The sequence below is a fragment of the Mustela nigripes genome, chromosome 2 (genome assembly GCF_022355385.1).
Source record: "Mustela nigripes isolate SB6536 chromosome 2, MUSNIG.SB6536, whole genome shotgun sequence".
Lineage (NCBI taxonomy): Eukaryota > Metazoa > Chordata > Mammalia > Carnivora > Mustelidae > Mustela > Mustela nigripes.
Window position 1 is genome coordinate 210,140,375 of NC_081558.1, and position 72,089 is coordinate 210,212,463.

The 72,089-nt window shown below is 42.4% G+C and overlaps 1 long non-coding RNA gene across 1 annotated transcript; it reads left to right on the plus strand.

Moving 5' to 3' along the window:
* The first annotated feature begins 34,782 nt into the window (after positions 1–34,782).
* LOC132010337 (uncharacterized) lies at positions 34,783–37,709 on the plus strand. The gene is made up of 3 exons (XR_009402223.1): positions 34,783–34,951; positions 36,093–36,404; positions 37,380–37,709. It is a non-coding gene; the product is annotated as an uncharacterized LOC132010337 (long non-coding RNA).
* Positions 37,710–72,089: the final 34,380 nt, after the last annotated feature.

Below are 72,089 nucleotides of genomic sequence, written 5' to 3' on the forward strand. Positions count from 1 at the left end.
GCTCTAAGTCTGATGCTCTTTGGAGAATTGACTAGTGCTAAGACTGCCACTGTGGTAGAGCGAAAAACAGCCACAATCCTTGGATCTGTGAGAGAGTTCTGTCCTCTGCAATGTGACTTGGGGACACTTCCCTTTAATAAGTGTAATACACTTCTCCATACCTTGAATTGGAGTTGTCGTTATAACTTAACTAAGGCAAAAGAATGAAGTGGAAAGGACAGTCTTAAAATCTAGGGCCCAGGCGTCAAGAAGCCTTGCATTAATCCCACCTCTTGGAATCCTGCAAGGAGCAAGCCCAGGCCAGGCTGTGGGAAATAGTGCACAAGAGAAGCTGGTCATCCCATCTGATACCGTTCTGGACTGGCCAAGCTCCAGTCAACCCAGCCACTGACTGCAGACTGAGCAAAGCTGGAACCCAGCAGACGCAAGAGAAACTGTCCAACTGAGAGCCCACACCAAGCCACAGACACCTGAGTGAGACAATTGGCTACTATTCGTACCGCTTCATTTTGGGGTAGTTTGTTATGCAAAAACTAACAGATACAGACTCCATAGTTTATCAGCATAAACATCAGCATTCCCCGTTTGAAAGAAATCCTCTCCTGTTCATTCTCAAACACCCAGGAAGCTGATGACATCCTGCTCCTTCTGCTACGGGATCTTTTGAAAATGAAACCATTTTCTTGGGACAGCAGAACCTAACATTGAAATGAAGGAAAAAACCTTGGTCGCGGGGAAGGGTCAAGCTGCCATGTGTTTTCCTTTCACAAAAGCCCTTGCAAAGCATATTTCTTTAGTTCAGCCTTGGATGATTGCCTTCAATTCTTTGTTTCATAAGCTTCTATTCTTCCAAGAGCCGTGACAGCATTGATTTCAACCTATGATTACTGGTGAAATATTAAACCTTATTGATTTGAAATTCAGGATTAGTTGCAAGTTGGATACTCGGCATATTCTGAAGATGGACAATTATATTTCTTCTACTTGAAAAGGAATTGCAGACCTGCAGTATGATTTTGGGGGACATGTAGCACATCAAGCCAGCTTTCTCATTTTGTCTGCCCCCAGATTTCCTAAGATAGGAAAACCCCAACTATTCTTAGCCATTTTCTCATTAAAAGTATTTTTGAAATTTAGTCCCTACGCTTCTCCCCAAATTGATAATAATTCCTTCTATGTCTCAGTAGCTACTAAAATCAATTATTCAAAATAAGTCGTGCACCATTTTCAAGATTAAAAATGGAAATTATATTTACTATTTTTTGATAACTTGGGACAAATATTGTTGAGGCCCAATTCCAGTTAAATTAGATACTTTATTGCAAATGATGTCTATTTATTAGCAAACATTGATATATGACATTGCCTTTTTAATAAATACACATGAGTACATTTTTTAAAAAGTAATCAAAATAGAAACATAGCAAATGAACTCTCAGGCACTCCTAGTACATTGACCTCTTATTCATTCTATAACATTTGGTCACACATTACCCAGAAACGCTACTGAAAGTCGCTAGTAATTAGCTATCACAGAACGAAAGTATGACCTCAGGAGACGAAAAATACCCACAAAAAGTTTTTTTAATCGTTTGGGGACTTTTGAAATGCCTTCACTCTGTGCACTCTGTGCCCAATGTCAAGGAGCACATGTATTTTCTTCTCTAAGATGCACCTGTTAGCAGAGTGATGGGCATAGAGTAGGTTCTCGAGACACATTATAGTTGAAAACATTTGGCCATGAATAGTAGACATCTCTTTAATCTGAGCATCCGAGTTTGGACATTTAAAAGAAACCTATCTGACAAGTATATAATCAATATTTCTGATGGGAACTCAGGGTTGCTTTTAAATTTTAGTGCCTCATTAAGTTTTTCAACTTTTAAAAATTAATACATCAAGGCTTATTGATACCTTATATATCTTACCATCAATCATAATACAAGACTAGTTTAAATGCTGGGAGACTAAAATAATCCATGTTCCAGCTAACTCATTCAGAAATTCCTGAGGTTGGAAGAAATAAATAAAAGCAGAAATAGTTGCTTTCTCCCCCATTTGCAGAGCTTTATGGAGAGTTTTTCTGAACTCATGCTGCACTTAGTCTTTCCCTTTAGGACAAACCTGGCTGGACAGCTGATCATCTTCTTTCCATCTATCAGTCAGGATGGTCTGTGTCCGGTAGGGCTCCTGCAGCTTGAAACGTTCAGCAAATTTTGCCAGAAAGGAATTCTGGCCAACTCTAGTGAAGTGTGGGATCCTAGAAAAAGAAACTGAAGGAGATCACAGAATCAGGGGTTGAACAAGGAACTTGAAAGGACAGGCTCTGTTACCAGCCCTGGTACCCCAGGCGAGGACCTGGGACTTTCTCTCAGGCATGGAGGTAAGATGACTCAGCTCTGACAGGCCTTCTGTTGAAGCATGTGGCACCTCTTCACATTCCTTCTTTTAAAAAATATTTTATTTATTTATTTGAGAAAGAAAGAGAGCGCGAGCATGAGCAGGGAGGTGGGAAGGGGTAGAGGGAGAAGCAGACTCTCTGCTAAGCATTGAAACTCAATCCCAAGAGCCTGAGATCATTACCTAAGCCCAAGGAAGATGCTTAACCAACTGAACGACCCAGGTGCCCCACATTTTCAGATTTTTTGAAGATTTTAATCATTCATGAGAGACAGAGAGACAGGAGAGACACGGGAGGGAGAGGGGGTGAGCAGAAGGAGCAGCAGGATCCCCATGAGCAGGGAGCCCAATTTGGGATTTGATCCCAGGACCCTGGGATCGTGACCTGAGCCAAAGGCTGATACTTAACTGACTGAACCGTCAGGCACCCCGCCTTTTCACATTCTTAAGAGAGCCAGATAGTCATCAACTTAAGGCTATGACAAGTTACATGCCCACAGAAACCTTCCCAGTGAGAAGGAGCTCAGGGAAAAAAATCTCAACATGCACAACTCACATTGTCCCTAGAAGAAGGTACTAGAAAAATGAGCCCAAGTCACCTGTCAGCAGAGTCAAGCAGGTGCTGACTCTATGGGACGCGTACTTCATCAAGAGGCCAAGTTTACTCCCAGGAAACTATAACCCAGAGTTCTAGCACCTCTAGTTGAAAATGCTGCCGTGCTAGGATCAATAGCAAAGACTCCAGGAAAAAGCCTGGCTCTGTCCCATTTCCCCCCCTTTTCTAACCATGTTACTTTGGCAAAATGACCATCCTGTGAGCCTCAATGTTTTCATCTGGAAAATGGGCTTAATAACACAACCCATCTCAAAGTGTTCCGGAGAGATTCACCAAGTGTGTACATGAAAAGTGCTTGGGACAGGGTCTGAAACACAGCAAGCACCCCCACAAGTTTTGCTGCTATGGTTTTATTATAGCTCTTTTCTGCCTTGCCTTCTCCCCTCAACTTTAAGTTTCTGAAGAACAGGAAAAAAACAAAACAAATGAACAAAAAAAAAAATAGTGATTCTCCTTCCCCAAGCCCACAGTGTGGTGCTCAGCAGAAGCTAGATGCATCAGGGTTGTGGTCAAAGTTGTGGAATCATTTACTTTCTTGTGGCATTTTGATACAGTTCAGAATTATTGATCTTGGTTTCTGGGAACAATATGGTTACATATTAGATACTTTCAGACCAAATTTTGTTTTATCCTACAAAGAGGGAGGTAAAAGGGTCAAAGCTTCCCAGGCTTGACATAGGGAGTAATCCGCTGGGACCTGGGAGCGGGGTTCCAGTTCCACCTCTGCTGACCACCAGCTGAGGGATCATTAAAAATAAATAAACAATGAATCTTGGAACACTGAAACAATAAAATAAAATTTTAAAAGTAAATAAATAAATAGATTACCTTGCCACCACAGGCAAGGTGGGGGTCTCCCATCTGGTCAGTAAGCAGGGCTCCCCCTGCAGCAATATAAGGTTAGAAATGACAGGGGCGCCTCGGTGGCTCAGTGGGTTAAAGCCTCTGCCTTCGGCTCAAGTCATGATCCCAGAGTCCTGAGATCGGGCTCTCTGCTCAGTGGGGAGCCTGCTTCCTCCTCTCTCTCTGCCTGCCTCTCTGCCTACTTGTGATAAATGACAAAAAAATAAAAAAAAAAAAAAAAAAAAAAAAAAAAGAAAAAGAAATGACAGCAATGGCAACCTTACTTCTAATGCGTGCCAGGCATGGGTTGGAGTGCTCTGGAATTACCCACCCCTCAGTCCTCATGAGGGAGCATTCTCGTCATCCCCATTCTACAGCTGGGGAAATGAGCGCGGGGGTTCCACTGCTGGTAAGCGATAGAATCAGCATCTGGTTCTAGAGCCTGTCTTCCCAACCATTTACTGCCACCTCGAAGTACATTAAGTTCAATAAGAAATAATGTGGGGTGCCTGGGTGGCTTGGTCAGTGAAGTATGACTCTTGATTTTCAGTTCAGGCCATGATCTCAGGTTCATGAGATCAAACCCTATGTAGGGCTCTACATTCAGTGGGGTGTCTGCTTGAGATTCTCCCCCTCCCTCTCTGGCTGCCCCTCCCCCCATAAATAAATAAATAAATCTTGAAAGAAAGAAAGAAGGAAAGAAAGAAAGAAAGAAAGAAAGAAAGAAAGAAAAACTCAAAGTTTCTCTCCCTAGAGCTCTGTGTGTGTTGGACCCAGTAATCTTCAGGCATCTGCGACATCACTAAAATAGTTCCTTGGTGCTTCCTTCAAGAAGCAAGTCATTGTCCTCTCTATCCCGAACCTTCCTGAGTCTTGGTACCAACAGCTATCACTCCTCCTTCTGCATGCACTTCAACCCTGAAGCTGGTATGGTGACCACAGTGTCTTGACCTGGTTCCTCTCACCTTATATGAATTGCCTCATCATCTCACCAGCCACATGATTGGCCTCTGACATCAGAGACTGTGTCTTCCTCTATCCTGGCACCTCCCCACTGGAGCATGCAGTGGGGCTCAGTAAACACTCTCACAGAGCATCACACCTATGCTGCCTCCCATCTGATGTCATCTGTTGATTTAGTGGGAGGGGGAGAGAGGGAAGCCACGAGTCTCCCAGGGAGTAGCAGCACAGTGAGCCCTGACTGGCAGAAGAGGAGGACCACAGCTCTTCACGGAAGTCAGGACACAATTGAGACAAGGAGGAAGGACAGTCCAGGCCTATTTCAACAGCAGGCTGTAAGAACCTGACACCAGACTGACGCCACGTTGCCAGAGGAACTTCCTGAAGGACCCTTCACCGGCAACCTCCCACGAGATGCCCTGGGGGGCAATGCATCATTCGCAATGCCATTTCCACGTTCACCTTTTTGAAATATTAATGGACCTGGCTGGCCTTTGTTCTGCTGACCATGGACACAGAACCTGTCCCTAGAGGAGGCAGAGGCCAAGAAGATGGACTCAGAGCCCGGGATTGAAATTCCATCAAGTCTTTGGGTCAATGGAAATCCTTTATGCCGTGACAGTGACACAGGCCCACTCCTTCCCTTCAATTTAATTCCAGAGGCTTTGAGCAAGTTTTGCTCACAGAACAGAATTCCATTTCCATTCTAACCCCAAACATCATGGTAAGGAGCCCCCTCGCCACTGGCAGGTGGAGGGACAACTGTCATATATGGGCCCAGATGGCTGTCAGCCCTGCCACCCAAAGGAAAGTTTGTTTCAGGATATATCCTCAGAGTGCACACATGAAAAGAGGCTTAGCTCTTTCTGTACTTCCAATCTGAGCTTCTGCATCTGCACCCAATTGTTCATATCAGAAGCATTCCTGAACCACCTAGGGACATGTCTCTATGTCAGCACTGTCTGGAAATGGCCCTTGGACCCCTGCTAAACAAAGCTCTCAAGGAGATGTGTTCTGGCAGAAGTTACAGAAGCCTAGTGGTTTGAGAAGAAAAGCCAAGTTGCAAAGACAGAATTGGAAAGTGGGATACGACTGCATAAGTGGTGGCCAAAGTGCCTGGAAAGCCCAGGGAAGGAAGGCAGGCTCTGGGCACCAGGTTGCAAAGTGGTGGCTGCAACTGTCAAGCATTCAGCAGTTTGTCTGCATCCTACCTAGCGACCAACTGCTGTCTATCACAGTGGACTCTGTGGTTAAATGCCATCCGGTGTATTTAAAACCAAGATACATTGCTGCCGACACACATGGTGGCAGACACTACAGGCGCCCATCCAAATCCCTTTGTCTCACCCTGTCAGCGCACTCCAGCCCAACTGCCCACTTCCAGCACCTGCACTTACTTGCCTGAAGCTTTCTGTGGCCACCAGAGCTTGACCTCCCCACAGACATTGCCTGTTGGAATGGACAGAAAATCAATGCCACCAGGAACATCTCCCCCCCATGACTGACTGACGGGTGTTGGTAGGAACACCACCAGGTAGGAACAATCTGACCTTCAGCACTGTTTGCTGGAGTTCCCCAAGGTCTTAACCTCTAGTTTTCCCCAAAAATAACTTGCTGAACTTGAATCCTTGTCTCAGAATGTGCTTCTAGGGAGACCTAATCTTGGGTGTATTTTACACACATTTGCACACACACACACACATACATTTGCATGAATGGAGGTAAATACACACACACACAACTGTCCACATAAGGGTTTAAATTGTACAACACATTGGTAACATTATCCTATTTGTTTCTTACATCAATTTTGTTACTGTTCTTATTTCATTTTAGGAATTAGGAAAATGAGTCTAGAGTCCAGTCAACCCTAGATTTCCCAGAGTCAAATATCGGGCTCAAAACTATTTCTAGGTGTTCCAATGCCTTTGGTTTTTCCACAGCACAATGCTGCCCCAATGGAGGGGACAACCAAGGACTGACTTCCAGAAAGCTCACTTATATTCAGCGTGTCTCTTGGTAAAATCTAAAATTGGTTTGAGGCTGAGCCAACAATATTATAACGTCTGGGGTGAATCAGTTTCTACTCATCTGCAGCAAAGCTTACCCCATCTTCTACTAGCATATGTTACAACCAGTAGTGTTCAATAAATAGATGTTGGGGAGATGGACAGAAGATAGATGATAGGTGGTGGGTGGGTGGGTGGATAGAGATGGGTAAATGGATGGATGCATGGATGGATGATGGACGGAGGGATGGATGGGTGAATGGATGAATATACAGCTGTTATCAGTGTACAAAGAATCTCTAAAACTCTTGCATTCTGAGCAAAAACAAGGGTGGAGTTACAACTTATTAAATGTGATTTTCACGTAACCTATCTTCTGTCCCACCAGCAAAGACATCTGAAAGGATGTGTATGAGAATGCCATCAATTGGGAGTATGAGCAAAAAAATTCTGAGAAAAACAAGTTTCAATCATTCATCAAAAGCTGGGGGGAACCAACCTTGCACGTGAAGCCCTGGTCTCTATGCCTATGTGAGGAAAACACCACCTGGCAAACTTGTTATATTCTGGTTATAAAGGCAAGGCTCTAATTTAGTAAGAATCCAGGATCACGTATATCCTCGGGGAATTCTGAAGACACCACAGGGATTGTGATCTCCTGGACTGGAATGAAGGGACCCCCTTCACAGAGACCTCTTCTTCCCTTTAGCTTTTTGTCAGGGTTTGCCTTAAAGTGACAGTATCACAAATACACATGTGACTTGTCGGAAGTGGGATATAAAAGGCAAACTGTTCCCACCCTGGGTATTCACTGAAAGTGGTAGGGAGAAACACAGAAGCAGGATCTTAGGGTGAGAGGGGGAGATTGGGGCCAAGAAAGTCAACCCTAGACCCAGTATCAATCCCTCGTAATGCTGCCAAGAGAAAGCGGTCTAGCTTTTGCTTGAACAATTCCTGTAATGGGAGGCTATCTACCTCCTGAAACTGTCCATTTATTTTTTAACTGTTTGGTTACAAAGTTCTTAGTGGTTCCAATGGTGTTTACCGAAGTCCAGCAAAGATTAGGCCCAATCCCTGTGCATGCACCCTGACAGCTCATGGAATATTTAGGAACAAATGGAATGTCTGTTCTAAAATAAGTACCACTCTTATCCCTTAAGTATCCATGTGATAGAATATGATAACTTTTAACACCTGGGCACTGCCCTCTGGATCTGCCTTTGAATTCAGCCGTCCAGCTGTGGTCTGATAAGCACAAGGAGAGAAGGTCTACCACACCCTTTATTATGGACACTCTACCTCCATTATTGCCTTCTGAAATCACATTAGCTGATCTAGCAGCCATATCCTATTGAGCCAAAACTCAATTAAAACCCCAAAGTCTTTTTTCACTGAGAACCTCTCTGTGTGTGGCCATTGATCTGGTTATCAGCACTCTCTGAGAGAAGCTATTCAACCATGTTGTGAATCAGAATCTAACTACTCAGACCATGTTTCCACATCTTTCCATTGGCTCCGTATGGGAGGAAACTCACAGCTTCTTCAGCCTTCCTCTGTTCACTAGACCTGGGCAGAATGACCAAAATCAGCTCCTCTACCCCTGCTCCCTCGAGGCACACCGTCCCGACACTAGAGAAGACTTTGGGTCTGGGCTCTGATCCTATCTGCAGAAAGGAACTACAGGTGTCACTTCATTTCCAAAGCATAAGTTGAAGTGCTCTTGTCATGAAAAATTCTCTCTTCCCATGCTGATGCTGGAAAAATAGGACAACATCGGGGTCTCAGAGTAATCAAGGAATGAGGGCTCTTGCATCTCATCTGAGGCTCTGCTATTAAAAAAAAAAAAAGAGTTTAATCTGCTTTTATTTATTCTAATAGCTAATTGTTCATTTGGATCTATTTTAATATCTTCCCAAATTCTGTCCTTCTATCATTCATCATAATGCTTTTCAATATTATAATTCCTTCTCATTTGAAATAGCCTCTCACATACCATTCATATTATTCTTATAGTAGACTCACAAAATATTTTTACCAATTTCTTAACTGCGCCTTCCTTCCTGCTGCTCACAGATTCCTTACAGCTTCTTTTCCTTTTTTCTGGACCGCATTATTTTTTTTCCCCCTCTTTCAGGTAGTTAAGTCTCTTATTCTTTTTCTGAAAACACCTTTATTTTACCTTCACTCATTATAGAGCAAGGAGTGAAACCATCATATCAGGAGAGTCTAGGGGGACTGAGAAAAGAGGAAATGAGGAGGAAGACCCTAAGGACCCTGCCAGCATCCCAGGCTTGTAGCTGCTAGGAGAGGTCCCTCCCCTGTGAACGATCATTTAACTGAGTATAGATGTGAAGCTGATGATTACCTTTCCTTAGCAGTTAGAAAACAGTATGTGATTGTCTTCTGACATCTGTTGCGGCTAACGAAAAGTCTGCTGTCTGTCTGATTGCTGTTCCATTTTAGGTGCACATTATAAAGACTTTCATATCATCTTTTTTTTATCATCTTTTTTTTAAAAATATTTTATTTATTTATTTGACAGACAGAGATCACAAGTAGGCAGAGAGAGAGGAGGAGCAAGCAAGCTCCCCGCTGAGCAGAGAGTCTGATGCAGGGCTCTATCCCAGGACCCTGAGATCATGACCTGAGCCGAAGGCAGAGGCTTTAACCCACTGAGCCACCCAGGCGCCCCTAATATCATCTTACACATTCTGAAATTTTACTGCAGGGTGTTAGATTTGGGCTTATGTGACGTAGCTTCCTCAAGGCTTAAGATGCTCCTGCAAACTTGTCTAATGGTTATTAGTTACAGAAAACTCTCCACCAATATTTCTCTGACTATTGACCCTCCCCATTCTATAATTGCCTTCTGAAACTTCGATTAGCTATTCTTGGAGCTCCTCAATCCATGTTCATTGTCTCAACCTTTTCATATTTACTATCTCTTTGTCTCTTTGAGTTGGATTCTGAGTGTTTTATTTTTTCAGTTTTATCTTCAAAATTACTTATTTCTTCAGTTGCATTATCAGTCAACTTTTTTTTTTCCCCCTACAAACCCACCTGCTTTTCTCTCATTGGCCATCTATTCCTCACTTTCCTCTTTGAGCATCAAAGTCAGGATTATTTTCAAATTCTTCAGACATCTATCTGCAATTCTTTATAAGTGCTTCTGTTTTTGCATCTGTTGAACCTTACTCCAAGGGTAAATGTCTCTGTGTGCTCTGTAGCCTTTTTAGTGGCTTGGGGGAGATCAGAACATACAAGCGTGCACAATGTGTCAGATTGAAAGCTTGTCTTTGGCATATGTTGACTCCCGAAGGAATGTCTCCTGTGTACCCTGGGTAATGGAGGTGACCCTTGACGACAGTGCACATTTGGCTCCTGCAGACCCTGTGGAGTTCCAGGCTGTTTTTTATATTCATTTCTGTGCTAGACTGTTTTGTAATGGGGTTTCTTGGCTTGGCAATCTGGCTGTGTGCATTCAGTCTCACACTCACACTCTACCACCTTGTGCTTCCTGATTTCCCTCAAGCAACTCTTTCTACCCAAGTTCCAGAACACAAAATCCATATCTGGGACTGGTGGTTGGAGCTTTTGATTCCCATTTTATGACCATTCTTATTTCAGTAAGGATGGTCCTTCTCACTGGGAGTTCAGCCTTGCTTTGTCCACCAAAGATCTCGACACCTGAACTCACCCCCGGGGACCCTGCTACAGCCCAAGTTCATGGTCAGCCCACATCTAGAGTCCCCAGGCTGCCTTCTGCTGCAAATCTGACTTCTTATTTCTGGTGCCTGGAGAACTCCATTTCCAGCTCTTGAACTGACCTCTGGATTTTCATATTATGGTTATTTTTGGAGTAGAAGGGAGGACTTCAGCAACTACCTCAGTGGACGATCTTAAACCAGAAGTTTCAACTTTGCAACTTTAGAGGAATTAATGCATGAGGAATGCTTTACCCTCAGCTTCTAAGTGAATGTCTTTCCAGCCATCCACCTCTGCATCTGAGTCCTATAAGAGCAAGCAAATACCTTTAAAGCAAGACTAAATAAATAAATAAATAAATAATCCCAACACATTCACTAAGGCAAAAGCTGAACCTCAAAAAAAGTCTTCTGAAGGGGAAAGCATCATGTGCATGAGCGAATTTTGATAGGATCACAAATATCCCACTCGGTGTCCACAGTGTGTTCACCAAATAAAAGAGGCTAGTGAAGGAAAAAAGAGGTTTCTACCCCTGTGCTCCTGGCTCAGAAGTGAAAGGACCCAAATTATAAGCAGCACCGTTTACCATGAAAATATAATTTTGGCAAGAAGACTCTTCGCATCTCCTTATCCTCCCCGCAGCTCTGGTTGGAAACTCTAAGCAGTCGCACGTATATGCAAAGCTGAATGAGGCTGAAGCAGAGCCGTTCAATAACATATAATAGAAATGTTAACTGCTGTATTGATTTTTTATTATGTTTGTATTGCCTGTTTAATTTTATTTCCCTTACAGGAAATTTTTTTAATCAAAAATCCAGTTATTGAAAAGCCCCATAAGCCAACTGTGAGTAACGGGACACAAGGAAACACAGGCATTAAATCACTCCTGGTTGTTCCTTCCTCCACCTTCACCCACCCCCGGCGAGAGTTCAAAACCAAAAGCTCCTCCATTTCCAACTGAGAGTAAATGCGTGTGACCTTCAGTTCCACAGAGGTTAACCTACTCTGATTAACTTTTCCATGTTATTCCATTAAATAAAAACAGTTTTGACACCCAGAGACTAAAGCATCCTAGAGATAATACAATAACCCTATGCAATCATTTCAAATTGGATTGTAATAATTCATTTAGGTGACCATACATATTTGTTATATGTAATATGAAACATCGCAAAATGAAATCAATAGAAATGTTTCTTGTTAATGAAGATATACTGGGCTGTTATGTGTGGGTTGCGGACTCAATACCACAGAAATCTTATTTGTATTATAAATTTCAGGGTATCCTGAGAGTTACAAATGAAGATAGCATTTCTTAAAGAAGCGACGGCTGGTCATTTAGAAAATTATATCATAAATTTATGTCGTTTCTTGGTCTTTCAAGGTCTTTGCACAGCAACATAGTCTTATAATTCAGGTAAAAATTCGGGTAGAGTGATTACATTCAGCTATCCACAGATGAACTTTTACCCAAACGTCCATTTTAAAATTACGGAATTCAAAATAATTCAGCTTTGGTGAGTCTAAAGATGTCAGCCCAGAATAGTTTAATAAACAATCTAGTCTAAAAAATTTGAGATAAAACAGGTAGCAACAAATAGGCATAGGTATAGATATATAACGATATACACCAATGTGACTCTAATGAACTTCACTAAAATGCTATTCTTAACTTCCTGTACAAAATATAACATAGCATAATGTCATATAGTATGCCATAGCATAATATATTAGGTTATATATATTTATTTATACATATAGACAAACACAATACAATTGTTTTTAAATGCCCATTTTAATAGGAAGCTCTGCATTTTAAACAATATTGTGGTGACATTTCAGATATATAGTTTCCTATAAAAAATTAGGGAGTCATGAAATATGATTCTATTTACACTCCTGTTGTCAAAACTCATATGCTTTACTGCTAGCGCGACCTTCACCATAAACAAGGCCCATCAGAATGATGCCTGTGCCCTGGTGAGACAGAAGGGTCATCAAATGCAGAGTTCTTTGTCACAGAGAAACAGTCCTCCTGGGTAAAATATGTTTAAAACTGATTCATAACAAAGAATTGTTGTCAGTGTTTCTCCGTCTGCTGTACGTTTCTCCCGTGCCTCTCTCTCGCTTATCTGCCCTACCCTCTGCAGCCCTCACATTTAGAGAAACACGGAACCAAAAAAGCAGCTCCCCTAACGTGCTTTCACGGATTCACAGTTTTCGCCCAACATCTGGATCGATCTGCCTGCCCTGTGAGCCTACTGGGTCAGTGCCCATCTCCAACCCCTGTAAAGGGCTGTCTAAAAGGACCAGGGCTCCACTGGACTCTGCCTTTGCTCCTCTCTTTCCCAGTCTTTAAAGGATTTTGAGTCTTGGGCCCGCAGGCTCTGTTCCCTCCTCACTTACCCCTGCACTCATTCACGCCCCACATTCACCAGAGGCTTTGGTTGGTATGTTCGGATTTGTTTAGTGTCCGTGTGGACACCTCAGTTCCCCGAGCTTCTCCATGCTTTGCCACAAACCGTCCCTGGGTCTTTCCTCACCAGGCATTGCTCTGCCCTTGAAATCGGAAACTCTGGGACACTGTGCGTACACCCTCCGCTCCTCTGACCCTCAACCGTCCGTCCAGTCTCTCCACCCCCTGAGAGACTTCACATTTGCATCTTCACAGGGGGCTGAAACCTTTCCCTTCTGACTCTGCCCTCATCCGGATAACATCCGAGCTGAGCTCCTCCTGCCTTCAAAAAGAAGAAAGGCAGTAGTAGTCTGGATCTAGACTCCAATCGCCTCTCTAGCTACTCACCTCGTTCCTTCTCTCCTCGCTGGAATTTCCTGAAGCAACATTTCACACTTGTCTCTGCTTCTACCCCTCCTTCCCATTCCCCAATCCCACTATCCCCACCCCCATGAAACTGCTCTGGCTGAACTCCCCAACACCCTATTAATTTCTCAATCCAATTGAATTATTTCTGTCATTATTTACCCCTATCCCCTGGGGCCATGAGTTCCCATCTTCCCAACATTCCCGTGCCATGAACTCCTGAATCCCCAGACCCTCGGTTACTGCATCTTTATCCGTGGAAGTTTCCTCTTTCTCCGTCTCATCTTTTTGTGTAATTTTACATTTTTTTTAAAATGATAAACTCTCTCAAATGTTCATAAAATCATGGAGAATAGTATGCTCCTCTCAGATTCTCTCATTTTCTCCCTGCCTGGGTTGTTCTCGGTGGTCTCACCCACTGTTCTATGTCCCCTCCCCTGGAAGAGTGTTAACTGTAAAGTCTTTTCCACACGGTTTCCTTCTCTTCGGGTCTGTGTATCCTCCAACCTCCAGCCATCCGCACCTGGATGCCCTCCAGCCAGCGCAACCACACGGACCTCTTCTCCACCCACCCACCTGTCCTCCTCTTTCTCTGTTTGTACTGGTGATTCTCTGTCTCGCCAACCAAGTTGGAAACAAAGCCACGCTTCAGGCAAAGTTCTATCAGTGCATCTCACAGACATCGTTATGTGCCTCCTCCCTTGCCTCAAACATGGCTTTAATCCAGGCTCTTGCATTTCTCACTGGTTTTGGTCTATCAACCTCCTCATCGGCCTGCCTCCTCAGACTTGCCCCACCAGCCCCCCAATCCAGCCTCCACCCATCTTGACACACACTTTTACTTTATAGGATTAAAATCCTATTGTGCTGCTTCCCTACTTGGAAGGGACTGGGCTCCCTCCTTGAACTCACCATAAGGTCCAAGCAGTAACATGGACGCCAGCTCCTCCGGATGAGTCCTCACCCCCACCCACCCCTGCTCACTCACCCTCTGCCCCTCCAACCTGTCCTTCCCAGAATTCCACTCCTCTGCTCTCCCTTCAGCCACCAGGCTTACTCTAGGTCTTCCTTCAGGAGTTAGGAGCTTTGAAGTGTTTCCACTTCTGGGTCACCTTCCCAAGGTCTTGGGTCTGGGACAACACTGTTTCTCTGTGAATACCTCTAACACCACTCTGATCTCACTGCTGCTACAGTGTGTTTGTCACCCTCACCTCTCTGTGCATGCCCAGAAAAAGCCAGAACTGTGATCTCTGCAAAACCAGGAGTTAGCGCATTTCCTGGCGTTGGGTAAGTGATCCATAAGTACCCAACAGATCCTGACTCAAGAGCTTGCTCATATGCACACAGATGGTGTGCTGGAATTTAATAGAAAATCAATATAACAGCTAAGGATTGTAAGACCCCACTAAGGGCGCGGCGTTCAGGATAAATTAAACAAATATTTCTATTCAAAAGCTCTCATTTCAATTGCTTTAAAGCAAGTCATGTGCAGTCAGCATTATAAATCACTTCCAAGTCATCAAAAGCTATTACTTAGGAACCCATAAGCATATAATCAAATGCTCACTTAAAAGGCTGAACCCTTGTCTTATCACAGGAAACTGGATGCTGATATCAGTGCACGAGGCAATCTGCCCACGGATAATAGACTTTTTTTTTAATTAACATATAATGCGGATAATAGATTTTTATACCAAGGCATGACTCTGGAATTGTCTGCATTGTGCTGCCATGTGACAATAGACAGGAACTAGGGTCTGGCTCTTTTGGAGGGATTGGAAAAGAGAAAGGAAATTAGGATATAAGTCCAGGAGCTCCCATCCCAAGTGACTGAGAATTAGGGGACACCTGAGCTCCAGAGCGCAGGGAGGCCAAGAATTTTCCTCCCCCTATCATGGAATATATATTTATATCCCTCTACTGCCTTACTGAATAGAGGAACAACATCACCGCAAAATAACCTGGTTCTTTTTCTTTAATTGATAAAATCAAGCCTACAATTTACTGAAAGTAAGTTACTATGAATTCTCCAGAGATTGATTCCTACATGACCTGGTTATTCTCTCTTGGTTCCCCAGATCCATTCTCTGTCCTTCTCTCCTCTGTTCAGTATCCCAAGAAGTCAGCCCTATGAATGTTCCCAGTGATCCTCCTCACCCCATGGCTGTGGGTTGGAGTCTGACAATGGGAGGTCCTAGAAGGAGTTTGGGGTTGGAGGAGACAAAGGCTAAGGTACTTATTCCCCCCACACCTTCTTGCTCAACCCTCAGTTTTGCCAATGTCTGCACTCCTCTGCCCATGGTCCCAATCTCCATCAAAGGAGGTACCCCCGATAAATCTCATTCTCTGTTCTGCTCATTTAAGCCTAAGGACACTAAGAGATTCCCACTGAGGCTAACTTCCCAGTGCACCACCCTCTTGGTTCCTTTACTCTTTACCTCTGAAATGGTCTCTTCAATGAACTCTTAGAGTGTGTCATAGGTTTCCTGCCAGTGACCTGATGGGGAAATGATGCTGAGTCTTCTGGCTCCTCACCAGAAGCCTGGCTATAGAACCACACACCTCTTCAGGACGCTCATGCTTGGTGCCTGTGGTCACTGGGCAGACAGACTTCTGGTGGTTGGTCTTGATGTCCAAATCCTTCCCCCACTCAATTAGTCAGGTTTCTCCAGGGAAACAGAACCAATACGACATTTTAAGGAATTGACTTGTACAATTGTTGGAACTGAAAAGTTCAAAATCCACAGGGCAAGCTGAAAGACAGGAGATTCAGGTCAGAGCTGACATTATAGCCTTAATTTTCCTACATTGCAGTCCAGAAGCAGAATTCCTTCTTCTTTGGGGAGCTTTAGTCTTTGCTCTGAGGGCTTTTGATTGATTGGGTGAAGGCCACCCACATTATGGAAAGTAATGTACTTTGTTAAAGTCACCAGGGAGGGAGACAAACCATAAGAGGCTCTTAATCTCAAGAAGCAAACTGAGGGTTGCTGGAGGTGAGGGGGTCGCAGGGATGGGGTGACTGGGTGATGGACACTGGGGAGAGTATGTGCAATGGTGAGTGCTGTGCATTGTGTAAGACTGATTGTGTAAGACTGTAAGACAGACCTGTACCCCTGAAACAAATAATACATTATATGTTAGTTTAAAAAAAGTCAACTGATTACAGATGTTATTTACAGCTAAAATTATCTTCACAGCAATATCTATCAAGTGTTTCACCAGAGTCCTGTGAACCATAGTTTAGCCAGGTGACACATAAAAATCAATCACCACACCCATGTACCACAAAGATTCAGTTTCCTTTGGGTAAGGAGGTTCCTCTTTATCTCAAAAATGAACAAGGGCTGAGAGCAATTTGTACTCACTTCTATTCTCTGATACAGAAGATAAAGGGGGAAAGTGCCTAATGACATAACAAAGATAAACACCTTCACTTTACCGGAGGACACCACCCAAAAAGCCATCAGGCTCTGTGCAAAGTATAACCCTGTTATGATTTTTTATTGACATTGATTGGCTTATGCCTGAAACTGCCCAAGAAATTTAGAAATATGGACATTAGGATTAGAAGGAGTTTGAACTCTGACCCAAGAGATCAAAGCCTGACAGCTTGGTATGCCAAACTATATTAAAATGTATGACTGAAGGAAGAGGTCAATAATTTTTTTTTTCCTTTTTGTAAAGAGCCTGCACTAAATGATAGTGAGAAATAAGCAGCCAGAGAAGGTGGATATTTCCTAAGGATTCCACAGCTTGTAGTCAGTCATATAAGGAGGCCATCTAGAGAAAGGAAAAATGTAAAAGCTTCTAAAAAGAATAGCTGAGATATTTCTTGTTTGCTTATTTTAAAATCAGAAAGGTATTTATAAATTACTTATGCCTTAAAAACCACACGACCAGGCACCTGGGTGGCTCAGTGGGTTAAGCCTCCGCCTTCAGCCTTCAGCTCAGGTCATGATCTCAGGGTCCTGGGATCGAGCCCGGCATAGTGCTCTCTGCTCAGCGGGGAGCCTGCTTCCCCCCGCCCCCGCCTCTGCCTGCCTCTCTGCCTACTTGTGTTCTCTCTCTGTGAAATAAACAAATAAAATCTTAAAAAAAAAAAAAAAAAACACGACCACCACAATGGACCTGACCTCATCCTTTTAAATTCAATGAGATACAGTCCCAACTTTCTCTTAGTCTGTGTGACATGGAAGGTGCTGGCAGGATGCTGGGGGTTTGAGGAGCAAATGCAGGGCAACTACTCCTTCCATCTTGTAATTTGCTATGTCTGCGCTCCTCTCCCTATAGTACCTCCCACCTATAGCCACAGCCGCCCATCAGGAGCCTCTCTGCCGCAGGTGCATTCTCCCTCCCTTATTCCTCCATGCCTAAGGGAGGAGCAGATGTCCTGAAGCCCCTCTCCAATCCTCCTTACAACCAACAGAGTCTAGGAAAAACAACATGCCAAGAATGGGAAAATACATAAATCCTAAGAGAAATGTCAGTACCATTAATACCAGAAATTCTTCTCTCTCCTTCCAATACTAGTTATTTTTCTAGAGCAAGTGCATCAAGAACCTGATCGGTCTCCAACAGTATCCCCTTCTGGACCTGGGTGACAATTCCCTTTATGCTTGCTCTTGTCTTTACCTACATCATTCTGTCTGTTTCTGTGTCTGTCTCTCTCCTCCTCCTCTCCAGTAGTCACACACCTGTGTCCAAAACTCAGATTTTCTTATTCATGCACTAGCAAAAGACTTTTTATATGAGAAAAAAAAAACATGAAGGGATTACCAGATGTATTAAATAAAAGTCGTTTGCTTTAGACTGTGATTTCTTAACTAAAAATACCTCAAAACTTTCTTCTGGAATATTGACACCTGCCCTTCTCTCTATAACATTTTTTCTATGATTATTAAGTGTCTTTGTATGGCTTCAGCTCACCTAATCTCACACTACCGGCTGAATTAAGGACTGCCTGCACCTAGAACATCTGAGCCATTTTGAGAACAAGATGGATTTTTCTCTCCTTCCTCTGTGAAATCTCTATGGCTACTTAGTAGATTGGAGCCAAGAGAGGACAGATGAGGCACAGAAAGCAAAATGCTTTAAATATATATATATATCTTGGAACAAATACTTTCCTTTCTCTTGATACAGGGACGCCACCTACCTGATATGACCAGGTGTCACTGAGGGTCAGGTGGGGAGAGCATGCCTACTGGATTATACCAATGTCAATTCCCCACCTGTGATAGTTTACAACAGTTATTCAAGGTATTATCACTGGGACAACCGGGTAAAGGGTACGCTGGATCTCTCTGTGTTATTTCTTACAACTGTATATGACTTTACAATGATCTCAAAATAACTCGTTTAATTTCAGGATAAAAAAATACAATCAAAAAGGTACAATACCAAGAATTGAGCATATCATGGCAAAAGGGAAAATGGGCAGGAAAAAGGTCAGCCTGAGGGTAATTAAAAAGCACAGAAACACAAGCCTGCAACCCTCTGCAGCAGTTAGCAGTGGTCTCACCCTTTGATCTAAGCTTCCAGTGGCCACCGAGGGAATTAGTTGCAAGGATCACAGCATCCCTAGATTGATTGATTGATTGATTGACTGATTGATTGATTTTAGAGACTGCGGTTCTGATCCTATAGCCTGGGAAGAGTTTGTTCCTCAAATCCCAGCTCAGATATGTCGTACTGCACCCAACAATACACCACAAGAGATAAAACAGAAAAATCCATAAGGTTGTTTTTTTTTTTTAACTCCATGTACATTTCAGAAAAACAAAAGTTCTGAGGGGCCAGGAAATTTCACCAACAAATAAGGAGAGGAAGCATGGTGATGTCATGGGACCACCTTTTGCTATCATTACTCAAGTATTGAATTACATTTTCATCCTGACACTGTGAAATATACGCTCTAAGGGAACAAAGGGCAAAGGTGATGGTTCAGTACATTTTCTAGAATCTTTCTTTTATGCAAAAATCAACTGCTTGCCAGCCATCACCTGTTCTCCCCTGAACTCCCCACCCCCAGTGCCATCCCCAGCAGCATTTCCTGGCCCCGTGGCTCCAAACAAAAATCATACAGGAACCAGTCCCTGTGCTGGGCAGTCTTTGCAGGTCCCCAGCTGAGGAGCCAGCCTTGGTGCTGGGGTTATTGCAAAGATCCCTCTCCCTTGTGAACAAAAGTAGAACTGGGAGTTTTTTAAACAGTCCTTGCGCAGATGGTGCTGGCTGCTGCTTTGCTTCAGACAGGCACAAACCCAGTGTGTCCTCTCAAACACATGCTAGAGAAATGGGAGTTGAAGGAACACCAGAATGACTCTGAAGCTCAAACTCTACCGGTTGGTGGGGATAAAAAGGCAAAGAAACAAAGTCTTGGTCTCTACATTCCTGAAGTTGATTATCTGTCCAATACCAAGCATCAATAAAGGCCCTGGAGAAGCTGCAACCACATGAAAAGCAAACATGAGAGCCTCAAGATGCAAATGCTCAGTGTGAAAGAGCAATCTGGGAAATGAAACCAGGAAGTGAGCTTTAAATGGGGTCATGGAAAGAGAAGAGTTATACAGCCTGTCAGCAAAGAGAGGTTGCTCCTCGAGGGAAGTATAGCAGGGACAGAAACATGAAGGTAGGCTTTGCAGCTTATCCTCTGGGGACATCATGCAGATTGGCTTGATTGGTGAAACAGGGTGGAGAGTAATGGGGGAGAAAGCCAGAGGGAGAACCAGCTAATGCAAGTCTTTGGACACTAGACTATGACATTCAGAGGACTCACAAAAAATGATATCAGCACGTATATGCTAGCCTAACAAACGGTAGAAACAATGGAATGTCTTGGGCATCAGAGGTACTCGGCCTAAATTATTTTTGATCTATTGGCACATCTCTTAATGATCTACTAAAAAATTTAATTTTTCATTCATCTATTGTATTCAACAAGCACAAGCTGCAAGCCCAGATTATTAATGATGTCAGATCTTATATTACTAAAACAAATGCATAAAGGTTCCCTTTCTGATGACAAAAAGAGAGTCATTTGTTTCAATCATGGAGGACAATCTTATTAAACATTGCCAACTTACTGCCAAGCTGGCTGGTCACCAATGCGCAGCCACAGAACAAATGGAACGTAGAGAGTGACAGATAGTGTCACTGCCCCCAAAATAATAAACTTAGGAGGAGATAAATCTGTTGTGACTTGGACACTTCTACTTCTTAATTCTGGAGTCTTTCAAGTTCAGCATTTTCATAATCCTTTCATGTAGCAACTAAGCTGTTTGGCAAACGCTAGTGAGGGATGGGCTAAAAGGGTCTTATCCGCTCTAAACCCTATACATAACTCGGATAAACTGACTTAACCTTTCAGGAAAATCATTTAGTAAAACAAAAAGCCTTTAAAAAATATTTATACCCTTTGACCTAATAATCCTACTTCTCAGTCTAGGGAAATCATCTGGAATGCAGAAAAGGCATTGCATTCAAGAATGTCCGTCACTCTGTTGCTTCTAATGGTCAAAAATGATAGAGCCAACTTATTTTCTGACAGGAGGGGCATGATTTAATAAAGTATGGCCCAGCCGCAGAAAATGCTTACAGAATGTTACATATACACTATGCCATACACACTACACTTCCAAGTATATAAACACGGTTCCCAGAAAGGATATAAATACGGTTCCCAGAATAAAGATGAAAAGGCAATTGCACCAAAATTTGACAATGGTTCTGTGGGTGTTGAGATAGGACATATCTGTTTATTTTCTTCTATGTTCTTTCCCATATTTTACAAACTGTCCCAACAATCATATATTACCTTTAAGTGAAAACAGAACTCTTGAAATGTTTCTGGACAGGTTTATCCCAGAAGGTGTCTGAACTGGGAGGCACCAGGAAGAGTGAGCAGCAAAGCAGAGGGCAGAACGCAGAAGTGAAAGCAGCTCCCGTTACAGTAGAAGGATAAATGCATTTGTTCCAAGCCTGCCAAAAGGAGCTTGGAGGGGTTCACAGGGAGTGAGGCTAGGGTCAATAGGCTGCCCAGGTCCTAGAATAAGTCCAGCTTCTACCTAGGTGGCCTTGAGGTAGGAGCGATAATAAAAATGTCAATTAGTTTGAGGGGATTGAGAAGGAGAAGGTCTGGTCCCCAATTTCTTTTTGAAATTCTGGAAGGAGAACATGTTACAGGGAGCCCAAAGATAACATGAGGTGGTCCCAATAAAGCAGAAATGACAGAGTGGGGTCTGGAGGCTATGAAGTAGTTCCCATCGCAGATACCTAGCCTGAGCAGCAAATCCTGGGAAGATCCAGAAGTTCTTAGAGTGTTAGTGCTGGAACAGGTCAACAGACTGGAGCAGGCTAGAGTTGGGACAAAGAAGGGCCAAGTAAAGACACTAGTGACCAAAGGACCCTGGTACCAGCAGCAGATGCTGGTGCAAACCTACGACCAGGAAGGGTTCACTGTGTTTTGTTTGGCTTACCCCTTTCAGCCTCAGATGCACAGAGTTGAGTTAATCACCTTCCTAGTTAATGGTGGGCCATGCCATCATCAGTTTATGTTGGATTCATGACTGATTGATTGACTGGTTAGTTGGCTACCTTTTATTCCCATAATCATCTCTCCCACCATGGGTGGTCACCTCATTGTGTTTGACTAGTGTTGTTGAGTTTGGATATATCCTTATGAAATATACGGTAGTGTTCTAAAGATAACATTCTGTTTTTATTTTCTGCGCTCTGTTTTTAAAGTCTGTTCATTCTGTTATGTGTATACCTAGTTTGGTATCTGCATAGTATTCTATGCAGCACAAACACTGCTACAAAGGAAATTCTTTTGCATATCCATTTATGCATAGGCCCTTAGGATAATTTTCCTAAAATTTATCACTAGAACTAGAATTTCTGCATTATAATAGACACACCTACTTAACCCAAGGACTGCTCATAGCTTTTTAAAAGGACTTCATAAGCCTCCACTTCCATCAACAATATTTGAAGGTTGCAGTTTCCCCCAGTTGCATGTTCACACACACGCGTGTACGCACACATGCAAACACACACACATGTGACAGACACGGGGCTGTACTGCCCACTCATTTGTCTAGGTTTCTAATTTATTTGGAGTCTACTTTACATATGAAACAAGGTTGGGATTCAGTTTTATTTCCACTCATCTAGAGAAGATGTTTTCATAGTAGCAATGGAGGAAAAAGCAGTAATTCACCTGTACTGGGAGGTAAGGAAAGGCGGGCAAGATGTGGACAACAACCAGTGGCATTTAGAGATAGGAGATTGACCAAAAAAGTAATTCAAAACAGAAGCAGTTAAAGGTAAAGCTTTGGGGTGCAGGGAGGGGTAGAACTGGGAGTAGGGGACCTCGGGGCAGGCCAAGAACTACTGCTTGTCATGTGAGTTCCCTTGCTCTCTTTTATTACCTCCACAGATTTGTGTAATTATTATTCCAGTTAAGATTTTCAAAAGTCCCCATTGTTGTTAATCCTTTGTAAGCAGACTCTGATTTCTTTGTCCAGAAATCCATCCCAGTCCCCATCAACGCCATTACGCATCTTCATTTTAGAATGAATTCTCAGAGGTGAACATCACATGGTACATCTCCATGGTACCACCCATGAGGATGGGATGTCCATGGACAGGACAGAGGGCTGATTGTCCCTGGTGGTGGAGGAAAATAAATGGGCTCGCTGTCGGGTAGAGAGCACCCAAGGCCTTAGAGATCCACGTTTGTGGAGGCACTGCAAGTCCTAGTCATTTACCCACAGCACATGTGTTCTTTCTGAATAGAGAAGGACATATCCTTAAGTTATTCCACAGTAACTTATCTGTGTGTGTATATGATACCCTTTCCCCCAAAAAATAATTTTTAATGTAGTCCTTGGTACTGTCTAGGAAGTCCAAATTACCCAGAGCCACCATACAATTTTGCATGGGTACTTTATTAAAACATCCTGGAAATCCCCTGATATGTATATTGTCACTCTGTTGTGTTTATACAAGAGAAATTATGGTGCGTTGGGAAGAGCACTGGACTAAGAGTCAACCACTGGCTGTATGACCACTATAAGACTCAATTTCCTCTTAAAAAAATGATTACACGGTAGTTTCTAAAACCCCTTCCTTTTTAGCTGCTTATGAGTCACATAGACAATTATATTCCTAGAGAATTGCATAGCACCAGACTATCTTAGAACCACATTTTGAACCTTGCAAGTGAATTTCACTGAAATTTGCTACCAAGTGAAAATGTTTGTGAATCTGATTATTCTTTCAAAATATGTCCTTTAAATGTTATTAATTGGCAAACAGCTAAAGTAGTTTCAAAATCTAGTACGTACACATCATAACCTGACAATTTCCTGTGTGTTCTACTCAGAACAGATAAATCCTTGAACTTTTTGGTTCTTAGATATTTACAATACTGTCATTTCATGAGTGCAGTAAACTACAAAACTTCATGTTGGCTCCTAGTTTCGTTATCAGCACAAATACCCGACAATCTAAAGGTGGGAGCACATGTGTGAGCTAACCTTCTCTCTTGTGCACACACAGCACGTCATCAGACCTATATAAGAAATCATGCTCATTTCATATCTTGCAAATCAGGTATAGCCTCCCTAGGCCTTTATAATCATTAGTCAGACCCATCTGGAAAAATCCCACACTCATGACTAAATTTTCCATTTCTGGCTGGGGAAAGTCAAGAAAGCCAATCTTTCTTTTTCTAACTCTGTAGTTTGTAGAAAAAATGGATGTGGCTTTTTCCACCCTGCAAGGCTCCCAGTCATGGACATGGTTGGTATCACACCAGGATACATTTGAACAAGTGATTGGCCATTCCTATGTATCCATATATTATTACTTTTCTACAAAAAAAAAAAAAAAAGAGGGAAAATATTATAACACTGACCATTTAATAGTACAATACTGGCCAAATCTACTTATGTCGACTATTAGTTGTTGGGAACTTAGACCATTTGAGCTTTTTATTACTATGAACAACCTAAGAATGATAGAACCAAAAGACCAACTCAAACACAATCACAAGGAAAGTTCTTTGAATGGAAAGAAATCAGTATTTTTTTGCCATCAGCACATGTAACAAAATTTAGTTCTATGACCCAATTGAAGAAATTGGAGAGATGCATACCAAAATGCCACCCCAGCCTGCCCAAAAACTGTACCCTAAATGGCACCCATCGCCTTCAGCCTGCACACCTGACAGCTCCTACCCAGTGTTGTCTCATCTGTCCCTGCACAATACTGAATGCTCTAAAACACACCTTCCTTCTGAAATTGCATCATCTTCTGACTCTGGGAAGAACTTTATTCTACTCATAACCAAACACTGCTGTTCTCCAAAAGGTGACTTTTTTTTTCCCCACCTTCTCCAGGGCAAGTTCATCCTTCCCAGGACCAACCATCACTCAGGTCATGATAATTCTCATAGAACTCTCCACAGAGTTACAACACAAAATTTTTAGTTGTTAATTATATATGCTCCATCTTGCGTTCGAAAAACTTAAGTACATCCCTTCACATTGATTTTACGCCTCCTCCCCCCAAAAAATTTGATACCTTTTCCAGGTTCTCCCAGTTGCTATCACTATAATAAACCCATTCCTTTGGGTTTGGATCTCAGAACCACTCAAATTATTTCCTTTATTTCTATATCTTATCAGTTATCAGCTCCTACAAATTCTATGCCAATTCTATGGCTCTAAAAGAGGTCATATTTTGATTATTGAGGTAGAGTTAACCATGGTTAAGACTGAGCCATAAGCTGGCACACCTTTACCATTCCAGCTGAATGAGAACCCTCCTTGTTGGCCAACTGCTAAGGTGGGAAGCAAGAACCCAAAATGCAGAAAAGCTGCCTTTGATGTCAGTGGGGAAGAAAGACCACAACTCTAACTTGCCTTCCTATCTCAGCCTCCGTACTCTACCTCATGTAGCATTCACTCCAAGATCGGTCCCCAAGTGTGGACACTCAATGTCCATCAGCTGGCTTGTAGTCATGTTCCAGCTGTCTTCTATGTCTTAGCCATATTTGTCACACCCCTAGAAAATCAAAAGTTGACAGTAGTTTTTATTTCATTTTAATTAGAAATGAATATCTTCTTCTTTATTAACAATTTCTCCCAGTTAATGGAATATGAACTATAATTCTAGAACATTCTCCTCCTTTATCACTAGAACCCCAATTCTTCAGCATCTCTCCTCTACATTACTGTATAAGCCTGTTGGCCTTCCTTGCTTGGAGTCTCTCCAATCCAATTAAGGCTCCACCTTGAATCCTTCCAATATACACCCTCGTCATGTTGTTCCTCTATTGAAAGTTTCAGTAGTTGGTCAACTACCAACATTTCTTAGGTACCACTTGTAGTGCTGATATTCCTGCTATAACAAGTTCTTCCTTATTCATAATTCATTTAAAGGAAGAAAAAAAACTGGCAATAACCTCAGTGTCCACCAACAAGGGAATATTAAACAAATTCTAGTACATCCAAGATATGAAATGATTAAGCAGTCCTTTGAAAAATGAGATGATGGCACACAAAAATATCCACCATAGATGTGCCTTAATTTTATGATTTACAGACAAAAAAGAAAAAATTGAACAAGAACATATACCAAACAGTTAACCTATAGGTGCCACTAGAGAGAGAGAGATCAGGGGAGAAAGTGATATTTTCTTCTTGTTATTTCATAACCTTCCATTTTTTTTTAAATTTTTTTTCAGTGTAACAGTATTCATTGTTTTTGCACCACACCCAGTGCTCCATGCAATCCGTGCCCTCTAAGCTCCCGTGTTATATAAATGCTTACATATATTTACAGCACCAGATGTCATTTTTAAATACCTGAAGCCAATATAGAGTTTATAAATGCATCTGTAATCTGAAGGTCCCATATAGAAGTTGTTCCCATTGTATTTTGATTTGGAGTACATTAACATATGTATATGTATAAACCTAAAATTCAACAATGTAACGTACTCACTAGACGGTGTTCTCATTGAAGGCAAAATCTGGTCTAATTCACCTTTGTATTTCCCCAGAATGCTACCAATTTCTCTATCAATGGAACATGGAACATGGATTGTGGTTCTAGAATCATTCTTCTAATGCTCTACATAGGCCATATATATCACTGGTTTTGCATATTTGCATCTGCAAATATATATGCCCCTGAATGGAAGAACGATCTGTGTTTTGTTATTTCACTGACAGACCCATTTTTTTGGTAAAATTTTATTTATTTATTTGAGAAAGAAGAGATAGCAACAGAGAGTATGTGCAGCAGGAGAGGGAGAAGCAGACTCCTCGCTGAGCAGGGATTCCCCACTCAGGGCTCCAACCCAGGACCCTGGGATCATGACCTGAGCTGAAGACAGACGCTTTACCGACTGAGCCACCCAGCACCCTATCACTGCTCACTGCTGTGAAAACTCCAAATCACCCTGTGCTCCAAAAAGGACGAGAGCCATTCAGAGAGAATGGAGCATCAGGTCTGTAGCTTGTAATAAGAAGCAGAGGCCGGGCCATTTGGGGGATCAAACATATCAGCATGGAGGCCTCTTTCTTAGAAACTGACAATGGGGAGCTCCACCCTCTCCTGACACGGAGAGGTCCTGAGAACCTTTGGGGAGTAAGGAAACAAATTCTGAACCCCAATCATCCTACCTGGAAAGGGAGTGTACATGGATACATTCATGTCTCCAAAGTCCTTCCTCGTGAGTACAAACCATTAGCTGATGTTTAACTAAATATTTAAAATCTTATAGAGGCAAAAGGGATTGCCACAGAAAGGAATGAAGAAAAGCAAGCTCAGCCTCTGCCAGGTGGCAGTTGATTTCTTCCCCGAACCCTAGGTAGCTAAAAGGTGGAAAGTCCAGAAACCGAATCGAACATGTCTAATCTCTTTTATTACAAAGTTCTTATTTTAACCCATGCCATCGGGGGAAATGGCTGAAAATAGTGACAAATACAACATCAATAAACATAATAATAATTGATTTTCTAGAGATGAAAAATTTGAAATTAGTGGCCATTTCTCCCCAGAGCATTGGTTGATTAATTTAATGTTCATCTTAGTCTTTCAAAGATATCCTCTTAGTGCTGATCTGCTCTGCCACGCTTTGTGATGGGTTTTGTGGTTAGGACTGGATGCGTAAGGTATATTGCACAGTTCTGCAGTTTTAAAGAGAATCCTGATAGTTTAAGGACAGCTGCGGCCAACAACAACAACCAAAGTGAACTCATGCAAAGCCATTAAGTTTCCAGAGACCAGGAGTTCAGGTTTTCCATGTAGGATATAAGATTGGTGACAGTGTTCCCCAACATTTTTCTGACTTAAATATTCAAGACACAAATCTTGAGAGTTTCTATATCTATTCCCCCAAAGCACCCAACTTTCACTGAATTAATTCAGAAATCCCAACAGAGAGCAGAGATAAGATTTAAGTCACTACTTTCTTCCCCCCTTTCCTTCACCCACCCTTCTTTCTTCTTTCCCTTCCTTCTTCTTCTCCTCCCCCCATTCCTTCTCTCCTTCCTTCCTTCCCCTTTGCTGTGGTCTGAAAGTTTATGTGTCCCTCCCACCTCTGCCAAATTGATAAACTGAAATCCTAACCCTGAAAAGCTGAAAATGATAGTGTTAGGAGGTAGGTCTTTGGGATTCAATCAAATCATGCAGGTGGGGCCTACATGAATGGGATTAGTGCCCCTATAAAAGAGAGCCCAGGGGGCACCTGGATGGCTCAGTGGGTTAAAGCCTCTACCTTTGGCTCAGGTCATGATCCCAGGGTCCTGGATCCAGCCCCACATCAGGCTCTCTGCTCAGCAGGGAGCCTGCTTCCCTTCCTCTCTCTCTGCCTGCCTCTCTGCCTACTGTGATCTCTGTCAAATAAATAAATAAAATATTTTTAAAAATATAAATTGAATAAATAAAAGAGACCCAGGGAGCATTCTACCCCTTTCTACCATGTGAAGTTATAGAGAACTGACAGCCATCTAGAAAGCAGGCCCTTGCCAGACCATGAATCTGAGGGCACTGTGACTATGGACTTCCCAGCATCCAGAAATGTGAGAACTCTTGTTTCCAAAACCAGTTTATAAGCATCTTCATTAAAGCGGTCCAGACAAAGACATCTTCCCCCTTCCTTCCTTCCCTTCTTCCATTCGTCCTTTCCCTACCCCGCCCTTCCTCCTTCCTTTCGTCTAGAACTCCAAAACACCCTTTAAAACCACTTTAAACCACTTCCAATTTCCCAGCATTTCTGCTGGGAGACAAGTGGAGTGGACATTATTGTTTCCTTATTTACAAACAAGTAAAACGAAAACAGAGGTTTGGTGACTTTTCCAACACTCTAGAGTGAATGAGTGCATCAACCAGGGAGACAGGTGGAGTCTTCAGTGCTCCAGGTGGGCCCTCTCTCTGTAAGGAGTCAGCCCTGCCTCCTGCCAGTCCCACCATTAGCGTATCTGTCCTCTCCCTACAAGCACATACAGACCCCTGCGTGGAGCTGCCTACCTGAGTGTCAGGTAAAAATCTATGTTCACCCTCCCTGCTTGAGTCCCTCCCCAAATGTCTTGTCACTCAGAAATTTGGACTTTATCATTCTGAACATGTCAGGGTAAACCAGCTTCCCCAGTCTTAGGGGTGAGGAGTAGAAGCTCCGCCATGATCAGACCTCATTACATTAACACCTGCGCACGTAAGCCTAAATTCAGGGCTTTGGAAACTCACAACTGCTAACACTGGCTGCCTGGCTCCTTCCCCTTGGGGCCAACCTATTATTCATTTTTAACTTACTTCCCCTCAGGCCATTGCTCTGCAGTGTGATTACTCTTGTCTGGGACACCCGCCTGTGATCCGTGTTCCCTGCAAAGCAACCAGAGCACGTGGCTTCCACCCCTGCCCAATACATGTACTCGGATCTCATTTCCACCTTTCTTTCTGCCCTACCCCATGTCCCCGCAGTCATACCCGGGAGGCCTGAGACATGTGCCTTCAATGAAGGCATGACTAGTCTCCTAATCTCACCATCTATGATGCAGTATTTCCCAGTAACATTATTATTTCTAGCTTTAACTAAGACAGTGTTTCTCCACCCCCAGGGACTGACCTAAGAGAGGAACAGGGGGGTTAGCGAGTGCAGATGGACTTCCCTGTGACACTTAGAACTGAATGACCCTCCCTAAACAAGGGTCACAGTCAGATGGCAATTCTGAAAGTCACCCGAAGGTCAAGCTCCCTAGGTCAGGGCAGCACCAGGCATCAGTAAAGAGTTCTTTAAAGAACTCTTATAAATAAATGAAAACATGCCTCAGAGGGGAGAAATCATCATTTGCAAACACTGAAGCAAGCATTTTGCAAACTTTCTTCCATTAAGAAATAAATATCTTTCCAAAACATATCAGAAACAAGAGAAAATCTTTCACTTTCTTTCCTAGGCTCTGCTTTTCAGAGGCGTTGAGGCAGAGTGATGCTGGGAAGAAGCAAAGTCATACCAAGGGGGAGACAGAGCCAGGGAATCTAGTTAGAGACACAGCCCATGTCACTGAGTCACGGTCCCAAGCACAGGCCCCATTTATAACCTGTTCCTTAACTTTGTTTATCCTTGTAGATATCCGCAAAAGCATCTTACTTTCCAGAAGTTGGGGCCCGATAATCATTACTTGTCTCAGGAGCAAACGAGATTACACGCCTTTAATTCTTCTTCCAGAAGGTTGACATCGTAATAGGTTGCTCTTCGCTGACCTTCTTCCCTGTCCCAGCCCCGGGGTGGGACTGCTGTATCTTCACATGTTCTTCTTGGCCTGGGCACTATAAACACAACCAGCAAAGCTGGGATCTTTGATTCTAAACCTTAATGATGAACAGGAAGGAGATGACAAGGCTTCTCATTTAGGGGTTGTGATAGAGAGGCCTCAGCATTTCCGTAGGGATGAGCACAAGTTCCTGGAAGAGGAAACAGACATTCAGGTTGCTATGGCGGCCATAACACAGTGCCAACAGCTGGGTGGTTGAAACAGCAGGGATGTATTGTCTCACCCTTCTGAAGGCCAGAAATCCAAACTCAAGGTGTCAGTGGGGTTGGCTCCTCCTGAGGGTCTCAAAAGAAGGATCTGTTCCAGGCCTCCCTCCTTGGCTTGTACATGGCTGTCTTCTCCTTGTGTATCTAGGTACCTTCTTCTTATGCATTTCACCTTTGAATTAGGGCACAGCTCCCATTGGATCAGAGCCACCCTAAGGATGTGACTTGAACTTGAGCACCTCTGTAAGGACTCACTAGCCAAATAAGATCACATTCTGAGGTCCTAAGGTTAGGATTTAACATATGAATTTCAGCATTCAATTCAACCCATAACACAGCTCAACTAAGTGTCCCACATTCTAGAGGTTGGGTTTGGGTAAAAAGTAACTAGAAGCAGCACCAGATTTCCTTGTGTATAGCACACGGTTTTCCACCCTGGCCCCAGCCCTACCACGGAAGATCTACATACTTGCTCACAAAGATGCCCTCACTTCAGTAGAAGCCATACTCCAGGGGGGCACCCTCAGGACCATCAGGGGCGAGCTTGTGCAGAGAGGTGCTGGGCTTCAGAGGAGACTCTCCCATAACAGGCTTTGATCATGCGAATGGGAACTTTCCAAAGTTAAACTCAGATTTTATTCATTCATTCATTCATTCGACAAGGAATTACTCAGCATCTGCCATGGGTAGACTCTGTGCAGCAGTCTGGAGGCTAACTGATAAAGACCCATCTCCTGGAGCAGATATCAGCATATATCATCTGCTTATATGGCCAGTTCTTAACGTTAGTGAGTAGAGCAAGCACCAGGGATGGAGCAAAAGTATCAGATTTAAAGTCTTAATTATAGACTTCCTGCTCTCCCAGTGCAAGAAATCAAAATTCCCTGTTCCATGGATTCCCACCCCAGTCCAGTCACCAATCACCTTTCCAGAGGGACTGACACCAACTGCCTGGATGTCCCCTATGGCAAGCTTGCACATCATCCTATATCCCTCGATTTTGGAAAAGTGCTCCCAAATCAATAAACTCTCTCTTATCCAACCTTATATCCTGTCCTCAGAGCCCTGGGAACGAGGGCCACATATGCTCGCAGGTCCTGCTGATTCCTTGCGGCTCATTCCTTCAGTTTTCAGGGCTGTCCCATCCTCCCCTGGGGCATGCCATGATGAAACCCTGGTTATAGGTTTTGGGGCCAGGAGGGGAGAGATCTCTTCATTGCCTCCAGGCATGAAGGAAGTATTCATTCTTCATGGGAGATACAGGCTACTTCTGTAGATTCATCAGCTATAGGGAAATCTGGAGATTCAAGACTTTCAAGAACATCAAAGAGGCACAGACTCACCCCTGTCCTTGCATGGACCTCAAAGGGAGTGCTTCCTTAACCCACACCCTGGGCGCCTCCTTCACCTCTTCCTAATCACCGCCCCGCATCCAGTTGCCAGGATTCCGTTCTTTCCCAGCCAGAGCCCTGACATTGGCAGAGCGGGCTGGCCTTGCTTAGAGTTTATTTAAACTTCTTCAGCAAGGACCCCAGGAGATTTTGCACACTGGCTGTTAGCATGGCTCCTCCAAGCACAGAGACAGGAACAGTGAGGTTCAAGTCCCAGGGCAGCCCTGATTCAAAGGTTGGGGAAACAGACGGACTCTAACCTCTGATGAGACAGTTGCAAAACCATCTCACAGTGAACACAGATACACGGAGCAGCTGGAAAGTGTGGCCATTTTTGCAATCTATCAGTCAGCTAGATGGTATATCAATGACCAGTTATTGGAGAGTCCCAAAGAAGAGTGGCTCCCTTGAGAGGGAGGGACATAGGCACCTGATCAAACTTCTAAGGCAGTGTTTCAAGGCAAGAATCAGAAATTCCTAAACATATCTGATGATCCTCTATTAGAAACACAAAGACACAAAGCACTGACCTTCCTGAACTCACTGTACCCTCCAAAACGACCTCTCTATGCTTCATTCAGAGTCAACTGAGAAATGACTCCATGACTTCTGCCTTCAGAAGGGAGCACATCTGTAAACATAAAAAAAAGGGTGGACAATCCATTCAAGCAAAATAGGAACGAATTTCTATAATCTGCCTAGTATGCTCATGTATGACTTTTATCACCTTCTTTGGTTCAAAAGAGAAGAAAAACAAGGAAGTGGTCTGACACGCAAATGACACTAAAATGCTATTAAGTCTGCACTCACAGAGAAACAAAAAGAAGGAAAGGAGAAAATCCTAAAAATATTGAAGTTGGGTGCCAAATAGAGCATATGTTCTTGAGAATCTGATCTTTGCAATGAATCCTCCAGATGGCCCTGGGGTGAGCTTGGCAGGGAGCAGGATGAGGTGATAAGAAGCGGTCCGTGCAAATCCCCACACTGGGTCTCACCACTGGAATAACCATGGGTTGTTTCACCTTTGACAACTGACATTGGATGAAGCAAAGCATAGTTTTCTAAATCCCCTGCCCAAATTTTACTTTTATTTGCAAAATTCCTTTTTCTGTTCCTTTTCTTTTCCTAATTCTCCTTTTCCTCGCTCTTTTTTTTTCCTTTTCCCTCTTCCATTAGAGAGTAGGGATTTTCAAGCTTTGCCTCCTTGCCAAGTCAGAAGGCCAAAGAATAAGAACCAGGGGCCCTTTGGTTTCTCTCTTTCCATTTCAAGAGATGATGAGGTCAGGTTGATTTGCAAGGTAGAGTGGCACTGTATTACCTAATTGTGGCTCTAAGAACAGGAATTTGGAAGGAAAAAGGGAAGTAATTAGGTCTTTCCCTCCTAAAATGCCTTTAAAATGTGATTTAAGGAAACATGTGCTCCAGAGTCAAATAGAAGGAGCTGAAAGATCTTTAAGATTTCAAAATACAGTGAGCTTGGGCCTTGAAGGGAATTTAGAGAGCCCCTCATTATTAACCAGTCTGATCCCCTAAATGAGCCAGATCCCTGATTGAGCTGACAGACACACTGTCCCCAAGAGCTAATGCACTGGGGACAGTTCTTGGATAGGACTCAATCAGCTGCTCTAAGTTGAATTTGCCTTCATGAGCTTTTTCTCTTCAAAAAGACCAACAAGGGCGCCTGGGTGGCTCAGTGGGTTAAGCCGCTGCCTTCGGCTCAGGTCATGATCTCAGGGTCCTGGGATCGAGTCCCGCATCGGGCTCTCTGCTCAGCAGGGAGCCTGCTTCCTCCTCTCTCTCTCTGCCTACTTGTAATCTCTCTCTATCAAATAAATAAATAAAATCTTAAAAAACAAACAAACAAACAAAAAAAAAAAAAAAACCAAAAAGACCAACAAATGGGAGGCGGCCTAACCTGATGGTGAAGAGGACAGACCCAGGCCAGACTTCCCAGTTTCGGTGAAGAGTGTTCACTGCCCCACCTCTCCCCCAAAATTCCTAAGTTGGAGTCCTAGTCCTCCAACACCTCAACACATGCCCTTATTCAGATCTCAGGTCTTTACAGAGGTAATCCAGTCGAAGCAAAGTCATTAGGGTGGGCCCTTAACCCCACATGACTGCCAAACTTAAGGGGAAATGTGGACACAGACACGCACATGGAAGATTCTTCATGAAGATCCAGGCAGAGATCAGGGTGATGCCTCCACAAGCCAAGGAACACCCCCCACCCTCACCTTGCCAGAAACCACCAGAAGCTGGGGGAAAGGCCTAGAGCATGTTCTCCTTCATGACCATTAGAAGGAACCAACCCTGCAGACACCTTGATCTTGGACTTCTGGCCTCCAAAAATGGGAGAGAATACTTTTCGGGGATATAAATGCCCTCAGTGTGCTGTGCTTTGTCAGAGCAGCCGTGACAAACAAATATGCCCAGTCCCCATGTCTCTGTGTGGCTCCGGGCACAGCCTCAGGCGCATGTCGATGATACAGCAGGTGTCCAGCTCAGGTGCGTGTTCAAATTAACATGCGCAGCAGCTTCAAAGAAAAGTGGACACAAAGGAAGGGGTGTGTGAGCACTTGTTAATTTTTTTTTAAATCAACATCACACGAGTCATTATAGGAATTATTAGTTAATTCATCCGGTTGTGCAGTCCATGTGGTATTAAGGGGAAATTTTTAAAACCCTTTAGAAAGTGTAAATGCCATTACTTATTCCAAGCACCGTCGACGAATGATTATAATTAGAGCTATGCTGTTTTCTTCGTTTTTCTTTCAATAGTGTGATCTAGCAGTGCCTCGGGCCGTTGGGCTTCTAATAAATTATTAATCTGGAAGTTAATAATTCATGTTAATTGGTGCTGTAAGCCACTTTCTCTGGCAAATGTGAGCAAAGGTCATAACTTTTTCATCGCAAAGGTGAAACCTTTTCTCAGTTTCTTTTTCCATGTTCTATCATGGAAATATTAAGATATGGGAGGCAAAATTTAACCAGCACTGGGAAAGCGAGATAGTTCCAGGGGTGGAGGTCGAGACCTGCAGTCACAGTGTGTGGGCCAGCGCTGCCTCCACAGCTCTGTCCGATGGAGATGAGGGCTCTTGGGAGCTCAGCAGACCCCAGCCGTGCAGGAGCCCCCTCACAACGGAGACTACGACTCAGGTTTGTGACTCTACTATACCACAGCATGGAACAACTGTGACTGTGACTCATTTTTGATCAACCTTTTTTTTTTTTTCCAGATGATAAAATAAGGCATTCGAGAGATTGGCTTGCCAGTGGGATTTTTCTTAATGAATGTTGGTTCTGCTAAGTTACAAGGCACAGCTTTAAGCACAGAGGGCAATTCTTTCACACAGGGTGACACCCCCAAATCAGAAGCAAATCCCTGTAACTGTTGATGTCTTTTATTTTAATTAATGTATTTCATTCTATCCTTTTTCTATTCCCTAGAAAGAATTTGAGGTGATTCTTGGTTGCAGACCATAGAAGACAAGAAACCAAAGGCTTTCTCTTAATAGATCTGTACTTATTTCTCAACTCATTGGTTCATCCTTGGGTCTATGATGCGGCTGCTGGAGAATTAGATGTTCTGGTTTTATACCTTTCTCAGCCTCGATTATGACTTGAATGTTTCATGGCAAGTCACAGACTGATGCAATGAAATAAAATGTTCCCATTTGGAGAATGAAATTTTTCTTAGTAGTGTTTTTTTTTTTTTCAATGTTCATGAGAAGATAGATGTAAACTATGCATAGGATCATGTCTGAAGACGTAGGATTTTTAAAATTTAAGTGCAAACTACTACTTTAAAGAGTTTCAGGGCCAGAAGTCAAATCCTCCAGCTATTTTTTTTCCCCAAAGAAAATTTGAATAGCATATGCTTTTCATTGTGCTCCTTTCCAGTCATTTACATACGGGGGAAATGTATATTTGGCAACAGGTCCTATTTTTAGTTGTCCTTGAAACTTGCCCTTTGAAAATGTTTTCATTTCTGGCACATATGTGTGTTTTAAGCAGAATGAAAACACAAAGCAAAAAAGAAAAATATGTACAGAAAGGAATGATTTTTCCAGGCCTGTGTAGCACAATAAGAAAGCAATCATTCAGTTGTGACTTTAAAAATGGACGGGTGCCTGAATTTTCCAAGTATTTCCTTCTAAATGACCGTTTCTCTACAGAACTGAACTAATGTAAAGAGACAGGTTGTTCCAGTGCCAGAAATGAACAAGCAGAAAAGGATGCAGGCTATATTTTCATAGGAGGAACTTGACCAAATAATACCCACTCTGTTTCCCTGCAGCCTCTTGGGTTGGTTCAGAAGAAGGTGCCATATGCCCCCTGCGTGTCTCCGAGCGTGTTCTCCTGGCCTGACTCTTTATCAGCACCAGACTTCTATTATTTGCAGTCAGTAACAAAGATTCATCCTTGTGTCCATCAAGCAACAAGGAGACTCTTTGTCACTTAGTGTAATTAATAGATGTACCTCGCATGGGAAGACAGGAGAAGGACGGCCCTTGCACAGCCACTTAGGGTGGATTCAGAAAAGGCTTTGTGGATCTTTGCTGTATTTGACCACCTGAAATATCAGAACTCCGGTGGATGTGGGAAGACGGTAAGCCAAGTGTTTCCTCTGCAGCTTGGTGTTCTTAACTCCAAGCCCTGTAACTGTCCAAGAGAACTCTCTAATTTTTCCTCCCGAACCAGATGAGCTTGGAGGCTCCTCTGCCACATGTGCCCCACACCCGAACCTCGCATCCTTCCTGCTTCCCACCACCACGTTGTCTCCATGAATATCCAGAGAGGTGCCATGTAAGAGAAGAAATTAAAATAGGAGAAATTGGGTTGTTTAATTTGCTCAATAACCCTTCAGAGAAGGTGAGTTAGGACCTATTTTCTAAAGGAGAGACCGGACAACTTGGCTTGGGGAAGCTGGTACTTGTCCAGGGGACACAGATGGAAACAGTCAAATCTGGATTCAAATCTAGGCTTTTTAGCTCACTTTATACTGAATCGTGGTCTTTTCTTTCACTCTCTGGGCTCGTGCTTTTTTTATTATTTTGAGGACTCCACTTTCTCTACTTCCTCCTCTTCCATAAAAATGGCTGGATTTAACCCACTTGTCCCCAGACCCTTAACTTGCTGTTAAAGTTCTCCTGGGGCAAACCCAGCCTTCTCTCTCACTTGTTCCTGGTCACTTAGATACTCAGCACCTCACCAGCACCCCACTTTCAACTGCAAGGTTTCTTGCCAGAGGTCACCCTGGCACTTTATTTAACAAACATATGCAAATTCTAAGGCTGATGGGGTTTTCTTCCTTCTTTTCCTGCCCAAGGAGAAAGTAAACATGTTCTGCATTTTCTGTCCCTGATCTACAATCTCAATGAGCTTCCTCCATATTTTAAAACAAAATAGAACAAAAAAACTCACCTCATGTATTTCTACTGTGGCTTATCCATCAGATACTCAAATGATGACCCACCAGGTTTCCCAAGTCTCACCTTCCAGGAATGTCCAAACCTGCTTACTGGGGGTGGTTGGGTCTCTTTTCTTGAAACCAGCATCAACCTGTTTCCCTTTCCCTCTTCAGGACCCAGGACTCCCTGACACTTTCCTCGGAACATGAATGTTATCCATCCGCCTCCTCCCCTGACCTCCTCCATCCATAGCTCTGTTTCAAAGCCACCAGCTCCCTCCCTTCCCCACCTTTCCAGGGACCCTTTGCAATCACCTTGCAGAGCCAGCTCTGTCCTACTTCGCCTAACAACAACTTCAGGCCTCCAGAGTATTGCCAGTCAATAGTTATGGTGCTCCTCGTCCAATTTGGGAACCTCCCTGACCTACTTGCACTGTAATAGGTGCAACAACACTGACTTTGGGGGGCCAGCCTCCATGAGCTGGCTCTGATTTGGGATATATAGTTCTGTGCTGCAATCTGAGAACAAGAGTTCCTCTTACTCCCAGTGGCACTAAGAGTATAATAAATTATAACACTACAAATATGCATTAAATCCTAGTTCTCTATATGTATATTAAATCAAAGTCATTCCTTCCAAGCTCACAAATGCTCCTTGCCTACAAAAGGTGTTATTTTGAGGCAAAGGTCCTCCATGTTTATACGGGAAGCTCAGCCCAGCTTGACAAACACAATCTTAATTCCTACCCCCTTAATTCCTACCCTTAAGGTACCACTTTAGGGTGCTCCTAAGTGAGTAAATAGTCCCTTCCCTCACCCCAACCCCTTTCTCACCTTACACCTTTGGTTCTGCCTTATGGAAAAGATCATGAGGTTTCTTGTGACACTGGTAGAGAAGCTAGAGAGTGAGCTTCTGCCGTTAATTCTAATATCTTCCACTCATAGAATCTTGAGCTAGAAAACAAGATAAAAGAAGCACCAAGAACTGGAGGACCACCTGCCTCTAAGTCCATCTGTTTAGCCCAGACCACTTCACGAGTTACAGACTGAATTGCTTTCAAGGTGTCTCAGAGGCACTTAGGTGTCCAAGAGACAAATGTTACCACCAAGACCAACTTCTTTACCCCCTCTGCAGGTGAAATAAGGCAGGGATTTGGAAGTTCTCCTGGACTTCTCCCTTTCCACCATCCCCTGCCATCTCTAAGTCAGACACAAATCCTACTGAAGAGCTGACCTAAAGTCCCCTGAATCTTTCCTCTCCTCTCCAACCCTATCATTCCCTCTCCAGTGCACAGCTAGAAATGGTACCACAGCACCCAGACCACCTTTTAACACACACCCATGAATTGTCTAATTTATCCCAACCCCTGTGGTCTACACCATAAACTTATGAAGATACCTGGGCTAGATATATGGCTTGGGGGAGGAGGTGTACACGGGACCCACACTCTCAGTGTTGCCTCTGAGCTGGCTCCCTAGCTCACCATCCACACTAGAGACCCAGCTCTCTGCTCAACTCCATAAACAGAGGGTATTAGAATAACAGCAGAAGCTGTTTTGCATCTCTTAGGGTGGCACAGAAGGCTTTCCAAGATCTGGCCTAAGCAGAATGCTATTTGCGTAGTGAACTGCTCATAGCTCTCCATGTGCACCAGCCTTTGTACATGTGCTCCCAGCAGGAAGATCTTCCCCCAACATCCTCACACCCTATACAACACCCTCTCCCATTACTCACTGGAGGAAAAGCTATTAATAGGCTTGCTCAACTATTACACCCTCTGAGATCTTTCTGATTGCTTTGTCCTTAACCTGAAGCCCTAATTCCCTCACAGAATGAAGTACACCACCTGTACACAATAGTATAGTGACTTCTATTGACAACTACTATACAAATTAGTCTGCTGAGTATTTTAATATAGTCATTATTCACAACATACTTTACTGTTGCGAATTGTGGTGTTACATTACTGTTTGATAAGCAGAAATGAAATTTGCCTATATATATTTTTTAATTTGATTCTCACAAAATTAGAAATATTTGTCCACTTTTACTTAAAGATGTCAATTTTATAGAGCTAAATATATGTATTCATGTGTGTTGGTCAACCTCACAGCTAATATAATTTAACTTTTATTTGCTATATGCACTACTTGCTATACAAAAATTCTAAGGAAAAAGGTCAAAAACAACAAACATGATTATCTAAACATCAAACTGTACTTTATGAAACTAAGGAAGTTTCACCACTGTCATCAATCTGTGAGTCACAGCAGGAAAAATGCCTGCTGGAGAAAGGCCCATTGCACTTGCCTTTGAAGGAACTACACCCTCTTCTCTTTCATGGATTATTTAAATCAAGACATAAAAGTTTTTGTTCTGGAAATGGATGGATGCTTTCAGCTATCATATGACAGGTAGATTTTATTTATCTTTATCTTATTCATTGTTCCCTCCCACATACACACTGAAAAAATGCCAGGGATCATTAAACATCACTGGTTGTGTGGTATCTAAGTCCTCAGTGTTGACCAAAACCATTTAAAGTTTAATCTTTAATCCCACTTATATTACCTATTAAGAAAAACTTGGACTGTATTCCAGATCCTTATTCCTTTTAGAGTCAGTCTATAAAATAATCAAGCTAATTTGTACAAGTCACTCAGAAAAACAATTGAACACTGATATTTAGGTCTCACTTGCTTAATTTATTCAGTGTCATGCTTAGCTTCCACAACAAGGAATAGCTGCCAAGAGTTGTTGGTTGAGAAGCTGTAGAAAGAACATACTTAGGATATTCCCACACCAAACAGCCCGTGAGCCCACAAAATGGAGGTGAGAGGCCTTATAACAGCCTGCCTTCCTTTGTTGCCTCATCTGAGACAAATATTTAAAGTCTCCATTGTCCATGAGTCAGGCTCTTCTATGCACACAAAATGGCTGTTCTCAAGGAGTAAATACGAGCTCCCAAACCTTCCTAATAGAAGTGAGTTTATGCACTAAAAGACAGAAATTCATCCACATTTGACCCCAGTGAACTCAATTCTATAGCTAGAGAATTAGAACACCTCAGCATTTTTCACTAGGCCAAAAAATGCTATGCTTCAGCTCCCTCTGCCCCATCCTTGCCTCCTCCAGACCCACTAGCCACTGGCCAATAGTGACTCCTTCTTCACCTAGACTAGAATTTCATTTTCACTCTTCACTCCCTTAGACTTGAGGTTCCAGAACTTTCCTTACTTCTCACATTATTATCCTCTTGATCCAAAATTCAAATACCAGTTTCCCTGGTGTTTTCTTTTTCATTATTATGTTTTCTGCCAGAGTACTCAACCAACCATTCACTCCACTCAATCTGAAAAGGGAGCCAAGCATCTCCCTCTCCACATGGCCTTCTGTTTGTTTTGGTCCTCTGGTAGTTCTACTCTTTTACAAATAATTACCTGATAATGACTCCCTGGAACATTTAAACTTTGAAAGATTGCAAAGGAAACTCCTTCTTTGCCCTCTGCCATATCCCATCTATGCATTAACCCTCCTTTCCGGAGACCACCATCTCTCTTGCTTCCTCAACTACTTTTCTCCTACCACTGGATTGGACTAAGCCAATTCACCCATACTAGCTTCTAAAGAATGGGACAGCAAATAACTGCGGCTCTTCCCTCTACCCTTCATTTCCCTACCTCCTCCACCACCACCACCACACATACCTCTTTCTTTTCATGGAATCCATAAAGACATGTAGGAAGCTGTCTCTAGAAAGCCACTGATCCTGCCCACAGAGGTCTGTTAATAAGAGCAGGAGAAATGGCCAAAAAAATAATCACCCAAACTAGTGAAAAGTAGAACTTCAAATTTGAAGACTATTTCTATTTCTTTGTTCAAGTCATTGGAAGAGGTGTTATGGGTTGGTTCATTTTCCCCCCGGTAATGTGTTCACTGTTCCAGAAACTTAACAGGCACTTAAAAATATTAATAGAACTTTTCTTATATAAAAATATGGTGCATTTGTCTGAGCAAACTTGAACCTGAAAAAGTACAGATTCAATTTGAACTATAAAAATATGCATTTCCCAACTATTTACTGAGAGATTTCCCTGGAATTTCATTTTGTTGATGTCCATACATTTATCAAATTAAACTTGAGGAAGGCAGAGAGTGCTTATCCGTAAGAAGTTTATGGGAACAGAAGCCCCAGGATGGAACCATGAGATAACTTAGAAAAATTAACCACTTACCTCTAAATGGCATGCAAAAAGTAAACCATTCTAAGAGATGAACATTTTATTTCTTTTTTATTATAGTATCAAGTATCATAAATAGATCAAGTTGGTTTGTCTTTGTTATTAAGAGCAATAAAGTAAGATTAACCTTTTAGTGCTTAAAAGTGTTCTGTCTTTTTAAATACAAGCCTTCTGGAGACTAAAAAGACATACAAATAATGCAATCTTAGGCTGGATCCTTTATTGAAGGAAAAAATGTTATAAGGGCTATTATGGACAGCAGATTAGAAAAAAGTATTATACTAACATTAAATTTACTAAAGCTGGTAAGTGTGTTGTGGTTATTATGTAAGAGAATAATTATCCTTGTTCTTAGGAAATAAACACTAAGTATTCAGGGATGACAGGCCATGATGTTTGCAACCGATTTACAAGAGTTCAGAAAAAAAAAAATACTATGTACACCTATGTATGGAAAGAGAGAGAATGTAAGATAGACCAAACCTAATAAAATGTTCTCAGCAGGTGAATAATCTGGGTAAAGGTATGTGTTGTTCTTTGTAAATATTCTTACTGCAATTTTCCTATAAGTCTGAAATTATTTCCAAGCAAAAAGGTTAAATAATAAACGATATGGTTTTAAAAAGAAGAGTTGAAAAGTCGAGAGACAAAAGGAAAGACGATGTTAAAAGTTAATTTCCTGGAAAATAGTTCTCTGCAAAACGGGAAGATGCCATCTTCATCTTCAGAGATGAGTTGAAGCCATAAATGCTCTTTGCACTGCTCTCCACCAGGCTCACTCTTATCTCTTCAAATCTCCTTATCAGTTAACAGTATTCAAAAGCATTTGGGTTAGCTCAAAAATACCATCAAACAAAAAGTATGAAAAAGAGCATCTTGGTGCAAACAATGTGTATCACCATCTTGGCTCTGAACCCTTTCCTTCCTGCTGCTGATGAAATATCCATTAAATCAGGCAAGTGCAGTTCTATGCTAAACCCTTAGGGGGGTCTTCTTAAAATAGAAGTGCAATGTTTTAAAACTTAAAACACCTTTGAAATAGATGGCTATGTTCCAGGCCAGATTACTAATAATATTTTCTCTTAATAATGACGATAAATAATAATAATTAATATCATTCTGTCCTAAGCCTTTTATATGTATTAACTCATCTAATCATCATAACTTTATAAGAGAGGTATTGTGACTATTTCCACTTTACCAATGAAGAAACCAAAGCCTAGAGAAACTAAGTTAGTCACCTGAGGTCACATGGTTGGTAAGCCAACAAATCTAAGCTCAGGCAGTATGACTCCAAAGCTCACATTTTTAATCATCACACTAGATGTCTTAACTAGACCCTCTTTGGACTCGGACATCTACCTGCTAGCCAATTGAAACAGTTTTAATTATTCTAATTGACTGGCTGGGACGTCACTATAAATGCCACCTGTTTTTGTTTAAAATCCCATTACCTAAGTTTAATTAAGTGACTCTCCCATTGAAAAGTCAAATTTACTCAATGACCACTATTAAATTTTAGGGCCAAGTTCACTGTCTGTTCTTTTCAGTAGGTGAGATCACTACTCCTAAATAAGCTGGGAAGATTAAATCATTAACTGCCTTTCCACGAACTCTTCAGTGGTTTTCTTGTAACCCAAAATGATCTCTTCTTTCTAAATCCATTGTGAGCCATTAGGTGGCATTCAGCTTCAGTAATAACAGGAAATGTATCAGTTCCTTGCACATAATCCCTGAGTAACACGATCTAAGACTTCTTTTGTTAGTTTAGCTAGTCCTTCACAGAAGTTCTCATCAGGAAACCTATCCTCCTCCTCTCAGGAAGGTTGAGGGCTCTGGTAGGCTTTCTTGGGATGAGCAACCACTTACTTCGTAGGCTCTCTCCTCCCAAAAAAAAAGAACTGAGACTGCATTCCAGCAGAGGTACTAGTAGGAGTAATCATGGCACCTAATGGTAGTAGTTGCAAACATCTCATTGAGTACCAGACACTGTTCTGTGGTTCTATCTCCTCACATCCTTATCATATAAGTATTATCAGTGTCCCAAATTATCAGCTGAGGCAGAGAACAAGTAAGGTATCCTGGCCATTGGAAAGTTGAATTTTGCAACCACCTTGTATTGGTCAGTCTAACTACTGCAACAAATAATCCTGAATCTCAGCAGCATACCCTAATCAAAGTTTATGTACCACTCATATCACAGTCTCATCATAGTTTATGTACCGCTCATATCAGCAGCAGCCTACCACAAGGGGATTCAGGGACCCTGGCTCATCCCTTCTGGTGATTTCACTAACCTCTGGCCCTTGGAGCTCTCCTTGGGTGGCCATGACCAGCTGGTAGAGAATAAAGAAACCTACAATATGGTGCTCCTATGTGAGCAGGAGGAAAATGAGCAGTTTGGTGCACACTTAACTCACAGTTGGAAAGATCACCAAAGCCTAGGGTAGGTGGGGGCAAAGGAGAGAGAGCAAGAGAAGAATTTTGGTCCCTGGCCACCTATCCAGTGTGGCATGCCATGCTCCCTCCTCATCTTGCCCCATATAGCCAACATCCACATATGTCTTCTGGGGCCAGGAAATTGTGTTGTGATTTCTTGTGCCTTCAAGAACAATCAATCCTTGGAGTTCTCTGGGCCAGGGTCTCTCTCAACAACTAAATGAAAGAAGCATCATGGGGTGGAAGCCAGAGGCACATGGATATTCTCTGACTCATCTGAACTTGGATTTGAAGTAAGTAAAGTGTTAATACATTGCCATAGACTTAACCTGGGCAAGGATGAGCCTGTTGCTGAGAGCTTAGTCTGGGCTCAGCCAGGCTGGATCTCACGCTGGTTCCCACCACACCTTACTTGATTATTAGGAGAGTTTCCTGAAGTGAAGTCAGACAAATCAGGGCTTAGTCAGCTACAGTTACAGGCACCCAGGAAGAGCCGTTGTGATAAGGCAGAGATGCTTGTTCAGGGTTGATGACCCCACTCCTTGTCATTCAGTTATGTCCTGTTTGTTCTGAATTTTATTTTGGTTCATCAGCCAGTCTTTGAAGGCATTCTTTTTCAATTATGTATAATAGGTAAGTTTCCTATCAAACATCAAATTCAGGACATTCACAGTCTTTCATTGGCCCAGAAGATAAAATTTAATGTTGCCTTAGAAATATCTTCAAAGATCTTGACTTTGACAAATGTCAGAGGTTGTTTATATAGTAATGCCACTACCCAAGGACATTGTAATATAACATTACTGACCCAAAATTTCCTTAGAATGTATGAGTCAACATAATTTTTCTCTGCCAAGGTGGTATCTCAGTATCTTTAGACTCCACCTAGTATCAGAACTCCAGGAAAAATACAGTGTTTAATTAAGAACCACTGTGGTGTTCACTGAAGTAAAGTACAAGAATTTTAAAGACAAAATACAGAAATAATCATTTGGCCCCATTTCTTTCCCTTTTTCTCCCTTCCTCTCCTCTACACTTTTTTCCTTTTAAGACTTTCAAAGACAAACTGAGAAAGGAGGAAAGTTCCCAAATAAAACTAAACAGTCCAGGGGGCCTGGGTGGTGCAGTTGGTTAAGCATCAACTCTTGATTTTGGTTCAGGTTATGATTTCAGGGTCATGGGATCTAGCCCCGAGTTGGGCTTTGCACTCAGTGGGGAGTCTTTTTCTCTTCTCTTTCTCCCTCTGTTCTTCCCCCTAACTCTATTTCTAACATAAATTTTAATTAAGGAGGACACATATTGCATGGAGCACTGGGAGTGGTGCATAAACAATGAATCTTGGAACACTGAAAAAATTAAATTTAATTAAAAAAAAGAATTTAAAACTATACAGGCAAATTCATCAACCATAATATCTATACAATTTGTAGGAATATCATTACATTTGTGTGACCTGACAGAGTCAGAGAAGACAAACACAACTGGAAAGGACCAGCTAACCAGCTAGAAACCAATGCAGCTGCATGAGCCAATAAAGAAAAGGTAAAGTTTTAGTACAAAGACTTTAAACAGACCACAAGAACCTGATGTGCTAAGAATCACAACAGGAACATAGCAATGTCTAAAATAAACTGATCCTGCAGCTGAGGAAACAGAAATTACAACCAGCATAATTCTGTTCATATTATTGTTCCGAGCATCGAAGGAAATGGGGTGTCATGTTACACACTGGGGTCAGACAGATTAGCAGGAAGTGAACCCTGCCCCTGCAGAGGGAGACAGACAGGTAATTTCCCTGTGTGGTGGTAAATGTGACACCAGGGATGGGCAGGGTTGAGGCAAGAACAGAGGAAGACTGGACCTCCAACCATGTCTTGGGGACAGAGACAGAGAGACAGGGTATGGGCATGTGGGAGGAAACTACTAAGCCAAGAGTAGAAGACATTTGAATGTGTACAAGAAGGAGAAAAAAAATGAGCAGAATGGATATCTTGGGGACAGTATGTCAATAGATCAAAGGCCAGAGGAAAGTGTTAAAGAATCTGGCCTGATTTAGCTCAGAAGTTGAGCAAGATGCAAGGAATAGGGAACTTACCGTCAGAAGATTCTAGAAAGCAGCATACTTAATACATACTTCACTCACCTTAGTGATAACTTCATCTATCAGAAGGTAGGGAAAATAGTAAGTCCTTCTCAAGCCCAAGTTCTGATTAACCAAAATAAACTGTCTGACAGGGGAGAAGGAATGGGAATCCAAAGAAAATTACTGCATGTCCTTGTGGTTTTGTAGCCAAGAAGAATACATTTGAAAAATTCTCCCCATCCCACCAAAAGGAATTTTTTAACTCAGATAATAATTACATAGAATTCCATGGGCAAAGACTGTGGGGAAAAAAAAAAAGAAGACAATTCAAGTGAGATTCAAGTTTCTAAAAAGTAAAATGGAGTGTAGTGATATAATCAGAAATAATGACAATGGGATTTGGGGTTATAAAACAATGTTGCTTTCATTAAAAACATTTTAGGTATAATGAAGTTTGTGAGAGTAAAATTAAAACCACTCATAATTCCATTTACCAAAAATAGTCCTTTTTTCTATAACAAATACCCTGAAATTGGAATAGTATAAACAGTGCCTGCTAAATTTTTTCACTGAACATAATATAAGCATATTCCCATTAATTTAGTTTTCTTTGAAAACATGACTTTTATCACTGAGACAAGTATCCATTGAATGGACAGTACTAACATTGATTTAAGTATCCTATTATTGCTGGAAACATAAGTCATTAATTATATTTTGTAAATAACTCTATGATGAACATCTTAGGGTGCCACTGAGTTGTTGACATTCCTTCACAACAGTGTGAGAGGGGCCCCCTCCTCAGCCACTGTGGGGACCTGGATTGTCAATGTTATAACATGGGCTGCTGAGACAACGTTCCCAGTTGGCCGATGCATCTGTCTTGTGGAAATATTACAAAGCTCTCTTTCAGTTATCCTTGAACAATGGAGGAAGAAAGAGATGAAAACCATTAGGCCCTCTTTCAAGTACTTTCTGCTTGGCCTGAAAATGTGTGAGAACAGATCCAGGGAATTCCTACACACTGTGGGTGGCCTGGAGGGACTATTTTTACAATCATTAATTTTGTTCACTTTCATTTGTGCCAATCAGAAATTTGGCCAATGAATCCTTTTGCTTCCTCTCTCCTAATCTGAAAGACTGGGCAACTTTCTGGTCTATGCAGAGAAAGTTTTTGTTTTGTTTTTGCTTTTGTTTTTTTTTTTTTTTACAAGTCACAAATATAGGAGGGAAATGTACAAGAGATGGAAATGCATTAATTTTGTCCAGGTTGTTCATGAAATTGCCAAGCCAAGAGGGAAAATGAAAAGATATTGGATGAGTAGGGAGCACCAAGAGGCAAGAGAGTGAGATGGTGTGATGGGCAAAAGCATGCATGCAGTGGGTGGGCACCTAGTAGGACCAGAGAACAGATGAGGACAGGCCATCCAGGGACTTGAGCCAGAGGCTGATGGTTTATAGGAATCAATGGGGAAGGGGCTCACTTTTGGTCCACAGTTTCCGTGAACTTGCTGGTTGGAAGCTGCTCCTTCAAGCAAGGTCCCGCCTAAGACCTTCCCGAGACCTGTGACCAAATCCTTGAGGGAAAGCATCCATGAGAGCCCCCAACAAAATCCGCAGTGAAGTGCTGGCTGTGGCTGGTGGCAGGGGGTGAACCGAGCAGACCTACAGAAAGTAGGACCTGTCCCTCCCACCCATCTCAGAACTAGCTCAGATTCACAGGAGCCTTGTGAAAACAACAGCATTCCCCAGGGGGACTGAGCACCAGCCCAGACTGCTCACCACTAAGAGTGAGGTTCCACCAGCAAAAGACAGACACACATTTGTCATGATGCCCCCTCAGAGAAACTGCACTTCTGAAAACCAAATGTGCTCCTCCAGACTACATGTGTCGTCCCAACCAGGAGCTTGAGGGAATTCCAGGAGGAGAGGGAGGAGATACTTTGAAAATGCCTCGTCATACAGTGAGTCACCAATGGCCCTTCTGCGCCTTGTTCTTTCCTTCCCAATGGCAGTAAGGGCCGCCACCGGGCAGAAGAACACCCCATTTCAGGCCCCCACACTGGGGACGGGAAGAGGAGGAAGGGGCGGGGAGCTCAGAGGCTCAAGTAGCGGCCTGCTCTTGGCAGGGGCCACTGCTAATTTTCTTTGGCTGGCTCTGACTACCTGTCTGAAAGCACAGCAATGCAGGAAGGAAATTTTTCAAGAGATTAAACTATGATTGTTTCCTGTGTGGCTGTCTTCGCTGGTGTATGAAAAAAAGCTTTAAGGGCACTTGAAAAGAGATTTGTCTGAATAGCACGGTTGTTGTGATTCATCTCCCCCAAGTCGGGATTTGGCCAATTTCCTCAGGAAAGTGGTTGATTAGGACCCATGGATTTATCCATGGCCTAAATATAAGATGTCATAAAGGTGATTAATGGTGAGCTCACCATCAGAGGGAGTTAAGAGTTTATAAAAGCTATTTTTAATGGTTTGGAAGGGGGAAACACTCACTTGTCACATTGCCAATGTGTTTCAATAGTTAAAAACCTCTTTGTGGCCCCTGATAATTCATGCTACCCACTGTTAAAGGTCCTTGTATTTTCTGATTTTACAAGTTTGTTTGAAAAATTGACTCAACATGTTTTGCTATTTATAGAAAAGCACAAGAGGGAAAGAAAATAAAATCTATTTCCACCGTGATTAGCGATTGCTATTGCTGGTACCATTTAAGTACAATAAACTTGTCTCTGCTTTCCACCCTGCCTTCCTGTTTACCTGCCTGCCTACAAATAACAAATGAGGGAGGGTATTCCAAGATCATCTTCAGAGTCCAAACAAAACTAGCCTGGGAGTCCCAAATTGGAGGAAATCAGAATAGCTTAGGCAGTGGATGATGGCATTGATGGCCATGAGCAGTGTCTAGCATGGCTCAGGGATGTCGTGTTAGCCAGAGATGCTCGAAAAGGTAACATTTTTGTCACGACAATTCCACAAGGCAAAGTCCCTCCTCCAGTCACAAACCAAGGAACTTTGTTTAAAGGAAAAAAGATGATCAGTCTCTCTCTTTATTTTTTTTTTAAGATTTTATTTATTTATTTATTTATTTATTTGTCAAAGAGAGAGAAGGAACACAAGCAGGGGTAGTGGCAGGCAGAAGGAGAAGTAGGCTCCCCACTGAGCAGGGAGCCCCATGCAGGACTCAGTCCCAGGACCCTGGGATCATGACCTGAGCCAAAGGCAGAAGCTAAACTGATTGAGCCACCCAGGCATCCTGATCAACCTCTTTTTAAAGCTGAATTTCAGGACGGGTGGCTCAGTGAGGTATGCCTCTGCCTTCAGCTCAGGTCCTTATCTCAGGGTCCTGGGATTGAGCCCCGCATCTGGCTCTCTGCTCAGCAGGGGACCTGCTTCCCCCCCCCCCCCCCGCCCCCCTGCCTGCTGCTAATCTCTCTCTCTCTCTGTCAAATAAATATATAAAATCTTAAGAAAAAAAAAAAAGCTGAATTTCCCACAAGGTAATTAGCAAATTCTCTGAGTGACATTTAACCATTTGGTCGAATCCCGTGTTAACACCCTACAGAATATTTATTGAAAATTAAAGGTTTTCATTGTTGGCTAGCTGTGTGGGCATTGTGAGGATGGTAGAAACACAAAGGCATGGACGCATTCTGTAAGATTACAGGATGGGAAAAGGTGAGGAGTCCGTTGTTGAAATACAGTTACTATCAACTATTTTTGAGTGACTAACATACATGAATGAGATGCTTTCTATGCTCCTTGCACCATTTTATAGACTGACCCAAATTGACATAGGAAACCCGATGTGGAGGTTCCCTCACCGTTTAGCAAACACTGAAGGGGCAGGAACACCGTCTGCTACTCAGTGCTGGAAAGGCAAATATGACCAAGAGTTCAGGGAGCTCCACAGTGAGCCTGGCAGATAAAGTTCTTACAACAGAGTAAGGTAAGTGATATAATAGGTACCCGTGCACGTGACCTGGCAGTCAGGGAGAGCTAAAAGCTTCTCCCCCAGAGTGCCAAAAGTAGAGATAATCGCAGCTCTCGGAGCTAACTAGAAGCTTCTGTCTAAAGGCAAAACCCACAAGTAGCAGGAGTGGATCTCTCTCCTATCCCATTGACCTGAACTCTGAACAGGACACCCAACTGCAAAGGAGGCTGGGAAATGTAGTCTCCAGGTGAGCAGACATCACTTCCTAAAGTGGTGGAGTTCCCTTTACCAAAAGGAAGACAGACAGAATTGACTAGTGGGTGACAGTTAACAGTTTCTGCTCCTGTCATTTTAAACCATTGTCATGTTGGAGTCCAAAAGGGACCATAACATCAAAAGCATCAACCAGCAAAATAGCTTTAGTTGAGTACCTAAGGCTCAAGGCTGCATGTTGTAGAGTCTACACCAAAAGATATGACATTTGCTTATTACATTTTTCAACAAAATTGTCTGTAATTTACAATTAATTATTGTGACAATAAATTTTATTTTCACATTAAAATAAATCGTGATATAATGTGCATAGGGTTTGTTTAAAAAGTAGTAAAGAATTTAAATTCAAGAGGAGCAGAAGGAAATGGGACAACTTTTAAATCCTCGGAACTCAAGAGAAGATAGCAAAAGTGAGAAAAATGCCCCGGAATTAGAGCGAGCTGTGGCTGCTTCCTCAGCCATGCAAACTGTTCCAGCAGAGAGCGACATGGTATTCATCCTTGTGCCCCCCATACCTGGCACAGGCCATTTCCTGGCATGTATTGGCTCTTGATTAATGTTGAAGAGAGGGGAAGAACACTTTATTGGGGTTTTAAATAATGGTTAAAATGTACTAAGAACAGTCACTGAAGGGCCATTTGACCTAAGCCTAGCAATCACAGGGTCTCAGTTTTTGACTTTCATGATATATATAGGACACATAGATGGCACACAAGGTTGAAGGATAATAACATTCATCAATCAACTCTAATCACATGTTGCATCAAGAGGCCATACCACAAGGTACACAGTAAATTGACTTTTATAAATCTTTTAAATACATCATTCCTAGAGCGTCTGGGTGGCTCAGTCAGCTAAGCACCCAACTCTTGATTTTGGCTCAGTTCATGATCTCTGGGTCGTGAGATCAAGCCTTGCGTTGGGCTCAGTGTTGGGTGTGGAGCCTGCTTAACATTCTCTCCTTCTTCTACTCATTCTCACTGCTTGCACACTCTCCTAAATAAACAAATAAATAAATATCTCATGCCTAACACAGTTAAACTGCATTACAGTGTCTGTTTTGGAGTTTAAAAGAATTTGTTTGTTTAACGTACATTTAGATATTCCAGAATATCTGCCACATTGTGTCATCATTTCTTCCATTTTTCATTGTTGTTCTGGTTTGGGTTTTTTATACTTAGGATCTCAAAAACGTTGGAGTATCCTGGGCCTCTCTCCACATTTTTAAAATCCTGGTAAGGATATATTAAGGTTGTCCACTCACAACGAATATTCTTAAGTACAAAGGCCCTAAACACCCTCTCTTCTTTTGTGCCATTTAGTTTTGGTGATGGGATTCTATCCAGTTTCCCAAGATGAGGTCACTGGGCTCTGGTAGTGCCCTTGTTCTTCCCATCCTTCATAACCATTACTCCAAAATCTCTAAACTCTCACTGGGCCATTGCCCTCAGGATACCCAGGAAGGGACCCTAGCTCCCGTTCAGTCCAAGCCTTTATGGTAAGAAGGTAAACAAGGAAAGAAAGAGAGGATGGACCCAGTCCTTCCTCCCTCCAATCACTGGGAGTGCCTGTTTGGACATAGCACTAACACACTCCCCACTCACACTTGATAAATATTCATCTAACTAGACCCAAATTCTAAATCTCACACCAAAAACTTTGGTGCAGGCAATCTCCAAGTGGATTTTCTAAAAATATGTGATTTCCATATTCCATGCCAACCCCCCAGGGTTTATCCTAATAAAAAAATGTTCGTAAAAGCAACACAATGGCAAAAACACTTGACACAAACAATGATCCTTTCCAAGCCTGAGTTTCAACATGCAGAGTAGTGATACAAGAATGAGAAGCAGATTTTGTGAACAGTGCTCCAGGGCTTGGTCTAGGCTCTCTCTCCGTCCCCATCTACACTTCTCTATGTGACCATGTCGGAGTCGGTGACTTCCATGAACCACCTCTGAAGTGCTTATTTGACTTCCAAATCTCAAATTCCAACCTCCAACTCATGCTTAAGACTCAGATTCAACATAGGTCACTGCTTGTTAGGAGTTGATACTTAGGTACCCCAACCTCAAGCAACTCAAACTCAGCCCATCCCAAACTGTGCTCATCTCATCCAAACCTGCTGTTCCTCCAGGTGCCCTGTGATATTAGAAGCACTGTAACCTTCCTCCATGCTCAAGCAATCTAATTGCTTCTAATCAGCCTCTGTGTCCTGTTGACTGTCTCCTAAACTGTTCTCAAATCGAGCCACAGACACCACCTCTTCCAGGCAACTCTGATCCATCTTTTGAACAAAAACAATTCTCTAATGGGTCTATCTACAACCACTCTTGCCCTAATTCAGTACATTCTTTCTTCTATAGCCAGAACTTCTTAAATACCTTTCTCCTCACTCTTCCAGCAAGTATTTCTGAAGCACCTATTATGTGCCAAAGTGTCAGATACAGTATATACTGGTATGCAAAAGAGCCATGGCTCCTGTCCTTGTGGAATACATACCAACCAGATATTGCCATCTCCAGGCGTTATATGTGTGGTTGGCAGAGTCAAGGCCTCAAACATGTCCGGATCCTAATAGAAGGAGGACATGAGCTAAAGAATGTAAGTGGCCTCTAAGCACTGGAAAAGGCAAGATAAAGGATTCTCTCCTAGAGCTTTCAGAAGGAACACAGCTCTGTCAATGCCTTGAAAGAGGCCCCAGTTTGGACCTCTAGAACTGTTATTTTAAACCTTGATGTGTGTGGTCATTTATCACAGCAGCCATAGAAAACTAGGATCACTGTGTCATAGAATTCATGGCACCTAAACAGTGCAATATCCTTCAATAGCTTCCCAGTGCCTTCGGGAAAGAACATGGAATCCTTACATATAGCCTTGCTTCAAACCACCCTCCCTTCCCGTCCCCACTGCCACCAACATTTCCACTCTCAAAAGGACTACACTCCTTCCTTCTGAGGCTAGAACACACTACTTCCATTTCCTGGAACCCTCTTCTGTTTTTTTTCAGATGAACTCTAATTCCCAGATTCAACCTTCAAATTAAAAGTCACTTTCTCAAACATGTCTTACCAAACCCCTCAGTCTAGTCATGTTAGAGGCTCCCACATTCCCGCTACTTTCCTGTTCAAAGTAGGCATCATATTTGGCTCTGCTGATCTAATATCTGTTCCCCACAAGACTATAATCTCCTGAGCAGGGAGCAGAGTCTAGGATTTCTCTCTTTTTTTTATTTAATTTTTTATTTTTTATAAACATATATTTTTATCCCCAGGGGTACAGGTCTGTGAATCACCAGGTTTACACACTTCACAGCACTCACCAAAGCACATACCCTCCCCAATGTCCATTGGGAGGGAGACAAACCATAAGTGACTCTTAATCTCACAAAACAAACTGAGGGTTGCTGGGGGGAGGGGGTTTGGAAGAAGGGGGTGGGATTAGGATTTCTCTTATTCATCACTCTACCCCCAAGACCTACTGTGGGAATACTCAGTACAAATTTGCAAAATGAATGGATACACGAAGAAGGGAAAAAGAAACATTTCTCTTTCATCTAGAGAGCAGTCCCTCCTGTGTACATCTGGCTGTTTTTTACACTCAAAGCTCTGTTTTGTTGTAGAAAAATTTTGGATATCTTAAATTCGGATTCTTTGACCCACACACACAAAAAAGAGTCACCTCCATTGCAATACATCTTATTTTTTCAAAATGCAGACCATGAAGTTTTTATCTGCTGAAAATTTCTTTCTTCCTAGATACCCCTACAGAGTGTGGATGTACTTTCTGGCACTCTGTTTATTCATTCCAAACAGAACATCATTGAACCAGTGACCGGAAGTATCCGAAATAGCCAGTGAGACACAGCACCTGAGAATTACCTCATTCCTCAAGGAAAGTGACTCACTTTCCCATGGCCAAGCCTGCACACACCAGGGTCTCGCCTGTGGTGGCAAAAGTGCACATGAGAAAGTGGACTTCTGTTCTCCACTCAGTGCAGCACCTTCTCCTGTGGGGGCCTGTGCCTCCCTTCTGGGGACTCCCATCCCTTGCAAGAGATGATGGAATTATACCTCATTCAGTGAAACATTGGTCCAACATCTAAGGAATCTTTGTCTTTACTAGCATGTGAAAAAAAGCTAAGGAAGGATTTGTTCATAACTCACAGCAAAATCTAAACTCTTTCCCCACCTTTCTCAAAAACTCACATGCACAGCAGCCACACATCAGCGCCATCCATCTCCCTCAACTTCCCAGATCCCTCCCTTCGATCACCAACAGCCCACCTGGAATGGGCCATTGTCACTCATTCTTTCAGCAAAAGTGCAGTTGCACCTACTGTGTGCCCAGAATTTCAAGAACAGAGGTAAACTGGAGAACATGTCACACAAAATCCCTGCTCTCATGGAGCTTAAATTTCACACCAGGGAACAAAACTTTCAATCTTCTTGACTGTATTTTCTTCTACCCATAGCTCTTGGAAATTAATCAATGCAGATATTTCCCCTCCCATCACTCAGGTTTTTTCAAATAAAAGTTTGTGTGCCAACCTAGAATATACAGAATTTTCCTCCAGGTAGAAAAAAAAACGCTGTGAATTCTTTTAAGTGAGGAAGAGTTGTGAATGTCCATTCTTGAGTATTTTTCATGTCATACATCCCAGATACAAAATGACATAAGATTAGAATTTTCTTTTCTTATAGATACCAGTATCTATATATAGATATCTATATCTATCATATCTATATGTATATATACATATATACACATATATACATATACATATATATATAAACATATATATAGAGAGAGAGAGATAGATATCAATATCTATAATATCAATAAGGATATATACACGGGGGCACCTGGGTAGCTCAGTGGGTTAAGGCCTCTGCCTTCGGCCCAGGTCATGATCCCAGGGTACTGGGATCAAGCCCCACATCGGGCTCTCTGCTCCTCGGAGAGCCTGATTCTTCCTCTCTCTCTGCCTGCCTCTCTGCCTACTTGTGATCTCTGTCTGTCAAATAAATAAATAAAATCTTTTTTTAAAAAGGATATATACAGATAGAGATATGGATATATACATACATACCTAAACATTATACATGTATGTGATGCCTAGGTATGTATGTCCCATGAAAGACTGAACCTCTGCAAGACAAAGAGAAAGCAGTTCAGTCAGTTGAGTAGGAAGAGAGAAGTCTTCTGGAAGACATTGCCTTGGAAAGATGAGGAAGATCTGGACACAGATGTGGCTTTGTAAATAGGGAGAACCTAATGAGGAAGTAGACAGGAAGGAGAGTGGGGAAAGCCAACAAACCAGGAGTCTGCTGTCCTGGAGGTTCCATGTGCAGGAGGCAGGTAGGGCTCTGCAAGGGACCTCACTGGTAGGGTCATGAATAGACAACAAATGAGTTTGCATCATGTCCTCTAGGCCATAGTTGGTTGTTAAAGCTGGGGATCGGGGGTGAGGGTGCAGTCAGGAGGCAGGAAATAGAATCATTGAAAATCCATACTGGAAGGAAAACGAATCCTTCTACCCTGCTAACCCTGTATTCTACAGATAAAGTAACCGAGACAAAGCAATGGTTATAACCTCGGATCCGAACACTTCTCACTGCTCCCATTCCCATGATCTTCCCCCACTACATCACTGTCTTAATGAGAGATTAAATCGATGTCATTGTGGAAAGGGAGAGTGATGACGTGGGGGGAAGGGCAGACAGTAGAGACTTATTTAAACCTTCTAAGTTAGAACTAAGAACAATGAGACAATAGCCTAAAAGTAAAATGCAGAGGACAGATGCAATTAATTATAACAATAATAACAAATTAGGTGTGCCTATATGTGTGAGAGTGTGTATACACTGGAGACTATGTGGGAGGAAGGCACCTTAGTCTTGAAGCTTGGCCACCCAGCACAGTCCTTGTTACAGAGAAAAGTCCTCAGTGAACATTAATTAAATGGAAGAATAAGTATGTGACAGGGAGAGACAGCAGCCACTTCTCCTCTTCTTTAATATTATGAGTTCCATTTCCTTACCATTTATGGTCCAGGAAAATTCAAAGTTATTTTCAATGTCTGAGTGTCCTCTTCTTTTTTTTTTTTAATTTATTTTTATTTTCAGCATAACAGTATTCATTATTTTTGCACCACACCCAGTGCTCAATGCAATCTGTGCCCTCTATAATACCCACCACCTGGTTCCCCGACCTCCCACCCCCCGCCCCTTCAAATCCCTCAGATTGTTTTTCAGAGTCTATAGTCTCTCATGGTTCACCTCCCCTTCCAATTTCCCCCAACTCCCTTCTCCTCTCTATCTCCCCATGTCCTCCATGCTATTTAAAACTGCATTGAGATGTCACCTTACACCAGTTAGAATGGCCAAAATTAACAAGACAGGAAACAACATGTGTTGGAGGGGATGTGGAGAAAGGGGAACCCTCTTACACTGTTGGTGGGAATGCAAGTTGGTGCAGCCTCTTTGGAGAACAGTGTGGAGATTCCTCAAGAAATTAAAAATAGAGTTTCCCTATGACCCTGCCATTGCACTCTTAGGTATTTACCCCAAAGATACAGATGTCGTGAAAAGAAGGGCCATCTGTACCCCAATGTTTATAGCAGCAATAGCCACAGTCGCCAAACTGTGGAAAGAACCAAGATGCCCTTCAACGGACGAATGGATAAGGAAGATGTGGTCCATATACACTATGGAGTATTACGCCTCCATCAGAAAGAATGAATACCCAACTTTTGTAGCAACATGGACGGGACTGGAAGAGATGCTGAGTGAAATAAGTCAAGCAGAGAGAGTCAATTATCATATGGTTTCACTTATTTGTGAGTGTCCTCTTCTTGCCAAGCACATTCAGGTATGACTGCAGGCAGCCTATGACAATAATTCAGAATTCCATACTTTTCCGGGTCTTAGAGAAACACACAATGGTTCAATGCATTGCAAAAAAGAAATAACAAGATGGAAAGAAGGCCTGGGATGCTGCAGTCCTAAGCCTCCACCCCTGAGATGTGCAGAGTCACGAGGGGAGGCACTCTGGGACCCCAAGGCTTCATGATACCTCTTATCCAGAAGTCAGACTCACTTTTTTTTTTTTTCCAACTCACTTTTTGATTGGGTTCAGATCACTTCCTACAGGCAACCTTAGCACCCAAGTCAGATTCCAACTGCAGAAGTCACTGTGTAGGCCTAGGAAGGGCAGGGGAGAATTTAGTCTTCTCCAGAAGGCAAAAATCTGTGGGTAGGATGGTTCTTCCGATGTGTGAATCCAAAAGCAAAACATCATTTGTACCCCTTCCCTGTGCCACATCCCATCTCACCACTGCCCGAATTTCAAGATGGGGGTCTCGAAGAAAGAATTCATGTTGATGGCCACTGGGAAGAAGAAAAGAAGTTACAAAGAGTACAAGGGGTGAAAGGAGAGAAAGCTGTAATGAGAATGGTAGCTCCTATTCATGTCAATGGGCCTGAACTAGTTTTTGTGTTCATTGAGGCACCACCTGTGTGTGGAGTTATAGCCCATTTGTCTAGTAACATAAGGCATCCCCACCCCTACTGAAGGGCAAGAGCACAGATTTGTTGTAACAAAAAGATGTATCTTGGCCAAGGAACTGGTTGGGAGAAATCAGTCATCTCCAAACACTGTTCAGCAGCATCATAAAGGATTAAGGGTAGATTTCAGCTCATTGGCAAACCAGATCCTTCATAAAGTAGTCTGGAATAGAAAAATGGAGGAGCTGCATGTTTGGGTAGAAAATTATATTCACGAAAATTCAAAACAGGGGCATAGTTATTAAATTAATTGTATAGGAAAATGACAGAAAAGGAGAGGAGAGAAAAAGGACATTTCCCTAGACACAAAATGTCTAAGAGAGGTCTGGGGCTGGATACCTGAACCTAAAATAGCTCTCTATTCTGTGGGTTCTGTGGTCTTTCAGCAAAAGTTAATTTTTCTGGCTTCAAGTTTATAACTGAACTCCAGTGTGAAATATTGAAAAGAAAATGACTACAGAGAACCTATTTAGACCTTCCTGGCAAGACCCAAGTTGGAGGAGAGGAGGGGAAGGGCTGTTTATCTTGACAGAGGATTTCCTTACCAGAACATGGAAAACATTCTTTTTGTCAAATATAGTTAATAGTCACCCCGCAACACAAAGAGTAGTTTCAGTAGCTTAAAATCAACAAGGGGTGTCTGGGAGAGGTGTGACTGTGCACCTCTCCCCCTATACAGAACATGAGCTAACTCATGGCCATGTCTTGGACAGGGACAGTGTTGTTGATGAGTGCATAGGAAAAATATCATTACCTAATGCACTTTCCACCAAGGAAAATGTTGTCACCTACTTAGTAGGTAATGTAGACATGCCCAACCAAAAGCTCGGCAAGAGGCACTATTAGCGCATCCTCCAAAATGCCTTGAAAGACACGGCTGCCTTTTCAAATAGGAAGAACAGGGGATGCCCTCACCCATTCAACTTCCCATTCTGATGGGAATGACTAATATTTTGCAGTTTTCCAATGGACTTCCTCTCTGTGAGTATATTCCCTAAAAGTAGGAGCCTCTGAACACAGCGGCTATGATAGAAACAGTAGGAGATAATGGAAAAATCTTGGATTTGCAACTTGGTGATGTAGGTTCTAGTCCTAACTCTACTACTAACTAGCTGGGTTTCCTAAGATAATTCAGTTTGTCTGGGCCACAATTTCCTAAAGATTTTTCATGTAAAGATCCAACACAAAGAGAACAATCACAAAATTATAAAATTCTCTAAAGACCACCAACATTGGAGATAAATCTGGATTAACCCACCAGTTTCAAGTCAAATATTCATAAAATTTTACTTTATTTTCATATTAACCTTTTATTTTTATTCTTCAGGCTTCAGAATTATCTCAAAGAACATTTATATATGGTTTATTTTATTTGTCCTTTCTTCTACCCACACATCTTAAGGCACAACTTTCTGTATCTTTTCTCTATATATACCAACATTTTTTAAAAACTAAAATAAAATGATTTTTTCCACATTCTTCAAAATTCTAATTACCCAAAATGCTTTTCTCTTCTACCTGGGACACAAGGGGATCATTCATATATCTGATTCAGAATTGTGTAAGTTCTTAGAGGTCTTTATATACCTTCTTCTATAAATCAGAATAAGAATAATGGGATGCCTGGAATGTGCTGGGCAATTCTTAGCTCATTTGAATTTTGGAGTTTGAATACCAAAAACCTGAAGCAGTAAATTATAAAACCAGACCAGACTAAGGAGTTGGAATAGTTTATACCTAGTACAGTAGATTTCAAATACAGTTCAAAAGCTTTTTAGCCTCTCCTATTAAGGGGTGGAGTCTATTCCCCCACCCCTTTAATCTGGGCATGTGACTTGCTTTAACAAATAGAAGGCAGATGTGATATTTAGCTACTTCTCAGCTTAATCCTCCAGAGGCCTTGTTGCTCTGGCCTGGTTTTAAGAACCTTGCCACCACATGAACAGACCCTGTGAGCCTACTGGAAGTTGAAAAACTTTGGATATAATCATCCCATCACTTCAGCTTCTAGTCAACCAGTCATATGAAAGAGGCTATCTAGGACCAGCCAACACCTAGTTGATCCACCAAAGACCAGACTCACAAGCTCAGCCAAGATCAGCCAAGCTCAAAGAAGACCAAAAGAGCTACTAAGCATAATCATGAGTTAAATAAATCATTGTTGTTTTAATCCAGGTGATTTGCAGGTTGTTATGCAGGAAAACTGAACTGATACATCTGGTTCATCTTAAAATTTACCTTAGATATTATTACACATTATGTTTTATATAATGTAAAATATGTAGTTTGTCCTCAGCAACCTCCCTGTCCATCCTGCTTTTCCCTCACCCTCACTAAGACAACACCTTCTTCCCAAAAATACTGTCTCCTGCTATCTCCAGCCATCCTGTCCCAAAGGGAAAAAAAATTAATAAAACCAATTTAAATAACTATATGAACAGGAAGAGAGATTTTAGATGCATTAGTTCACTTGATCTTATCTGAATCCTATAATAACCTGAGAAATAATAAATATCATTCCCATTTTACAGATTAGGAAACTGTAGCTAAGAAGGAAAAATCTTTCCTTTCCATGTCCACTAAACCAGTAGGTAGTCTATCACCCCCAAATCTTATACTCATCTCCCCGCTTTCAAATTGTTTCCCTTTATCCAGGGTATTTTCATTTCATGAATAAAGAATTTGCATTCCTGGAGGCTGGTCCCTGCTGAAAATTAGAACATTGACTCATCAGTAGATTATAAAAAGCATTTTGGGGAAGCCATTCTGACATCCTTCAAATTGCACAACTTAAGAAAGCGTTGACTCCTCCTCTGCCAGAGACCTGAAGAAAGGAATCCATGTAGGTAGTATGCACTTTAGTTATGCATTCAGAAGACAGATGTGCATTACTGTTTTACTGAAGGATAGCTTAAAAACTTTTCTTTGAGAAAGTATCTCTGTTTCTCATTCATGAGTGAAAACCTAAGCCTGTGGTTCTCAAAGAGTGGTCCCTGTACCAGCAGCATCAGCTTTACCTGGAAACATGTTAAAACCACAACTTGCAGCGTTCCACCCCAAATCTGTTGAACCAAAACTCCAGAGATTGAGTTGAGCCTCTCCTCTGTTTGAACAAGTCCTCTGGGTCATTGTGATGCATGCACCAATGTAAGAACCACTAACTTATTCCCTGGCACCTGTTCAACCCAATGACTTCTTAGAGCCGGAGTTGGTAACCTGCAACCAAGTCCAGCAAGCCACCTGTTTTTGTAAATAAAATTCTACTGAAACACAGTATTGTCATTCTTTTATGTATTGTCTCCAGCACCACAACTCCAGAGTTGAGTTATTAAGATGGAGACAACATGACCAACAAAGCCAAAATTGTATACTATCAGGCCTTTTACAGAAAAAGCTTGCTTATGCTTTTTCTGGAGGTTGACTACTTTCATGTACAATGGATAAGAATATAGGTTTATATCCAAAGAATATGATATGTACTATTGGCTCTACCATTTTACTAATGCACAATTTCTTAGCTACTCTAAGAACATCTCAGCTTTGATCAGGACAGCTCTGAGGGCCATTCTAACTCCAGAGTCCCCTGTAGGGTTGGCTGAGGCTAGAACTCAACTTCTGTCCTGCTCACTCCTGCCTTCCCATCCACCCATAGCTGTTGCTTCCAAGGACACTCCTTAGTGAACATCCTGCAAGTTAACAACTGCTCCATTGGCTTCTGAGTGAAACAATCCATGGCAACCCTAGACTTGGAGAAGAAGTTTATAACTCTCTCCACAAAATACAATGCTCTACAGAATAATGTTCCCCTAAAAGACACCCATGCCCTAATCCATAGAACCTGTGAACCATATGTGGCAAAAGGAACTTACAGGTATGAATAAGTTAAGGAATTTGAGATGAAAGATTATTAATATCATTGGATTTTCTAGATTGGCCCAACTAATCACATGAACCCTTAAAAGCAGAGACCCTCTTCTGGTTAGGGTCAGAGGGAAGTAAAGCTATGGAAGAAGGATCAGGGAGATGGGACATCACTGGCTTGAAGAGGAGAAGAGTCATGGGGGAGGAGGGAGGGTGCATGACAGAAGCTAAAGAGACAAGGAAATGGATTCTTCCCAAATCCCTCCAGAAAGAAATGCATGTCTTACAACACCTCAATCTTAACCCAGTGGGACCCCAATAAACTTTCCACCTACACAACTGTAAAAGAACCAGTTCATGTGGTTTTAAGCCACTAGGTTGCTACAGCAACCATGGAAAACTAATATAAATCAAGACAACTGACAAATGTAAAAATTCACAGTAACGGGCAATGAGACCTGTCAAAGAGACAGAGGTCAACTCTCCTGTGTCTTCTGAGAAGCTTCTGTGCTGGGCAATCAAGAGAGATGAGGTGCCTGTATTAAGATTTCATAGATAGGAAAAAATAAAACAAACAGAGGAAACAAAAAACAAGCAGGAACCCATAGTCTCTCATTGTTCACTCCCCTTCCAATTTCCCCCAACTCCCTTCTCCTCTCTAACTCCCCATCTCTGAAAAACAATCTGAGGGGTTTGAAGTGGCAGGGGGAGTGGGAGGTTGGGGTACCAGGTGGTGGGTATTACAGAGGGCTTGGATTGCATAGAGCACTGGGTGTGGTGCAAAAATAATAAATACTGTTATGCTGAAAATAAATAAATAAATAAATAAATAAATAACGAGCAGGAGTCAAATGCAGACTTTGGACTTGAAGCCAGAAGCCAAGAGGACAGACACACACCCGCACACCCACACACCGGCGGTGAGGTTGCTTCTCCCAGGGGAATTCCACCAGCGCCAAGGACAAGGCCACAGGATTCTCCTGGCAACACTGGGCATTCCAGCCGGTTAACAAGGAGAACTTTAATAATAATCGCTATTTCATTAAGACTCGTGCGTCAGATTTCTGCAGTTGACACCAGCTTTCTTGTTCTACCCAGTCAGGCATTTTCACAGGTCAGGGGAAAACCAGCAAAGAAAAATTGAGTTGCAACAGTCTGTTCATTAGGGCTGAGTCACTGGGCATTCACAGTACTTTTATAAAGCCTTATATTCATTCAGAACAAAACAACTGCCCGCACAACACAGTTCTCATCATTTCACAGCTGTCAACACTGGTAGGAATCTCAGAATTATCTTGTCTAACCCTGTCATCTTTTGGAAACTAAGGACCAAGGTGATCATGTGATTCACCCAAGGCCACACAACCAGTTCACATAGGCCCCAGGACTCAGCGCCAGCCCCAGGGCTGCCGGGCCAACCCTTTCCCTCTGGGCTTCCGGAGTAAAGAGGGCCAGAATTACACACAAGGCCAGAGTAAACACGTGCTTCAGGCGCTCAAGCCAGCCAATAATCTGAGCTTTAAGCATTTGTTGTACATTTTTTGGTGAGGACAATCTTGTTTAAGTTAATAAAAATTAGATACAGAAACCAATGCACTTCCCAATTCACTTTCCAAGTCCAAAGCAGCATCCACATTATAAGAGAAATAATGAAAAAACGCCTTTCATTTTTCTATCTTACTAACTAGGCAGATCTTTGGGAAGCATATAAAGGGTTTAAAACTTAGAGGCAAATTAAACCAGTTGTTCCTGGTAGAAAACACTGTTTGGGAACAGAATTTCAGCCTGAGTATTTCTACATTAGATATATCACAGACAGAGGTCTGGGCAAGTGGGGAGAGGTTTGGGGTATTTTAATTTTGCACTGGAGGGCACTATCTTTGGCAGCCCAAGTTAAACTTCCTTGGTTGTGTGAATCACGGAATAGGGAAATGAGTTAACCAGTGCACCATTTAGAGAGATGTTTGAATTCACCATTAGAGTCCAGTGCCTGGGCAGCTGCTGGCTGTCCCTCCCTTACCCCAGGTCTGGTGCAGGTGCTCCTTCAAGTCTTGGTAGATGAGAGAGGGAATATCAAAAGATGCTTGGGTCCAGCCCCAGAAAAGCACCAGGTTCTTCCAGGGGAGAATCAGCAGATTGGACCGACACTGAGTAAAGACCTTTATGACCACAAGATACAGATTTATCCTCAAAGTGGGATCCCCAAACCAATGTGTATCTCTGTGTAGCTTTCGCTGGTAGATGGTCTCCATTTTGAAAAAGGAGAAGAAACAGAGGAGGAGGAGGAGGAGGAGGAGGGGAAGGTGGGAAGGGAAGGGATAGAGGCAGGAAAAGGGGAGGAAGGAAGGGAAGACAGGAAGAAGAAGGTGAGATTGAGCAAGAGTGAGCAAGAGAAGCAGATTTTCTGCCCATGTTTGCCAGACTGGAAACTACTCAAGTGTTCATCGACAACAGAACCTAAAATTTCATCAAGCCGACTCTTTAGCATATGTTCCTTTTTTATATATGGGACACTTCAACTAAAAGTTTTATCTTTGGGGGCACCTGGGTGGCTCAGTCAGTGAAGTGTCTGCTTTTGGCTCAGGTCATGATCCCAGGTCCTGGGGTCAAGCCCATGTCAGGCTCCCTGCTCAGCAAGGAGTCTGCTTCTCCCTCTCCCTCTGCCCCTCTGCTCTTCTGCTCTCTCTCTCTCTCTCTCTCTCTCTCAAATACATAAATAAATACTCTTTTTTAAAAAATAATAAAAAAATAAAAGTTTTAACTTTTAAGCACAAGAGTTCTACCCCTTAATCAGGTATCCTCTGATCCCACTACTGAAGGGAAGAACCCTCCCTGGCTCCCTATGAAAAGAGGAGCAAGTAAAAGTAGGGGCTTGAGGAAATAATTCCTGAAATTGAGCCACCGGGATAATTCATGGGGAAAAAGAGAAAGAAAGAAAGAATGAAAGAAAGAAAGAAAGAAAGAAAGACAAATGTTTCCAAAACACCTAATTGAAGCCTGGTGATTCTGTCTACAAAGAAACATACTATTTGCATTATTGTAAGTGAATTTTTATTCCAAAGTCTCTCAATATGCATATTTCCAAAAATTTGGCTCACTTCTACAGAGGACTTAGTAAATGCCCCCACTGTTTACTAAAGACCCAGGCTTGAAGAGCAGGAAAATGTTTATAAGCTGCTAATGAGGGCTTAGCACCCTTTGGGGGACAAACAGCTCCAGTCAGCAGCTCCACCGAGGAAATGAGCTCTGTGCCCAGCAGGTACCAGCCGGGCGGCACAGTCGTGCATTGATTGCTAGGTAGCGTAGCCAAAAGGAGACCTGGTTAATTATCAGGCCACAGTCTCAGTAGAAGGACATGCTAAATCTCATGTCTGTGTTCTCCAAACATCAAGGCAGATAACCAGAAAGCCACCTAGTCACAATAGTAACTGCTCAAGTGTGACTGCCTTGTGCCACTTTTCCTTTTGATTTATAGGAAATTTTCCTGAGGAAGGGATCCAAAGAAGGCTGAGTCCATCTGTTTGTTTCATTTATTCACTCAACAAGCATTCATTGAGCACTGATTTTGCACCAGGCACTCTCACAGATGTCGCATATGCAACACTGAGCAAGATCTTCAAAGTCCTTGCCCAAAAGGAGATGAAATTCTGGTGGGCAAGACAAAAATAATAATAATAATAATAATACAGTAAGTACCTACTATGTCATGTAGCAATAGGTGCTCTGAGAAAGAACAAAGCCATGAATCTCTCCTCAAGGAAGAGGCATTTACTTTGTAAGCTAAGAAATTCAATTTCTTTCAAGTTGTCAGAAATTATGGGAAGGTTTTAAGCAACAGAATGATATACACTGATTATAGATTTGAAGGATCACTTTAGCTGCTGTGCAGAGAATGAATTTTCAGGAGGTTAAAGTGGAAGTCCAGAGCTACAAGGAAGGGTAAGGAGATGGTGGTGGAGATGTGGAGACACAGAGAGGTAGTACCAATCTGCAAGCTCTTGAGGCAAGAGACCACTAACAGGTGGAGAGAAAGGAGTGAAAAATAGCTCTTGCTTTTTGGCTTGTGCTAATGTGGATGGTGGTGCCATTTACTAAAACATTCCTGCCTCCTGATTCACATGAGGAAAACACTTTTTTTGCCTATGTAGTTTTCTCTGTAGTGTCCAAAGAAGACACAACTGGCTTGGATATATTCCTAGCTAGAGAGAAATGGCAGCCTCATTATTTTATTTCAGCCCTTGTAGACTGTAATTTTAGGAGCACACAACTCATAAATAAATTCAGGGTAGCCTATTTCTTTCTCCTTTTTCCATTTGATTGAAATCCTGGGCATTGGTTTCTACTGGGATGATGAATTTGGCTGGAACTTTGTCACATTTATTCAAGACTAATATGGTGTTATCTAGCACAAGAAACAGATGAGAAATCATTCTTGCAGGACTGCAGCTCAGACGTGGCCCAAAGGAAACACACGAGACATAAGGAAATCGTTGGAACTCAAACAGTAGACAGTCTTGTGCTAAACTAGAAAATGTCTTAGTTCATCCAGATTGTAGTATTTATAATCATGGGCAAGGAGGAAGGATTTAACTTGGGCACATAGAAGTTGTGCTTCAGAGGTAAATTTTCCTAGTATTGTTCAAAAGCACTGAACTTTGGAGAAGCAATTAACCAACTTAGGGAAATTAGCCAGTCAACAAATATTTGTTGAAGAACTCTGTCTTCCAAGCACCGTGGAAGGGACAATGGGAAGCAAAATAAACCTGCTCACTTCCCCCTGTGGAACTGATGGCCTAAAGGGAAAGATGGCATAAGCAAAGTGATTATACATTACAGAAGATGTGCAAAGGAAAAGTAGGGGTGTTGTAGGAGTGCATTGTGGAGGATCAACCTGGCCTAGGGAGTCATGCTGAGATGGGAAGGGTGAGTGGGTGTCCACAAAGGGAAGAGAAAACAATGATGAGAACAGAGCACACACCACCAACCAGGGCCAAGACAGAAGGAGTATGGCATTTTCCAGGAGCTCTGAGGAATGAAGGAAGAAGGGATAGGAGAAGTAAGCAAGAGCCAGCCCAGGCAGTTAGGCCTGGATGGTGTTTATTCTAAAGGCAGGAGGAAGCTGCTAAGTGGTTCTAAGTAGAGGAATCCAGGTTTTGAAGATGACTCTGGCAGTAAAAGGGAGGAGATGGGAGATGTTCACCACCAGAAAGGGAGGAGGTGTGGTGGGTTGGGACAGGGCAATAGGAGCTGTAAAAATGGGCAAGAGGCAGGATGGACAGGACCGGGTGATCAGCATGTATGAGACCACGTGTAGGTTCAGGTAGAGGCGGGAGCTGGAGAGGACAAGGAGACAAGGCCGCGGCGTCCCCAGGATTCCTGGGTGTCTAGCCTGAGACTTGTACTGACACAGAGGACTTCAAAAGTCTGCATAAGTCTCTCCCCCTACATTTGGAAAGTTCTGATTCCCACCCTAGGTAATAAAGATACAATCTAGAAGGGAATCAAGAAAGAAAGCCAAAGAAATCAAAGGGACAGAGAGACTATTTGAGAGCCCAGTAGGTGTGGAAAGCCAGAGAAAAGGAAAAACAGGGTAAGCAGCAGCAAATATAAATAACCCCTCTTTCCTCTGAACAAGGCAAGAGGGATGTAACCATATTGGGGCTGGTCAAGATCAGAGAAGCCAGATGTAGCAGCCACCTACCCTGTGGTTTTTTGGGTGGCAAGAAGTAAAGACATCATTTTAGTCCAGGTGCCCACAAAGGTAGAGCAGATGCCAGCAGAAAGAAAAGGTGGTATCTCTGTGGAGCCATAAGAGACTTTCAGTCCCCTGAGTGGAGTCTTGGACCATGCATGGGGAGGCCAGACATGGAAACCAGAATCCCACAATTGCACTCTCTTACTCATTCTTAGATTGGAAAAAAAAACACCAATGATTGGGAGCAGAGGTTTTGCAAAAGGGAGAGAGACCAGTGTGTTTGCAGAAAGGAGGGCACACAGCTTTAAGTTCCCTGTTTAGTGACGGACACACAAAACACAGGGTAATTCCTTTTTTTTTAATTAATTTATTTATGTTCAGAAAAAACAGTATTCATTATTATTTCCACCACACCCAGTGCTCCATGCAATCCGTGCCCTCTATAATACCCACCACCTGGTACCCCAACCTCCCACCCCCCGCCACTTCAAACCCTTCAGATGGTTTTTCAGAGTCCATAGTCTCCCATGATTCACCTCCCCTTCCAATTTCCCCCAACTCCCTTCTCCTCTCTAACTCCCCTTGTCCTCCATGCTATTTGTTATGCTCCACAAACAAGTGAAACCATGATACTTGATTCTCTCTGCTTGACTTATTTCACTCAGCATAATCTCTTCCAGTCCCGTCCATGTTGCTACAAAAGTTGGGTATTCGTCCTTTCTGATGGAGGCATCATACTCCATAGTGTATATGGACCACATCTTCCTTATCCATTCATCCACTGAAGGGCATCTTGGTTCTTTCCATAGTTGGCGACCGTGGCCATTGCTGCTATAAACATTGGGGTACAGATGGCCCTTCTTTTCATTACATCTGTATCTTTGGGGTAAATACCCAGTAGTGCAGTTGCAGGGTCATAGGGAAGTTCTATTTTTAATTTCTTGAGGAATCTCCACACTGATACTTCCTAGTCTCCAAACCTCTTAACTCTGTGAGGATGGAGTTTTGTTCCAGAACTGCAGATTTGCTTAGGGGAGGTTCACAAAAGGGTTAAATGTGTCATTCATAAGATTCCATGGAACTGTTTATCAGGGGAATTCATGGAAAATGTTGACTTGATGTGTTGCACCTGCAATTAACCTTTTTGCTCCATAAGTGTGTTTCCCTCTTGCTTACAGAATTGTTTATGGAAGAGTACACAGTTTATCCCTCCTGCTGCAGGAGGTCATAGTAATTAGTGACCCATATGGTAGAAGATACAGAATTCCAACCACCCAAAGCATGCAAGTAATGCCTTGTTCCCAAAGGAATGGAGAGGACATCAGGATGACAAGCAAATCTTGTTTGTACTAGGGAAAGAAATGCAGGGGAGTAGAACTTGCTTTATTAACTGAAGATATCCCAATATCCCTTGCATGTCATGTACCCATGCAGTTCCCCCTGGCCTTTTGCAACTCAGAGTCAATAAGAAGCAGCCATCAATTTAAGGAACTGGCCTTACAACAGAAGAAGAAGGAAAAGTTAGGTGTTTTGAATATGACTTTGAATGTGGTTTTCCTTATTCCGAATCTATAGACTTTGCCTTTCCAAAGGACACGCTTTTGAGCTTGAATTGCCCCTGGCCTACATGCTTCAGGAAATAAGGGCTAGTTGGTTTCATTTTATGGGTCCCAGACACAGAAATCAAGTTAATCATGATTCTCAGTTCTGAGAACTTTATTAAGAGCATCAGTACATGCAAAGCCCCTCACGGATTAATTTTTCCCTTTGGGCCATGATCTCTACTCCATTCCCCTGTTCTGTAGGTAATCTATCTGAATTATTTGTTTAACCCCCCAGTATGCACTGTTCTTTCAAAAATATTGAGAACCATTATGTGTGTGTGTATTTTAAGTTAATAATAAATTATTTTATTAATAAGAATTTATCTATCCACATTGTCATGTGTACATCTATTTTGTAGTTTCTCTGCTACACACAAAAAAGTTCAAGACCTAAAATGTAAGTAGTAAACAAGGGATAAGAAGAAATGAAGTATGAGCTGTACTGTCCAGCCCCAGGCAAGAGAAACATCTATGGGCTGGGAGGTTGGAAGAAAATGTTCAAAGGGGAAGAAAAGAGCTGAGACATCAGTTGAGGTCCTGAAAGGATAGTTCCTTGTCCTGACTCCGAGACTACAACCTGAAGGTTTACAAGAGAACCTCAGGTAGGTCAGGGAATCTGAGAGGTCCTTTCCCAGGTAGAGTTTGTGGAAAAGAAGCAAGGCCCCAAATTTTCTTATGCCGAACTCATGGCAACAATTAGAGAAATGTCTGTTTGGGGGTATCTGGACAGATTCCTGTAAGACACCTGTAAGCCCCTGTGTCCTAGCACAGGCAGGCCTGGTGGGACTTTGCCCTCACCAGTGATTGTGGAGCAGTCTTGGGGCATGAATCAGCCTGATGTGCCACACAGGGGTGAGAAGTCATCAAACACCTGAACATGACCCTTGCCTGGTGGCCTCCTGCTCTTGATATCTTGGATCTCGATGAGCCCCCCCCCAGATAAGCATGAAACCTCAAGAAAAGGGAGAGAGATTCTAAATTCATGTTATTTAGTTTCTACCATCTAGCAGACTAGAGACTCTGGACAGAAATTAAATAATTACGGAAAAATTAACTAGGTTACATTTTGTGCACAACTGATTTTTTTTTAGCTCAAATTTGTTTCTGCTACAAACTTCCCTCCTCCTTCAAGATTGTGCCTTTTTTTTTTTTTTTAATTAGGAACTTCAAAAATATCCTAGGAGTGCCTGGTTGGCTCAGTCATTATAGAGTGCAACTTTTGATCTCGGGATTGTGAATTCAAGCTCCGCATTGGGTGTAAAGGTTACTTTAAAAAAAAATAATAAACTCTCTATCTATTTGCTTATATATGTGCAGATATATATATAGATATATATATCTCTCTCTATATATATATCAGAACAGTTCAGGACCTAGAAATACTGTAGAAATTATCTATATGCTAGTAAAATATGCATTTCAAGAAAGTCATACAGCAAGCTAGAAAGTAATTATTCTTACTCTTCTGTGTAGGAAAACCTATAGAGTTTGTTCACTAAAAAGAACATGAGGGTGGAAAACACACCTGGTTGTTCTGTGTGATCTACCACCAAGGTCATTTTTGCAGAGAAGCTCCAGAAACTCAATTTCAAAGCTTCTCTGTTAGTACAAAAGCCAGTCACAAAGGTCAACACAACTACTGAATCTCCTACAGGAGAGCCAGGGACAATGATGAGTGGTGGGGTAGGGGTTTCACAGTCCATGAAGGCTGTCCCTTTTAGGAATATTTTTCTGTTTTTTACCACATTGTGTTAAGAAATTACAATATATATAGTCTTCTCATTAACATATGTATCAAAATAGTGATATTTCATTAGGTTTTTAGCTTCATTCAAATCTCCACATGAAATTTTAAAAGCTAGGTCTAGTAAGGATTACAAAAAAAGTATCATCAAAGTTTTTAAATCTCCCCAGAAAACTATTAAGAACTGCTGGGGAACTTGGGAGCTGGGTGTTGGTGTTAGCAAAATTTGCACAGGGTCACTAGTTCTTTGCAGGACCCCCTGAAGCACTGCAGCTTCTGGGGCCTGCATACCAGGGTGGCCAGGGGGAAAAGGCTGGGTGCAACATGGGATGGTGGCTGAGAGTATGTGGCTAGGAGTGGTGTGGTGGTTGTGTGGGTCTTGGTGGGAACTGTCCACTTGGAGGTTGCATGGGGTACCTGCTTAGCTTTAACAGAATTTGCCCTGAGCTCAGGGCTGAGGCCAGCAGGTGTGGGGTGGAAGAGTCCTAAGGGGAACTCATGGACATGGCACACTGCTAGTGGGTTAGGTACCAAATGTCAGTGCAGCCCCACCTCATGCAGGTGTCTCTGAGTTTATGCTGGGAGGTGGGAGAAGAAAAAGGCTCCTGGAAGCTCCCCCATTTTCAGGGAAGTCCCCCAACACACTCTGAAATCAGTATGAACAGATCTGTCTCCTGTTTGCCCCCCAGCATTGTGATTGCCTATCTGTGCAGGCTGCTGGCTCTTTAAGGATGGCAATCCAGCCATCCCTCACCCTCCCAGTCTGCCTAGTTCTGAGTCAGCTGGCTTTAAAGCTCCAGGTTCCAAGTCCTACTGGTTTTGCACACTCATAGAATTCAGCACCTCTGGTTTTAAAAGCCCAATGCTATGGGCATTAGTCTTCCCTGTGTGACCTCCCTCGTATGAGGGCCCATTTCTCTGCCCTCTCAGTACACAGTTCCTCCCTTCTGCAGACAGCCTTCCTCTGCCTTTCTGACCTTCTTAAGCTTTCAGATGCAGCTGTTTCTCTGTATGTAGTTGTAGGTTTTTTTCTGCCAGTCTTCAGATTGCTCTCTGGTTTACTGACTTGGAGGTGGATGATACCTAGTTGTAAACGTGGGATGGGGTGAACTCAGGGTCCTCCATCTTCTCAAGCTCCCAAGATCTCCATAGCAGTTCTTAATAGTTTTCTGGGATATTTTAAAAAGTTTGATTATACTTTTTCTGTGATCTACTGGACCCTCACCGAGATTTAAAAAAAAAAAAAAAAAAACTTTGGCAAAATGAAGGAAATAATCAACAAAACTACAAGGCAACCAATGGAATGAGAGATACTTGAAATGACATATCAGATAAAGGGCTGGTATCCAGAATCAATAAAGAACTCAGCAAAATCAACACCCAAAAAATAAATAATACAGTTAAAAAATGGGCAGAAGACATGAACAGACATTCCTCTAAA